We start from the raw sequence: 72089 nt of genomic DNA, 5'->3' as shown, positions 1-72089 counted from the left end.
GATTGTCCTGGACGATCTCTTTCTATTGATTGTGATAGATGTGTTCAGACAACACTTTCCCGATTCTCCAGTGGACACCTGAAAAGACTTACTTTTGAGAGATGTCTCAAGATGCACCCAATTTGTTCTAAATGTCAAAATGCACCGGCATCACCGGCACATATCCTTGAGTGTCTGCAGTTGTCTCTTGAGGACTGTAACAGCTTTAATATCGTTATTAATCTCTCGTGCATTTGAAATAGATGAATAATAAATAATGTACAGATTACTGGCAATATTGAAATGCAGGCTCGAGAGCTGCATGCATTTTCTCGCACGAAGCATGTAATTATTTTTTTTAAAATAAGATTATAGAATATGTTTTCTTTTCTTGTTTGTATGTCGCCAGTTTTTTTAGTGTTAAATAAAAGTTATTGCTGTGTTCCATCATTGGAGTTGCTTCATATCGCCAAGGAAGCATCACAGTCTTAATTATTTTGGAGGCACCGACCGAGATCGAATAATCGTGCATATTTTTATTTTATTAGTTCATCACTGAACATAATATTAGTGATACCAGATTATTACTTCCTGTTCATAAAGAATTGCTTTATTTTATTAGTTCATCACTGAACATAATATTAGTGATACCAGATTATTACTTCCTGTTCATATAGAATTGCTTTATTTTATTAGTTCATCAATGAACGCAATATTAGTGATACCAGATTATTACTTCCTGTTAATAATAAATTGTCTTATTTTATTACCGTATTTGATATTATATTTAATATTCATTTTAGTTGTCCATACGGTAGATATATATATTGCTCTATGTTATTATTCTTATTTTAATCACAATTAATGTGGTAGAGAGAATGAACTTCATATAATTTAAATATTTCATTTTTGAGCTATTTTGAGGAAATATAAGGAACACAGTGTTCGTTAATTTTAAACATAGAAACAATGTCTTACTTAGGAAGAGCTCGTAAGGAAGATTTGCAAAATCTCGCAGCTGAACTGGGAGTTCATGTGACTGCAGATTTGAAAATAGTTGATTTAAAACAGAAAATTCTTGAAAGTAGAGATTATGATGAAGTCTTCGTCAAAGGAGTCTTAGACACAATAATAGAAGAACGGAAAGAGAGGGAGGAAAGGGAAAGAGAAGAAAGGAAAGCGAGGGAGGAAAGAGAAGAACGTAGGAGACAGGAAGAAGCAGAAGAGCGGAGAAGGAACGAACAGTATGAATTAGAGAGATTAAGACTTGAAGCAGAGACAAAGTCTCAAAATACCGGACAGATCCGGCCGAAAACGGAGCTGCGTCACCTTATTCAGAAATTCGATGACAAGAAAGGAGATATCAGTCTATATTTGCTATTGTTTGAAAGGCAAGCAGAATGGGCTAAGATTGATAAAGAAGAATTTGTATTTCATTTACTAGGACTACTTCCTTACGAAGTAACCCAGTTAATAGCTAGAGAGCCCTCCGATAAAGCTAAAGACTATGAACACGTGAAGAATTTATTGTTAAGACGGTTTAAACTAAGCCCGGAAAAGTTTAGGCAGAAATTTATGAAACATCAAAAGAGTACCGAATCCACATGGGTGGATTTCAATTATGAAATAGAAAATTATTGCAAAGAATGGGTGACTGGTCTAGGAGTTAAGACTTTTGATCAGTTGCTAGATTTGATGGTGCTTGACCAACTTAAACGTCGAGTTCCTCCTGAAATTCGAGATCATTTTCTTGATGAATGGGTAGAGATGATTTCATCTAAAAAATTAGCTGAAAAACTTGATGCCTATGAAAACGTTTGCGGAAACTTTCAAAAAAGGCCTGTAGTGGATAGGCAGAAAGAAAGATACAATGCACTAACTCAAGGTAAATTGAGTTCAGATAATAAAAATAAAACTGAAAAAAAATTGTCATCAGGATTTAATTCGCAAAGCTGGTTTCATAGACCTAGAAGTCCACGTCCAGATGATAAATATGAAAAACGAAAAACGCCACAATGCTATCAGTGTGGGTCCTATCAACATTTAAGACCCCAATGTCCAAAACAAGAATAGTACTGAATCTCCTGCTAATCTTAACAGAATCAGTGCAAAACCAGAGGATAAATTTCTATTACCTTATACTAGTATGGGTTATGTAAATGGTCATAAAATTCCTATATTAAGGGATTCAGGTGCTAGTATTGATATAGTTTGTCGCAAATACATCATGCCGGAAATGCTGACAGTGAAAATGTGTGGGTGCAACAGCCATTAGATTTGAATCCAACGTGTTTACCATTGGCTGAGATCGAACTAAATTGCGATCTTGGGCGAGTAATAACTAAGGCTGCCATTATTAGAAATGAACTCGACAAAGGGAGGTATTTATTAGGCAATCGAACTTTTGCACTGTTGAATAAACAAAGAAAGGAACCTGATAGTCATCCTTATCAGGTTAATGCCGTCTCTACTAGATCTAAAAGGAAAAGAAAAATAGCTGAAGAGAAGATCTTGGAACCTATGAAGGAAGAAAATAAAGCATCCAGAGATGTCTTTGAAGAAGTAAAATCACCGGAATTAAACGTGGAAGATGTTCACGAAAAACTGGAAAACGATAAAGAAATTAATATTGAGAATCATTTTGCAATGCAGCGTTATCATCATCTTTCGGCTTTTGATTTAATATCAAAGCCGCTACTAATAGACGAAGAAAACAATTGTCGAAAGCAAATGACAAATGAATATTATCCGAAAGGCACAGATGAACTGAGGAAAGGCTTTGCTGTGAATTATAGCCGAGGAACTGGTCCACTGTGGAAGAGATCTAGGCGCCGTCAAGAAAAAAAAGGAAGACTAATTTGAACACTGTCCATTTTCTTCTTATTTAAATGTGGTGTAAAAATATTTGTTTAAAACTTAAAATTTTCGGCCTGAGAATTTGGAAATTTATAAGAGAAATTACCTTTTCTCTTTAAACATGTGAGCAAGCCGAGCTTATAAACTGTCAAATTTTACAGAACTTTTCCCTTCGGAAACAGTCTCTTCGTTGGGGGAGAGGTTGTAACAGCTTTAATATCGTTACTAATCTCTCGTGCATTTGAAATAGATGAATAATAAATAATGTACAGATTACTGGCAATATTGAAATGCAGGCTCGAGAGCTGCATGCATTTTCTCGCACGAAGCATGTAATTATTTTTTTTAATAAGTTTATAGAATATGTTTTCTTTTCTTGTTTGTATGTCGCCATTTTTTTTTTTTTTTTTTTAGTGTTAAATAAAAGTTATTGCTGTGTTCCATCATTGGAGTTGCTTCATATCGCCAAAGAAGCATCACAGGACCTTTAAAAGTCCTCTAAGCTTGTTTTCGATTTTCTGAAAGTGAATAGACTCGTGGACCTCGTCTAGTATATTCCTAGACATGGAGATTAGTAACAACATCTACTACTTGTAATAACTGCACGTGAGGGGGGGATATATAATAGCACTCAGGTATAAGTTTTATTAGCATCAGCAGGATACAAAACATAAAAAAATAATAAAAATATCTAGATAACTTTAAAAAACTTCATTCAGTAATAATTTAATACTGAAAGCACAATGACATAAATTAAAACAAGCAAAGAAAATTTTATGCCTCTTTTTCTTCCTTTTGACTATGATGGAGATAAAAAATAAATAAATAAATAAATAAAAACACTTCCTAACACACAAAAATAAAAGATCACAGACTATAGAGCATACAGTTTTAAAGTGTAACTAAATATTGAGCTAATTCTTGAAAATAATAAAAAATATATACAGCAATATCCTTTTAGAGAAGCAGAAACTTTGGCATAAAATTTACATAATCTGATAATTATATAGCAAATAAAAGGTCTTCCATGCATGTGAATGCTCATTTTTACATTTAAAATCAATATTCCTGAATAATACTGACTGCACATAAAATAATCCAGAAACAAAAAAATCCTTTAACTTACTTTAAAAATAAGTTTAATGCTCCCAAACACAACATAATTACTCATAGGTATATCTTCACTTAAAAAGTAAACTAATACATATGGAAATACATTACATAGCTATTACAATAAAGTTCTTTATCCTTAAAAGAAATATGGATTTTTTAATTTAAAATACATACATGCACATATCAATCAGATTATATATAATTTTCATCTTAACATGAATATCTGTCAAACCCATTTTGCAAGACTCTAGGCAAAATATCTGAATCATCTTCATTACTTTTTATAGCCATCGGCTTTACGATTTACAATCTAAGCTTTATGAATTATTATAGTAGTAATGTAAATACTAATCAGTTTTAAGTAATTGATAAGGAGGTTAGTATACCTTTTGTTGATAATAACACTGGGCAAGAAAATTAAAAGTTAAATATGATTTTCAGTTTTCATACTTTCTAAAAAAAAAAATTCTTACTGCACTCAATAAACACAGAGTCATGTACACTTTAATTTTTCTAACAAAGCCAAATTCCACAACATCATCTTAGTTGTTCAGATCCATAATAACTCATAAAATGGAAAATTCAACATAACTTAGATGAAATATTAGGAATAATTTACGATGAGCAAGTATTGTACAACCTAAAATGTGTGAATTCCATGAAAAATATAGGCAGCCACCTAGGATTAGACATACAAAAGCCTTAATTAAAAGAAATATAATTAATTAATTTAAACCAGCAATTTAGCTGGTTCTGATTATATATTAAAGGTCCCAGCATCCCAGGGAGCAAAAATGTCTTCATCTGGCATTAAGCTACAGATTCTTCTTCCTATCATTTTATTTTATTATATGTATTTCAAAAAAATGATTAAAGAAGTATTTATTAAACTGAAAAAAATCCATGTTATTTTCTAAAACAAGTGGTGAGAAAGTTTTCATTACTTAGACACTGACACATTGGCAATATTCATGAATATCCAATAAATATAACATGCAGTTGGAAAGTAATTTAGCTGTTCATCACATGATTAAATGGCTTTTTTTGTAATGAGTTAATCTAATTAGCAAGTATAAAAATAGCACAATGTACAGATATTTAACATATTGTTAACAGATGAATAAAAATAAACTAAAGATTTCAAGTGGAAGACTATTTAAGCATATTCCTCTGATGACGGAGAATTTTCAAGCTGTATACACTCTTGTCAATACATAGTTTTCAAAAAAGTCTGCAAAAAACGGCACTGCGACAGAATAAAACATCATAAAAACTTCAAAAGTACTGGATTCTAATTTTTGGCCAAGCAAAAACTTAAATATAGCAGAAGTTAAGATCTTTTTGGAACTAATTACACATGAAGCTGATTCGTATATAAATATATAAATGTTAAGCAAATGCTTATTTATCTCTATTATGTCTAGATGCTTGCTGTATTGATTCACAACAGAAACTAGTAGCAAAATGTTGTTAAAATATAATTTCTGCCACCTAGCATTTATGCAGGGAATGCTGCTGAAAAGGCAATCAATCAAGCAGTCTTATAAACTGTTTAAACAGCTGATGAAAGATGCAAGAATAATCTAAGAACAGGAATTCTAACAGATCTTAGATTCAGAAATTTAGAATATTAAAAACAAAAAGCTGTTTGAAAATTTTACAGACACTATTTTGGCTTTTGGTAATTTAAGCTTGGCTATTTCAGAAAAAGAAACATGATAAAAACTTTAGTATAACTGTAGAGTCATTAGTTTTTTTCCCCCCTTGCAATTTTATTTTTTATTCATTTATTTGAAGTAGGAAACATGAAAAATGAACAGTGCCCTCACCAGGACTCAATCTGGGCCTCTCAAATACGTGCCATGTGTCCTACCATCACACCAAAAGGAGAGAGAAAATACCTTATATACTCCCCCTTTTAAAGGGCAACTGGGGATTAGGGGACACAATCACTAAATTTTGGTGGTGAAGAATCATCATCAACCACCTTTTAGTTCAGGCACCAGTGTAGAGATATTAAGTTGTTTTGGAAGCAGGAGATGTGAAAAATTTGTAATGCCCTTGCCAGGACTCAAACCTGGACCTCTAGAATATACCCCGAGTGTGCTACCATTACACTACAAAGGCATAAAGGGGAAAAAAATACCTTCTATAACTACCCTATTAAATAAACTTGCAGTTTGTTGATAAATCAACCTGCACATCTGCAGAAATGGAGAAGAATTAGAAACAAATGCTAACCTAGGATATGAATGTATAAACTTTAAGGAAACAAAAAAATTATTGAAAGTAAAATCTGAATTTTACTAACAATTTGGCTTCAGTTAAACTGTTAATTTAATTACATGTCTCTCCCTTTCTTTTGCTCCAGGAAACTTTTCAGATGAATTTGCAAATGACAATGCAAATTTAAGAAGCAATAGGTGTGATTATAGGTATGATTATCTAAATAGTATATGTATGATTGCATCTAGCTGTGTTAGTGTAGCTGTATTCATATGATTGCTATCTAAATTGAGACCAGTGGAATAGTCACCTTATGGCTACCTAAAAACTTAATTATATTCTGACCCACTGTTCTGCATTCAATTCATGATTAAATCAGCACACTGCTTTTGCTGAGTGGATACTCAATGTTACTCAGTTAACGATTACAAAAGAAAATTGTTGATGCAAAAGTGGCTATAAGTTTTAGTCTGAGTTGCAGATTATATCTCAATTTGTATGTACTTCAGTTTATTTTGAGAATGGACATACTGTTTAATCCTGAAAAAAAAAAAAAAAAAAAAAAAAAAGTTTTATCTTAGTTGCAATTTAAGTCCATTTTACAAATTTTAAATCATTGCTATTCTAACTTATACAGTCAAAAGTCGTTAATTCAGACACCCATAATCCGGACCTCAAAGCTAAAAACTTTCTGTGCATGCGCCGCGTTGACACATGCGCATAGGCGTTTACGCGTGCGCGTAAGACCTTTACGACTGCGCATATGCGTGTGCGCAAGCGCAGAATACGTTTCTGCATGCGCGTTTAATGTATAACAGACGGTATAAGCCAAAATTATTATCTATTTCAGTTGATGTTGATGATTGCGTTGTTCCTTAATCTTCGAATTGAATCCGGCTTATTATTTTTTGCAGACTTTAAGAGCAATTTTATAAAAGTAAACTTGAACTTTCGATTATGTCAAATAGAATTTCCGATGCTGGAGCTCCCAAAGGATCTACAAAACGAAAGTATGTTTCGATTATAAATATGAAGCTTTTTTTTTATATATATATATAAATTTTGATACCCTTTAGATCATAATTGTTCTTTATTCCATAAATTACGGTTTCATATTTTTAATTTTAGAATTTCTGCATGCTATCTTACGAGATTTAAACTGATGATGTATAATCCGGAATCGCCGAAGTCCCGACGAGTCCGGATTAACGACTTTTGACTGTAGTTACTTCAATAACAAAAAATTGCTATTCAAACACAATAAAGTACTTTTAACATATATACTTTAGAGTCAAGTCAAAACTAACCCTTTTTTGGGGAGGATTTAAACAGATTAAGTACTATCAATCAGTCAAGATTGCAATGATGATCTAGAAAATGATATTAAGTTTGCCATCTTGCTGACTTCATGTGCAAGTAGTTCCTCTTTGTTATCATTACCTTGTTTAATATTTCTTACAAATGACTTACAAACAGCTGGAAGATAAAAGTACCTACGTATGTATGGAACTTTTAATTTAAACTATTACTTTAAATGCTATAGCATATAAATATGTCATTTTCAGTAGAAATAAACTATTAATATTAGTGCTCAGTTAAATTAAGTAGATATATTTGCAAAGAATTTTTTTAACAAAACATTTCCTGTTGCCTGGTGAGACTTTATGGAAAACTAGCATTGTTTTGGCCCAGCAATTTTTGGCAATACATTTCTCTCTTTTCTAGATGCTCAGATGAAAGGAATAAGCAGTTTGGTTTATAAGAAACATATTCACATATTGTTACATGCAGTGAAAATATTAAATAAATTCATACATTGATTAGATCTAAAATGTATGTGTAGATTCATTGTTTGTACAAAAATTTCACATAAGAACCCAGATATAGTGGCATGATTTTTTTAAATCAAATGCAGTTAAGCATGATATAATATACTTCTTCCCACCACCACAAACAACAACCGTGTCACAGCAGTAGCTTGCATAACATCACAGCTTTGATAAAATGTACTTCTTCCCATCGCCACAAAGAACAACTGTGTCACAGGCATATCATCACAGCTTTTGAAAACTTTTGGCACCCACCACCCTTGTACTATAGGCTCATATAATGTTAATGCACTGGGAAAAGGATATTGTGGTGTTTAGTAAAAGAAAAGAAAATATTTCAAAATAGGTGTGACAGAAGAATATATAACATTAAATAATAAACACATCCTTGTTTTTTAGATTTTAAAATTTCTTTTATACCAAAACAATTTGAAAAAGAAAGAGGATCACTATGTGTTTTTATCAAATTTATGCCTTACTGACATCTACATTTATTAATAATAATTACCGAATTTATTCCAGATATCTTTTACATCATGGTCAACACTATGACATATCTGAAACAATAATCACTCCTAAGTCCTCTGCGCACTTTGCCTCACTCTGATATGACTAACATTAATAGAAAAATAACACACTGATTCAGTACTCCAGGAGCTGGCAGATTTCCTTACATTTAAATTTAAGCTATTTTTGCTTGGGAAGGGGATACGAATAAGACGCAAAACACTCAGGTAGCTAAAAATGATGAAAATCTTATTCAAGGTGCAACCAATACCAATTTTGTATCAGTTTTGCAATAAGTAAACATTCAATGTTATCTCTACACTTGATTATACTATGAAAGCAAAATAATTAATGAAAAATGGCAAGGACAGTTCAGACGACTAAAACTTTTGGTACAAGTCCTAGATTTTTTTCTTTATTATGCAAATTCTGCCAGTTTCAATTTCTGATAGTAAAGCTGATCATGTATCAAAAATACAAAATATGATACTGTAATATGTTTGGGTTAACTGAAATAAAATTCAAGAACATGAATTTTTTCCAATTAATTTTTACACAGAATATTTGGGACACAGCCCCCCCCCCAAAGGGAGGAAATGGTGATAAGTATAGAAGTTTGAAACAACTAGATATGGGACAGAACAATTTTAATTATGTCTAAGACTTAATCTGCATTAAGATGAACATATCACAGTAAGGGAAAGTGGGACTAAAACTACAAAATATGGTATTAATTTCCCAAATGCTTTATTTTAATTATTCATAATTTTAAAAATCTCACAACCAAATTACTCATACAGTTACAGTACAGTTAGTTCAAATGTATAAAATAGTTGAATGTGCTGGAAATAAAAAAAGAATAGAGTAAGAAAAAAATTTTAGGAACTTAAAATATAAAAGACGGCATGAAAACCATACTGTTCCTGCATTTAAACAGAAATATTTTCTCACTAAAGATCCTGAAGAGAAAAAAATCACTTGAGTTATATTTAATATGGTGCAATGTCATTTAAAAAGGGTAGTTAGATTTAAAAATGCAATGCATATAGTATTAACATGTATGCAAGTTAAATACAATATAAGTTGTAAGCCTAAGATGCTACAAGTTATAAATTACCAAATATTTTACATCTCTTTTAGAGATATAACAGTCGCCTTTAATTTCAATCTTAAGGAAATTCAAGTCCTTAAGTAGATAGCCGCATTCCATTTTATACAAGTGCACACCTCTCTAAAACACATGAAAAACTCTCTTTCTCTCTGAAAATATTTATTTACAAAAATTAATAAAACTCTGAAACCACAATTAAGCAAAACCTTTTCTTACATACATTAATATATATGCAAATTAAATAAAATGGAAGCTGCATATTATCAAATATTTTAGATCACTGACACACTTATTGTGATGGCAGTTTGATATTTGACTTCCATGCAAGAGACTCAAAATTTGAACCCCAAGGTCACTTATCACTTTCAAGAACATGGGGACCAAACAGCACTGCACTTTCAATCTTTGCTAATAGATGATGGTGTGAATAATAGGAGAAAGTAGGAGCAAATACCAGGACTACAACATTGATGACCCTGAATGTGACAAGAACACACACCTCCTATATAGAAACTACTTACTGATCATGAGGTTGATTCACAGCATCTAGCTTGGCATCACCTCCTCTCAATTGAATACAATCAAAATAATACTTATAACATTCTTGCATTATTAGAGTATATACTCCTAGCATATCTGCAAACATGCAACATCAACTCCCAGAAGAACATAGTAAAATTTAAAATTACCTACCCATGAACTCTCCCTGCAAGTTGGAAAGAACTGCTGCTGAAGAGAAAACAGCTCCTGTTCCCGACTCTATGTAGAAGTACGAGATTCCACATCTGAAGCAAGAGAATTCACCTCCGATTATCTGCCTTTGTCCAGATGTTATATAAAATGAGATAAAGATATCTTTTCAATCACCACAACACCGGTGATTTAAATACCACCCTCATGAAGGATGAAATCACACTAAAGTTCAACTCAAATGCTAGGTGCGATAGGATATAGTCAGTTTTGATGAAAACAGACATACAGTTTAACTCTTCAGGAAAAACAAGCATCTACCAAAGGACTATCTGTTGATACTGATATCAGCAGAGTCTGCAAAGAGCTTTGTGATAAGAGATTCTCTGTCAAAAATATTCCCAGTTTTTGAGAAAACCAAATGCAACACATTCTTCCTGTCTTTTTCACTGAGGTGCAACGCACCAAAGTAAGAAGACAAATATACAACCTCAGAATGCTTGCTGGACAGTACATCACCATCACGAAGTACTGCCCAAGGAAAACTTTTATGATATGTTTCTGATGCCAGCATTTTGGACAAGGCCTAATTGACTGTGGCAACAGCCTAAGATTCCACAAGTATGGGCAAGGCCATTTTACCTATATTTACATATATATTTATTTATTTATATATTTAACTATATATGGAGAAAAAGGGTCATGTGTACCTTCATACAAAGGTTGCCCATTACACTTAAATTTCAATGAAATTCTTAAAAAGAACTCTGATTTTGCTCTGACAAATTAAAAAAGGTAGCTGTCCTGAATTATGAAAAGAAATTTTCAAATATTAAGATCCCCTGCGCATGTGTCAGAAGAAAAGAATGTTGATACTGTTCAGTCACTGCTCACAGACTGTGATTTATCTGCAGTATGTACCAAAAAATGCAAGATGGCTAAATCCTATTAGGGAAGCTTTTACCTGCACTTCCTTAAGTTGAAATTTTCAGAAAAGCAAAATTTCAGTAATTTTCAAATTTGTTTGCTTATTGTATGATGCTTTGTCAAGAGAATTAACATGACCCACCTTTCTTCACCCTCTGATGTTAGAATATTTTTCACCTGCACTTCAAGCCAGCTTAGTTTCTATCTTTGGATTTGGATAATTATTGTCTTTGTCAAGACAGAACTCAGACCATCTTCCTATGCCTAGCATCCTCAACATGTACCAGACTAATCTCCTCATTGACACATGGTACCTTGATTTTTAAATAATTATTTTGCTTTGTAAAAATATTTATTTCAATTTTTCTTTTATATTATACAAAACCAAAAGCAAATAAAAACAAGCTTTGGCTAAATATTTCCAGAATTTAGGTTAATAAAAAAACTAACACACATATAATGAATTAAATGCTTTGAGTGAGAAATTTTTACAACGGGAAACTTTTTGTGACAGAGAATCCCTTATCACAGAGCTCCTTCGTGGATCTTGCTAATACCAGTAACAATTAATATTTCAATTTCTTCCTCTTTAGTGAATAAATCAAAATGCTGCAATCCCACGCTCCAACATGGAACTCCTTCAGGTATTCTGGGAAGCATTTCCAACTAGAAATCTAGAATAAACCACTACAGTATCACAATATCTGCACTTAGTGCCAAATCAGTCTACCTAGAAGCAAATTGCAAACATCATCACATGCGCCATGCTTCCACACCCTACAGTGCAAGAAAGAGCTCAACATGGCCCCCAACTAGACGCGCCCAAGCAATGAGGCCACAGCCGACCAACACAACAATCAATAAAATCAATGCATAGATTTAACCACAGATTTAAAACGACTGCACAGTTGCATTTCTTCTGTGGCAGTATATTTAATGCCTTCATGTGAGCAATGTGACTAGAGGAAGTTGCAAATGCTTCAATCCTTTTATTTTAAGCTCTAGATTCAAGTCCTTAAGTAGGTAGTTCCACTGCAACTATCTGTACATATGCACACCTCTCCAACACATACACAAATCCTTTCTTTCTCTCTAAAAATATTTTACTTAGGAAAATTATTTAAAAACTGCTTATCTTTAAAATTTCTGAAGACAGTTCTGCACCTGGGGATAAAAATGCTTTTTTCTGCACGGAATTGCCATTTTTTGCTTTGAAATCATTGAGTTTGTAAATTGAAAATTCATTAAATTTTTGCAAAATATAATATTAACAACAACAAAAAAAAAAAAAAAAAAAAAAATCGACGTTCCAAATTCGGGCTTTCAGGTGCCCATATTCAGATGAGGACTGTGTTATTCAAAATTTGACCACTGTTTTTACACAATGCAAGAAACATACATGCATTCATGCAGATTCTTCATTATTTAATTTCTTTAAATATAACACATGTTGATACTATTTGAAAAGTGAAGTGAACATTTATAGTAAACCAATGCAAGATGCTATTTCGAGACTAATAGCCCTTTTTGGGCTAAAAAGAAAGAAACCCAAAATGAACTGATTACATATGAACATAACAGTCTACATACTAAATTATTACATTCATTTATAACTCTAAACCTCAGGTTTTATAAAAATTGCTTTTGATGAACCTGAAGAATAAAACCAAAACTATTGCTTAGAATACATTTAGAACATATCCTACATAAAAACCCCAAAAATGTACTTTTTACAACAAGGAACACCACCAGTTTACGTCACATATTTCAGATCTTAGAATCTTTGATATTTTATAAAATGAAATTTTGAATTTTTCTTTTATATCAGACAAAAAGGGAAATAAAAACAAGTTTTGGCTAAATTTTTCAAGAATTTAAATTCATCGAAACAGTATTTAACACACAGACAATGAATTAAATGCTTTGCCCCAGAAAAATTCATCTTCTTATATAATATGAAAACAAAAGTTGAGCTAAAAGTAATCCATGACAAAAAGAAACCTTTTAACATAAAGGGATTTAAAAATGAAAATTACACACAAATAATAACCAAAAATACAACACATCTAGAATAAAACAGATTCATTTCATAAAATACATAGATATCACAGGAAAACTAATCGTCAGATTAAATCCACAACATAACATATGCAGAGGGGGGAGAACTTCAATAATGCACCACAAAATTGAAATGAAAAATGATAATATAAGATCAGTATTGAGATTCTAAAAACAATGAAAAATGACAATATAAAATCAGTATTGAGATTCTAAAAACAATGAAAAATGACAATATAAGATCAATATTGAGATTCTAAAAACATAAATAGTGTACTAATATTTTTTATTTATTTATTTTTTTTTAATGTTCAAATTGCACATTATACACAATTTTCACTAAAAACAAAGTTTACAGTGAACTCTGAAGAATATTTTATCATCATATAAATAACACATGTATTTTATTCATATGCATGTATAACACACATATTTTAATAAATGCATCATAATAATTATTATGAAATAAAACTATACAGTTCATATAGATATTTTTCAAGAATAAAGCTTTTAGTCATAATATTATTACAAGCATGGTATCTATCTGGCATACCTAGGTTTATTTGGAACTGGGAGTTACAATATGTAGCAAGGTAATTTAGCTGGCAATCCCAAATCTGCTACTTCACAGTAACTATAAAGCTGCTCTGCTAACTTCTGCCCCCCTCCCAAGTTGATATTGTCTAACTATTGGCTGCAATATAACTTCAACATGGGGCAAGTGCTCATTAACCCTTTCGAGACAGGTGTATCACATATGCATCAGATGGAAACTGTATCTTAGAGCCAGGTGTCATATATGAATCACCATTTAAAGAGATTGTTAGGATGGTTATACATATGTGAATTTTTAGATAGAGAATTTAATTAATGTCTTTTTGGGAGCGCACTAGATGTAGTTTATGTCTTTTACAGTGGAATTTATCGAGACTGGAGAATGCCGACTTTCATTCTGTTGAAACACTTTTTATTTCTGGTATTTTGTTTCAAAATCAAAGCAAAAATTGCGGGTTGAGTAATGTAAATAACAGAGCTGGCTATTAATTACATCAGCTGCTATGAACACAATAGGATGTTCTTGATTCTACTGAATACTTTCTGCTTATTTTTGGCAATATGTGGATAATATGTCCAATTATTTTGGAGCTTTTATTCATTCATCTTACAGCCTGGCTAGCAATGAGGTGAATATTTTTCATATTATGTAGTGAAACATTTCTTATACTTCAAACAGCAAGAAAAATATAATGATAAAAGTTTTCAAATTAATTCTGATAACTTCCTCTAATAATATGCCAAAAACTAGAATGAATGTACCACAAATTTAATTTATGTAATTTTTTTTTTCCAAAATTGACTTAGCAGCACAAATTGCCCATCCAAACAAAACAGTGCATCCTGTTAACGCACCATCCCAAGAAAATGGTTTGGTGCCCATCACAAAAGAGTTAAGCATGATAACATTTGCCTGCTACAATGAGTTAACTGTAATTCTCCGAACCTTCCTAACCATCAAATTCCCAAAATCAGGGAGAAAAAAAAACATTTTTACATGTTTGTGCTACACATGGAAAATAAAAACATGATTGTAAGAATGAAATAGACATTTAATGGTAATTTATTACCACTTTTGGTAAAACTGCAACTTGCAGTTCTGGAAGTCTCACAATATTATAGCAAATAATAACAATAATCCACACAAGGGAGGGTATCTATCTCAGAAAACAGAGCATTGTAAAATCTGCTTAAATTTATAAAGAGTTGCAAATTCAAACTATAAATTGTTATAAAATGTATGTGTTTATCAAAATTTACTTATTAGGTGACATTTACTAGCGAGTTCTTTTCCATAAAACATCATTTATTATTCTTTAAAATAAAATCTTTGAATTTTTAATGTCATGTCAAAATTACCTAATTCTGAAAAAATTAATATATACTGAATAGTTTTATCATAATTTGAAAGCAAAATATATATCAAAGTGGAGATATTATTTCATATGGCTAAGCTAGCCTTATGCATTAAAAAATAATGTGAAGTCTGACATGAAATGAAAATACATTCCAGAGATCTCATTAGTTAACACAATTATTAAACATTATTAAAAATTAGAAGTTACATTCAATTATTAAAAAAACTGCATGACAATAATTAGCAAAATGATTACCATTTAATATAATGATGAATTTTGAAGGTAATTTATCTTAATTGCACCCAACAAAGATTTACACAAAGATACTTGATTTTTTTTTAAGTAGGATAGAACAGAAATCTAGTCATATGATTAAGGTTAAAAGGACTTTATGTGAAAAATGGAAAATGTGCTTTATTTACTGTTTGCAATTAGTAAATAAAACTACATCCTTTTTTAGCAAAATATCGTTTATTTTATTAAATTAACAGCGATATATTCAAGCAAGTGCCTGCAGACACGATACAGACTGTAACAATGAACTAACTTTAATTCCTTATGTGCAATCAGCAACTGCCAAGCAAAAATGATACTGGTAAAATAAGTATGACAACACTGGAATTACCATAAATTAACCTGCACGTAGTTCAAAGAAGACAATCTAACATTCTGAGAGATGCATAGTTTCATTAATATAGTCAATATGACACTGCATTATTACACTGTGGTTAAATATTAGACAGCACTTTATCCACTAAATTCTCATAGAGAAAATAGTTAAGCTCTTAATAGTTATTCAATTCAATTTTTTTTTTTTTTTTTTTTTTTTTTTTTTTTAATACAGAGCTGAAAAAATAAGCATTGCAACAGATTTAGTTACCTAAAAGAGATTTACCAAATTCTGTTAACATGAAGGGCTTAATTTTACGATAAAAGATTTCCAAACATGAGACCACTAAATTATTATAACTTGCTTTCCTACTTTCTATATTTTATACGCACAATGTTATATAACCTTTATGAAACCAAAACTACAAGTAATTACTAGTAAGAAAATAATATTAGGAAATCTCGTTCTAAAACTGATGACATATTTAAAAGCACTGTCTACAAGAAAATATATGCAATAAATAGATGAAGATACTTGTAATAAGAGTATAACGCAAACAAAATGTAAGGGAAAAAAGAAGGAAAACACACTCATCTTAAACTGCCTTACGAAGTGTCACATTTTTTAATGTAAGCTCTAAATGTTAGAGCAGGAACAAACCCATCATTACAGAAAGACTAAAATTGGTACTAAATTATACTTCTGCACTTCTGCTAGCATTAGAATAGCCTCGAACTAAAGTCAAATTTCAAAGATTTTAGCTATCAGCTTTAGTATACACTTGCTACAATTTACAGAGCTGTGCTATCTGCATAAAAAACATCTTGATTTCTCATTTATTTCTACTTAACAGTAGCTTCATAAAATAAGCACTAGCCAAACTTTTTCTTTTCAGCAAATTTACTCGCAGACATATGTGCAAAAATAGCGTCAATAATTTATGATTATTAATTAGGATTAATATCTCTCAGAATCTTTCAAGTGGCACATTTTCTACTTATTTCATCACATTAGGGTTCATGTTTGAGACCACACACAAAAAACAAAAAACAAAAAAAAAAAAAAAAAAAAAACTGCCAGACTATCTGGCATAAAATCATTGACTTACCTACCAAATTAAAACAGTACATTGCTTATCAATGTAATAAAATAAGACAGACATACAATAGGTACTTCTTTATGTTCTTTAACAAACTCTCTGGCATTACTGAGGTTATGTAACAATATTAATAAAAGATGTTTTTAATGTACTACATTCTTCTGCCATAAATTTATATCATTTTCCTATGAGTACACTATCACTTATCTTCAAAATTAAAGTTAGGGCAGATGTTCCATCATGACAAAACAATCAAGTACTATCTGCCAAAGAAATAGTGGCTTTGCATAAACAAATTGAGTTTTATTAACATCACAAAAGAGGAAAACATGGAACTAAACAGTTCAGTTGCTGAAGATAAAGGCTAAGAAAAAGTGCCAGTGTTTCATAGCTGCAGCTATTTGATTATCAACAGGCAATAAAAATAACACCAGGGTGCAGATACTCTGGAAGATGGGGATTGCACCCCCCCCCCAGATACAGGCTTTCAAAATTAAAATTAATTTTTTGTTGAACCTGTAATCAAGATCTTTTCAGTGTGAAAACTGGTCCTATTTAAGTAAAAACTTTTGTGAAAACTGGTCTTATTTAAGTAAAAAAATAGAAAATTTGAAACAGCTTGGTTAAGCTGTACTTAAAAAAGTATGCTTAAAAATGTTGCGTACTTAAAAAATGTATTTTTTTACATCAATTATACAACTAAAACTTTCACCATAAAAATATTTCATTCTAAAAATGTTTTTGAGTTCTATAGGAATCAATGTGAATGTACTCTTTTCTCTTTAATTTCATTGTACTGGAAAATTTTCCTGAATCAAGATAAATTCAAGTTTTTTGCAGCAGTCCAAATGTGATTTTATGTTTTTGCAATCTTCCTCGATTTCCCTTTAAACTTCTACTACAGCAGATTTAAAAAAATAAAATAAATAAATAAAAAAATTTGGTAGCTTTTATACATAAGCTTAAACAATCATCACACATAAAATGATAATTAAATGCAATATAAGAAACGATCAAGCTATACTTTCCTGCTACATGATTAAGAAGTACATGCCAAGTTCACAAAATGCAAGAAAAAAAATAATAAACAGGTTCAAAACTTTATTAATATATTAAAATCATTGCAATAAATTATAAAAGTCTTTTTGTATGCTCATTAATACCCTTTTACAGGCCATTTGTGACACAAAAAATAAAAGACAGCAGCCTAAAAATATTTTATTTTATTACTATGCTAAATATACTAGAAAAAACACGTTTTTAATGAAATAATCTGTAATTTTCCTTTAATTTTGTTTTAACGTGAACAAATAATCAAAAATAATTTTTTGAAAAATGTCTCCATTCAAAATTCTATGAGGAATTTCATGATCAAATTTTTGAAATTTATCTGTTTTATTGATATGGTAGCTTTTGCACTAAAAGCCCAACTATCTGGCATTTATCTAAATGGAACACTCAAGTAACTGGGATATTTTAAAATTTTTAAACTCCCCTCTCTTGTAAAAGTAATAAGCATGCAGAGGTCACTGTCAACAAACAGTGTGATTTAGGACCATTGAGGGACAAGTGTAAGGTCACAACACAATCACAAGAGCTTCACCATGATTTTATGTAAATTTGCTTAGTTCCTGATAAGCTGGTTTACTTTTTGTAAAGAATACTGAAGTTAACTGCTACTTATCTGAGTTTTTTCCCCCATATATTTTGAAAAAATTATTAAAATTTGAGACCTTTCTTCTACGGAGCAGCATGCAGTGCAGTATTATCAAAGTTTTGGAATCATCGTCAAGAAAACTGCGAGTGTGCGATTTTATTTGAAAATAGATAAACAATGCTGTTACAATGTGAAAATGTATGATAAAAGCATTTAAAATATTTTTTACCTGATATTTGTAACTAGAATCTGTTCATTATGTATATAATTAAAGACTAATCTGTTCCTTTAAACTTCTTATGGAATGACTGCCATTAGTTTAACCCTTTCCGGCACGCTACCTTTTAAAGTCGGAGTTTTGATCGAAAAAAAAGGTAGGCAGTCTAATTAGGCTTAGAGGAGTACACAAGTAAAATTTTGTGAAGATAGCACTTATCGTTTTAATTCTGTGGGGGTGCCCAAAGTGGCACACTAATTGAATACAGCTTCGAAAAGAGTGCTGAAGCGAGCATTGTTGTCAATGAACTGACAATGAGATGCAGAGAAACAAAGAATACAGACCCTCAATTGTCTACATTATCGGTGAGCCCAGTCTGGGCACACCTAGGGTTCGCCATTTGATTTTAGGCACGATTTCAAGGTAAAAATTTAAAACTAATATAGAATAAGATTAGCATACAGCCAAAAAAGTAACAAAAGTTTCTTTTCAAGCAATTCCTTTCATACCCTAAAACAAATCTGGGCGATTTCTTTGAAAAATGAGGGTCTTAAAAAACTAAACATGGCTAAAATATATGGATAGTTTGTGTTGAGCTGCCATCTACTATAAATAAAGAAGGTTCACCTATAAATCCTTTTTCATTCAATTTTTCTGTGTGTACAGAAGAAAATTTTTAGGTGTGTCCAGGCCAGACACACTGTGCCGGAATGGGTTAATAACATCTCCGCAACTTTCATGGTTCAACGGGATTCCATTATCAGACAATATATTTTAGCATTCATATGTTCAAGGCTTATAAAGTATGTTGCTTTTATGTACAAAATGCAGTTTTTACCAGAAATCTTACCTAATTTTAAATGTAGGCTTTTGATATTGAAGCTGATACCAAAATAGGATGACATTTTATCATTCCAGATTGTGAACTTATTCTTCCATTCATTTGGCTTCCGGCATTTGACATTACCCGAGTTTTCTGGACAGTTGAGCTTTTATTGCATTTGCAAAATCCTTTTTTTTTTTTTTTTAATACATTAGAGTGTTTCCTTTGAGCTTTATTTCAAAATTTTAGGGTAAATCTGGCATAACAACATTTCAGACTACCATGCATTTCACATTTTCAGTAAAATGCCTACAAAAGAACAACAAAAAAAAAATGGCGCTGGGATGAAAATCATCACGTCACCAACTCTCTACTATTATTGAAAAGAATGAAATTACCTAAATTTATTCTCAAATTTCTTGCTCATCATTTGACAAAATTTCTGTTCTTAAATAAGCTTTTTATTCTTCAGTGAATTTTAGTACTTATGGAAATATGATTGCACAGGATATCTTAAGTATCACAACTCCACATGAAAAAAACTACATACACAAAATGTTTTGCATGAGATTTAAACCCAACACATTGGTGTAGTAACTGGCCTCTGCTAGCCACCACATCCATCAAAATAGAGCTAAATACATCTGAGGTTAGTTTAATCACCATAAAGAGGAAGGAAGTAAAACAGATATCTTCACTTCTTCAGTCACTGGATTTTTACTATTACAGGAACTTCTTGAGCAGCAAGAGAAAAAATCAGATATCAGTACCTCTGGCTCACTATAACACTGGGATATATTTTACAAAAGGAATGATATAAATTATTTTTCAATTTGAATGCCACACACAAATACCTAAATTCTGCATCAAAACGAGATTAATATACAGATTGGCACAGACACACCGTATGTTGTCAACCCCTGAATTGACTTGCATTTTCCATATAAATTATTCCACTTCCAAGCGGCTTTTACAACTTTCAATCTTAAACTTTTATTTCTAAATTATGTTCAGCGCTAGACAATGCTGATTCTTTTATTGTTTATGAATGCTACTAGCAATATCTTCAAAAATAACTAAGTTATCTGAACCATCAACAATCCTCATACAATAAATGACTATTTTTCCTGAATAAAAAACAAATTTCACTCAATGTTTTACATTAATATTTAGAAGATATACAAACAATATGGAAGATAAACAAATCACTACCTTTTAAGCATCACACAATAAAAAATTTAGCTTAGAAACAAAAGCTTGGAATTTATCTTACTAGTTAATTTTATATTAATCTGCATATAATGTGCATGTATGTACGTATACACATACACACACATATATATACTGATAGGAAACTTTCATATGATGGAAACAAAATTTCATTTATAAAAGTTTACACAATGTAGATGAAAGGTTTTTAACATTTTATACCTATCTGCTTTTAAAATTCTATCAGAAGTTAAGAATTTAATAACTTATTAATATCACATATTCTTAACTTGCATTTTTCTCAGCCAGAAAGTAAAATATTATGAGATTTTTCAAGAAACTAAATGTCTATATAAGCAACAGTATAAGGAAGTTCATTTTTTTAAATAAACTCAAACAATAAGGCAGAATGGTGACATGAAAATAACGTATGTATATACATATACATATACTAGAAGCATATCATAACGGTTTCCTTCTAGTTTTAGACTTGCTAGTTCGTGGCAAAGTTGCATATCCAGATACCTAAAAATTAAAATTGTTATACTGAATAACAATAGAAACAAATTAAAATTTACTACATATAAATAACAAATAAATTTCAATCATATTCTCATTCAGCTCACCAAAATTATATATCGAGCTTGCTACAAACACTAATAAGTAAAATAGATCATGTTTCAATGCACTCAGAGAAGCAGTGTAAGCCACCAATTTCAGTCCCATTTAAGATATCTTCACCAATGCACATCATGAAGAAATTCCTTACCAAACACATAAAATTACTTATAAAAAAACAATGACATTAAGAAAGATTTCAACAACTCACACTAAAAGAGCATTTTCATATTGATGGAGTAATTATAGATCTAGCTCCTGTTTCAAACAGAAATCATTACACAGATAGAAGTGAGTAGAGCATGCAAATTTTATCATTTGTCATATAGGTATAGTCCAGCCATACTAACTCCACTACTCTATCCCAATTTTGATGAAGAACACACAAAAGATGGATTCGAGGGTCTTCCCCCTTTTTCCCTAACACACCAATCAACGGGACTTTCAGCTCACATGTAGTTTGAGTATCCTCATGCCATACAGATATTTTATACTTACAAACATACATGCCTCATCCAGGATTCAAACCCAGGCCTAATGAGACAACAGCCAGCACGTCTAACCACTATACCGATCAGAGTGGTGAGAGTTTTACACACAGTATGTTTTTTAAATCCTTTCATGCAATAGTTATCAGCTATGATGCAATTTTTATCATTTCTTTGCTAATAGTTAAGATTAGGGCAGAAATTCTATGATGGAGAAAAAAGGGCAAACTTTATGGAGTATACCAAATGTTTCACAATATAGGTTCTACACTAATCATTTAAAAGAAAAATTTTGGGCAAAAGTCATGCACTTACTGATTTCCAAAACAAGTATAAAATAATAAATAACATACGTAACAAGGAAATCATATAAAGTTAATAATATAAATATCTGGTACATAACTAAATCTTTTCATGTATAAATATATTTTAAAACAAACTGATGCTTAAAAACCAAATTCCAGCATCATTATCATCATTACACAAGAGAAAGATTTTACTTGGATCACATGGTATTTTGATTGCATATAGATTTTTTTTTCTTTACTTTAGAATCTGTAGCCTTGCCACTTCACAAAAGGAACGGTCAGCATCAACACTGTTTTCATGCATTGACTGATACAATGGAAATTTGAAGACGCTTTAGAAAACAAGTTTTCTACTTATTCTAGAAGTCTACCAAACATCTGCTAGAGCAGTTGCACCCAAAATCTTCACACTTAACTTCAGTTTCAGAGCAGTAGTAATTCATATTATGTTTTTTCACACAAATTCCAAATTCACATGAACATATATTTATATAGATAGAAAATGAACTTTTTGCATCACAAAATCTAGCAAAACTCTATAGGACATGGACCTAACCTAAAATTTTGAAAGTTTCAAAGTTTCAAACTAGATTTCAGAGTAAGATTATTTTGTGTTACATTTTCCTGAAAATTCTAATGAAGGCAGTATTAAAATTAGTTAAATATGAGAAAATATCAAAGAACCACTATATAAATTAGAATGTAATAAAAATATCAAAAATTGGTCAATTTATTTGATATCGAAAAAAAATTTTGACAACCAGAAATTCATAGAAAGTCTCCACAAAAATTATCATGGAAATTAATGCTGAGATAAAATTACTACTCTAATCATGGTTACCTGAAGCATTTTTAGTATTTAATATATAAACGTGCAGGAGTGCAGTTAATTCAATAACAGTAAATTTAAGAGAGATGTGATGCATAAGAACATAAGGCATGAAGCAGAAAAGATTCGTTTATATAACCATTAAACCTACAATGTTTTCAGAAATGATTTCCCTGCTTTTCTCTTCTCAATAAAGCACCATGAAAGCTGAATCTACTTACTCCTCAGAATTCCTCCAAGTAACTGCAAACTTGGTTCTACCACAAGCCTTTGATATGAAATGGAAATATTTTTCAATTTAATTAGTTCTCTTTTCTGATTTTAATACTTCAAAAACTTACAATAGTAAATTATTAGGAAAACAGAAAACACCACAGGATTAAGTAAATAAAATAATACACTAGTTAAAACACACAGAGCAAGCATGGCCAGACTGTGGCTTTAACCCATTAACTGCAGTTCAAAAGTAACATGCAGTTCTCTGACCCTTAAATGTGACTGGCTTGCAAAGAACAGCAGTTTTATTTTTGAAATGTAAATGCATTTTGGAATAGACATCATGCAGTGACACACTTATGTATCAATAAGTAATTTAATTCCTTTAACTATACTATCAGTAATAATTAAATCAATTTCAAACTGACCATCATGCACGAATCATCACAGAAACAAACAAAATGGCAAGCACGTGAGTTTCTGTGAATTACTGCTATGGTCATGTTATTTTCAAAGCAGCTAATGGCCAGAAAATCAGCATAAAAAGTCAAATGCACAGGTCATTTTAAAAATAAAGCACACTATTTTCCTTCTTACAGGTTTATTTTATCACAGGCAATTTTTATTACAGTTCTTTGAATTCCTCATGAATCTCAACAGCCACAATCTAGAAGATTTACTATTCCTCACCACAGTCCTTGAATGCCTACGGTAACAGCTGAAGGAACCTCTCTCAACCAGGAAACTACAGTTCATGCAGGTCAAATTAAGGAAGAATTTGAAGTGTGGTGGATTCCTATATCAAGTTTATTAATAGATGCGGTAAAACTTCCATGGGAAGTTCTAGAAAACTGTCCACAGATCTCCCACAGCATTTCCATATACAGGTGTGCATGAACATTCAAAATGTACGGCGCATCCCTAGGGAAGTCCCTGAGGTTTTTCTTTTTTTTTTGCATTTTTCTGCACAATTTTTGTAACTACTACAGAAATATGAAAATCTTGCTGCCCAGTAATATGTCTGTATAATATTTTTGCATTGGAATCTGTAAAAATATGTACAATATTTCTGCACTGAAAAAACTTAAGGACACAGAATCTTGAATTTATAAATCCTGAACAATTTTCAAATCTTTCATATCTCTCAGATTTTTTAATTAAATGTAGTAATAAGCGGAAAGACAATGGAAAAAAAATTAACTAAACTTTAAAATCTGCATTTAAATTAATCAGGTAAAAAATTTAAAGACACATTAAAAAAAACTACAGCTGTATTTATTAAAAAGATACACAAATTTTATAAATGAAGTACATAATTAAATTCTTGGATTTCTCATTTTAACACATTATTTCATAAACATAGTAAACAAACTTTCCTGAATATAGCAGGAGAAATCAAAATTACTTGCATTTGTATATAACCATATTAATCATATAAAATATAATTTATTTCAAACCATTTTTTGCTATGAAAACTTGTTTTGTTACTTTTAAAAAGAGTGTTGGCTCAATTTCTTGAATTCTAACATGTGGCTAGAATGATGTCATGAACATTTTCATGCAGCCATGAGGTTTGGCCGCCCATGATAGACAGTATCATAAAACTATGCATTCACTATATATAGGATTTTGATTACTCGGATTCTGATAATTTATAAGTTCAAATTTTCAATGCATCAAGCTTAATGTTGAAATACAGAATTCAAAATCAATGTTAACTGAAATTTTTATTAAATGAAATTTTTTTTCTTGGTTCGTTAAAAATTTGGTTATTGAATTTAACTATGTAGAGATATGTATATGAACTCATGCTGCACAAAAAAGGTGGTTATAGTTCGATCGCCTCATCCGAGACCATAAGCGCAAACACGCGCGCGCCATTCAGACCGAATTATTCTCAAAATAGGGTGGAAGGATAGGGACTTTCTTCCCCTCCAGCATAGCTCTTTTCGGAGAAGAGAAGACCTTTCACGTCGCAGCAAGGAATACCGACCCTTTTGGATGAGTCTATGTGTTTTGGCAGAATGCCAACCAGGGTTGTGCTTAAGATGGTTGAACCATACATGCTTAATTTTCTTAAATATTAAGGGTAAACATATTTCAAACTGCAAAAATTCTTTAAACAATGTACAGAATTTTATAAAACACTGAATTCTGAAATACAAAAATCTACCATTTTAGGGATTCTATTTAACACAGTAACTCATTTGCAGAAAACAAAGATGGAGATCAAAATAACCTTATAGATAACAGATCTAAAAAAAAATATAATAAATATACAAAGAAATCTTGAGTAAGAACACTACCACATTTTCCTTTTTACTTTGAATCCTGAAGCAAATTAATGAAGTGCAATGCAAACAAAATAGCTAATGAAGAAAATCACTACATTGTGAGCACAGACATTTAAAAGAGAACGAACGCCCATTAAAAATGAAGAAAGCTCTGGTTATTCCAATATGCCTGTCACCTATGAAAAGGTAACTCACAGATGTCATTATTTGGTACAGCAGACACATTTCTTCACAAGTTCTGGCCAAGGAATCGGTTATCAGTAACGGAAACACCCACAACATTGTTTAACCATTGCAAGTTATATGCACAATGAATGTTTATGCTGCTTATAGATCAACACAAGATGAAGCACATGAAGACTTCAACAGCTTTTTTGTCATATTATCATGCTGCAAAAGAAGACATTTTGGTGAGTATCACCACAAAGGAGGACAAAACATGGAAGCATCAATATGAGTTCTAAACCAAAAAGTTGTCTTTGAAATGGCAGTAAATATTTTCTTCCATTACAAAGAAATCCCACATCTCTGATCATGAAGACACATTAACTCTCTTCTAGGATATGAAAGTGTCAATTCAGAAGCATAATTCACAAAAATGTTGAAATGTGAATAGTATAATGCAATGTTTGGAGCAAAGGCATAAACCAACCATAACCACTGCACAGAATTGCTGTGAAAGTGATTTCCTCCTTCCCAATAACATGTCCCTCCAAACTAGCCATTGTAATTGTTGGCACCAGACAAAAATTGTAATCTGCAATCTCAAAGCACTCTACCCCGCTTCTCTGATTATAATGCAATAGAATTTCTTGCAGATGCTCTCAAACAATACCAATTTCAGAATAATACCAGAGTTAAAAAATGTGGTTATCTGCATGCTGGTCAATCATAAGTATTTTTAACAGAATTTTAAAAATGGCGAAATGGTATAATTATTGTAAATCTTGAGGAAGTAACACATATTTATCTTTTATATTACATTATTTATTTCATAATTTTCAAATGCCATTGGTTTTTGAATACCTTTACACCATCTGAATTTAAAAAAACACTGCAAGTAAATGCAACATTAAAATAAACATAAATATTAGAAAAAGCAACAGACAAGATGAAATATGTTTAAAACTTTACCTCTTCATATGAACTCTGCTTTAAAAGCACTTTAGCTTTGGTGGGCTGCACACCTCTAACAACTTTAACACTTCTAGTTCTCCTGGTGGACATGCCACTTTGAGAGCTAAAAAGGAAAAGGTTCAAAGACCTTTTTAAGTGCATTTTTGTTAATGCTGATGAATAATATGACTGTGCCATTTTGTACACATCATTATGCATTACATTATAAAGTCCAATATCCTGACATCCAATATCCAGAATAATCTAAAATCAGGACTTTCAAATCACCATGAATTTTTTTTTTTTTTTTTTTTTTTTTTTTTTTTTACGCTTGTGCATTTCACATTTGTTCATAATAAACCATGTGGAGAATCCCAATTCTTAATTTCATTTTGGCACTGATGCCAACCCGTGGAATCATTCTTTACTCCTTTTTGTTTTTTGCCACATAACTATCAACACACAGCAGCAACATATAAATAATGTTTTTTTTTTATTAGTGATTGAATACCAAAGAGCCTGTAACCTTTTATGCTAACATGACTTGGTTATGATTAGAGACTTCGACTAAATCTACTTTGAAGTGTATAGTCTGCTGGCAAGGAGAACTTTAACAGAAATTTCTTTCATATGCAGGAACTAGATTTTGTAAATGATATTCATAGACCAAAAGATTACACTTAGAGCTGTTTGTATTGAGAATAACTAATTTGTTATTCTGTTAAGCCAAGAACCGGTGCCAGAGCCCATGCGAGTGCATTGGTCAGCAGAAATCAAGGTAGGCAAAATTTTTAGAATTTAGAGAAGGACCAAGCAAAAAAATTAAGGAATAACACAATCTTTAAAATTTAGGGAGGTGCTTGCCAGCAGAATTTCAGACCTGTAAAGATTGCACTGGAATACAAAATGTCTAGCATCAGCCCTGGATAAGCTTTAAATATATGTGGAAATTTATTTATTTGGGACTCTCATAAAATCCTTAAGCATGTGCAAGAAATAGCCGTTAAATATAAGAAATAACTGAACTAATATAATTCGAGGTTAACTTCATCAGCGCACAATAGAAGCAAGAGAAAATTTAGCAGAACAATATATATTTTACTAGCCAATCTGATAATGCAGCGCCAACAGCATATAATAGATGCTAGCTAAGCTTTATGACGATAACCTCAGATTTGAAGGTTTTCAAATATCACAAACAAAACGAAAAAATTTTCTAATTAATGAAATATGTGGAGAAATATAAAATGATAAAAAAGTGATGATCATTTAACAATATTGAATACATTCAATTAATGGAAGGCAAAATATGTACTATGGTTCCAAATCCAGAAAATATTGCTACTGACAGTAAAGAAAGCAGCAAAGATTGTTCAGAAAAAATTTTAATTCACAATTTAGTATGAATTTTCAATGTGATAATTACAGGTATCTAATAATGGAACTTTGTAACTAAACAAGAAATTATGTCTATCTATAGAATTAAAGAGGGAAGCTCGGTGGCGCAGTGGCTAGGGCATTGCACAGCAGCACCACAGGTCCGGGGGTTCGAACCCCAGGCTGGGCAAGGTCGAATCAGACTTTCATCCCTTGGGTTGATAAAATGAGTACCAAGTTCGCTTGGGGATTAAACACTGGAGGCCCTGCGACAAGCTGACAACTTGTTCAGGGCATATGCTTTTGCACCCTAGGGCCCACGGTCAAGAAAGCAGATTTCGGGGCACTGCAGGCCTTGGCCCATTAGAGCTGTTTGCGCCACTGAGTTTAGTTCCCGCCCCCTTTTTTTTTTTAGAATTAAAGAGGAAGTATTAGCACAAAAAAATGAAGTAAATTAAGCAATTTACTAAAACAAATGTTTAATAAAGCAAAGAAAGAGATAATAAGCTTTTTTGCCGCCTCTACATGTCACCTTACTAAATTTAAACTGATGCTATAATATCCAGAAACATTCCAATCCAGAATCACTGAAATCCTAATGAGTCTGGATCTTGGACATTGTACAGCATTTAAGTTTCAATTTCACTGTTTCTTGATGCATAATTTAGATATTTAACATTCTTAAATATGATGCAAATTTCTTGCAGATAATTATACAATAAATAAGAATTAAAATGAGACTAACCTTACTGGTTGCCCTCGCCCTTTAGATAACTTTTCATCTTCAGACAAAACACCTTCAGAAACCCAACGATGTCTCAATGGCTTATGATTTTCATCAGACCCACTGTCAGTTTCATCTGGATGAACACAATAAAATGTAATACTCAATCCATTTTATAAATCTGATAAATTTTATAAATCCATTTTATAAATACTGTACTTAGAATTTCCCTCATCATCATTAAATCAAAACTGCATTAAAAACGACCTGTTACCTATTATAACAGTTAAATAAAGTAATTTATATATATATGACAGAAAAATCTGAAATCGTAATGTTGAAATAATGCCTTACTAATTTCCTCTCTTGACGATCAAGATGGGAAAATTATAGCTGCTGCTCCCAAAAGTATTCTTTTTAGTCAATATTGCTTACTAGCCATCAGCCAAGACACATAAAAAATGCATTTGTATATGATACCTACACTCTTTTTCACAGCTGTACAGTAATAGTGTTGGCAAGTATCCATGAATGATTATACTTAGAAGAGTGATTATGCTTAAATGAATTAAAATACACACTGGTAACAGAAGGAATGAACTATTGACCAACTTGCTAATGCTCATATCTTCTACTCTCAGCCACTTCTCATAAGTTCAGCATCTGCGGTTAAAAAAAAAAAAAAAAAAAAAAAAAAAAATGGAATAGTGCATACGATACAAACAAGATTAGAGGAGTCCTGAATGAGTATTTCCTAAAGATCACCATTCAGTTTAAATCTGTAAATAGTCATTCGATTCAATTACACAAACAATGCTGAGACACCCTGTCATATCTATACCGATTTGGGCATACAGAAAACAAGTCAGTGCATATGACTCAATTACACAATTCATTTGATTCAATTACACAAACAGTGCTGAGACACTCTATCATATCTATACAGATCTGGACATACAGAAAACAAGTCAGTGCATATGTGATTAGAGGGCATAATCTCATATTATCCCTATGAGTGCATGTTGACAAAAGACAGTTCATATGCTTAAGTGATGCAAATATTAACAGGAGAGATATTCTACTGAAATTAGGAGAGGAGTTAAGAGTGGTATATATGACTTCAAAACTCCCAAAGATCCTTCTTGAGTCTTCAGAAAAAACACATGAAAAGAAAATGGATATAAAGAGAAAAAAGTGCCAAGTACAGAGATGCAATGGAAACAAATCTCAAGAATATTGCGCATCTTGTTCCAAAGTTACGTGCAAAAAATGCACTGGAAAAACAGTTAAAAATTATTTTTGTATCAACTGCATTAATTCTTAACACATATGTGTAATTTCTAATATTTTAAACATTAAATAGAATAGAAACAAAATGCTTTACATATAATGATATCCATTCAGCTACACATATAATGATATAACTAAAACATCAGAGAACATTTCTCATTTCTGGATTTAGAGAGCGAATCATCCTCCAAGTACATAAAAAAATATTATTACATCTTTTGTCTTTTATTTTAGTTAACATTAGTTTTAATTTTTGAAACCATTTATTTAAAATCAATTCTTATATCAAATTAATGATTTATTTGAGTAATTGTAGTATGATCCAATTGATCGCCATGTACTTAATATATTTACAATATTTTAAAAAGTCAATAAATTATCATGTGATATTAAATATAAATCATTAAATACATATAAAGTACATACTTGTGCCAATGTATGGCATTTAAAATTCTTTTACCATTGTTATTTCAGTACTTTCATCCAAGGGTCAAAATGACCCCTTACCGCCATTTCAGTTGGTAAGATTTTCCCGCCGTTCTAGTGTTAAACACTTCCAAACACATAATCATCTAATAAAGAGCAGCTACTACAGTCATTTAGAAATATGGATTCTGCATCAATTGGTAGAAGGCACTCTCCTTGCTTGCATGTGTAATTTACTCTTCAGAGAAATGACAGAATAGTTTTTGAACAGGTAAGTTATTAGGGATGAAACTTGAATCCTCTAAGATAATGCAAACTGAAACGCTTTGGCCTAATTATAATGCCAATGATTATAAATTTCGGAGTGCCTATGGTTCAAAACCATGTACCTCCACATCAGAAAAATATCTAAGTACTGAGCAGAAATTGGGAAAATGCATGAATAGTTATCATGATGCACACTAGAGGGAGCCACATTAGCTCAAGAAAGTTTAGGGATAAGAAAAACTAATCATAATAAGCCTTTAATAGTATCAAGGCCAAATCTTCAACTGACGAATGTTTTGATGTTAATTTGGCAGGATAGGAAAAGCACCATTTTTATCATGCTGTTTCCACAAGGTGAAACAATTAATTTAACTAAATACTGTTGTTTTCAAATGAAAAAAACCAAAAGAAACAATTATTAAAATATAGCCAGCATTAATGAAGAGATGAGACATAATTTATGAGCATGATAATGTAAGTCACTTGTTAATAGCTTATTGTGTTCTATCTCATCCTCCCTTCTATCCAAACTCTGTACCATCCGATATTTAATTAAAATATTCTCTTTGCAATAAAACATATTAATTCAATGATATAAAAATGTACTTGAAATGATATTTTGATAGGAAACTACAAAAATTTATAAAGGTGGCATACTACAGCTTCCAAAGGAGTGGAGAAAGAGATCAGAGCAGACTGCATTGTTAAATAAACCAATAAAGACATGCATATGGTGTATGCTTTTTACTTATAACTAAACAATTTAAACTTCTAGGACAACTTAGTAACTTACCTATAATAGTCCTCAGCATTATATAGCATACTTATAGGACCACAGTTACTTATCTACATATTGCATTTATCAACCATATATCTGTGGCAGCTACAATGAAACTAGAAATGCTAAACACTGCCAACTGGCACTGCTAACTTTTTAAAGATATAAAGAAAGATTTTTATCATAAATAGAACTTTTAACATGGAATGGATCTTACCAAATTTTGACAAGGCAAGAAGAGTTATGAAGAAAGATTATAAATTATATCAATAATAATTGATAAACAATGGAAATTCTACTTTAATGTATGTGCTGTGTAAACATGCATTTGTACATATAATATTCACTGAATATTCACTGAGCATGTCAAAGCTTTGAAAACATTAAAAGTATTTGCTGAACAAAGCTTTGAAAACATTAAAAGTATTTGCTGAACAAAGTGGGGACTTTTTCTGGGACACTAAGAACAACATACACCTCCCTAATTAGACCAGTCACGGAGTCCGCTTCTAGGACTGTCTTGGGAAAATTAGAAAGTATCCAGGCAAAGGCTGGAAGTCATCACCACTGTAGTGTCTTCCAATAATTTAAAAGTAATTCAAGAATATGGCCTTGAAAGCCTCAGAAAAAGAAGACAGTATGATATAATAAAATTTACAAACAAGGTAAGGAGCCATACACCAGAACACATTGCTAAGAAAACCTCTAAAAACTACAATGGCAGCATTAGACTGAAAAGGTCATCTCCTACGCAATTTAACAAAGATATTACAGCAGTTTTTGGCCTTGAACACAACAAATTTTCCATCTTCCAACAGCCAAAATGTCCTTCCAGGCTTCCTATGAACTCTATAATAGTACTCAACCTACTAGAGCTATGCAATATAATGGATTGATATTATAGTGGCCCAATTATTGCATGAGAAATAATTCTTTTTAATTTCAAGTACTTTATATTTTTTCACGTGTTTAATGATTTCATTAACGCTTTGTTAATATTTATATTTCTTTTATGCTGAATGGCAACAAGTAATTATCCATATTTATATTTATTTTATGCTGAATGGCAACGAGGAATGTATAAAACTGATTAATATGAAAACTCAAACAATATGAAAATTCATCTTGGAAACCAATAGCATGTTTATCTAAAAAATTAAACAATACTTACCAAAAATATAGCACCTATGATAAAGAACTGTTAAACATATATCTTTCAGTTAGACACTTCAAACATTATCTAAAAGGAAGAGTATTTACAATTTATACAGATTTTTTTCTCTGCTCCTAATTATAATTTAGATTAAACCATCATTAAAGTGAAAGGGATCAAAACCATCAAACAGTATCCAAGTGATGACCTTGTACATGCTTATACAGATGATTCACTTGATGAGACAATCACTAATGGAGATCCTGGGTATTTCTGATGACCCCAAATGATACTACTTAATCAACACAAAATTGGCACTAGAGCCACAGTCTCCAACTTCACTTACGAGCTTCTGGCAATAGCAGAAGGCAATCCTGGATGGAAGCTATCTGATCACCAATGGGAACCACTTTCCTCAAATTAGCTTCAAAAGTTAGATAAGGTCTGTGTTCTTCAATGGTTGCCAGCACATCAATATTGCAGGTAACAAGAATGCAGATAAACTGGGAAAAGAGGCTCAAAATCTCAACAATAATAATAACATACACGACACCCTCTCAGACACAAATGCCATAGTGAAATATAGATTGAAGGAACTTTCACTTCGAATAAACAACAGTTCCATAACATAAGTGAAGATTGACTTATAACTAAAAACATTGTCAGACTTAGAATACAGGAACTGTATGTGATAACTGCTCAGACACAGAACTGACATTGCACATGTATTTGACCGTCCAGCCATACTTCCTGAATGTTAGAAATTGGAATCTTATTTAAGAGACCGAACCCCTATGATGATAACATTTTGCAGATTGCCAGGGCTGTCATCTTCGCCAATGGCACTATTTGTATTGGTTTTACCACAAACACTACAACAACCACCCTGCAACTAGGACATCTTAATTAAGCAACAGAGCCACTTGTAGTCAGGTGGGTAAGCTACTGTCCACAAACAAATTGTGTTGAATGTTTTTCTCAGTAAAATGCTAAAATTAATACTACCTTAGGCTTTTATATCATTGAATAGTGGCATTAGGTCAAGGTAAAGAAATAAGGATTATCACTTCCTACTTTAATTGCATTATACTGAATAAAATGATATATTTAAATTGCATAATAATTATATAAGATAGTGAACGAAAGTCACTTTCAAAGGAAAAATCAAATTACAGTGTTAAAAGAATAACATGACTAATAACAATACTAATAAAAATTTCTTTCAGCAAAAATTAGTAATGCAAATTCCTTGTTGTGACACAGTCTATACAAGTATCTTAATCCCTTATATTCTACTTTTCTGATTTCCAAAGACCAAATAAAAGTGGAAAAATTCACTAACTGTGCGATATTTTACATATGTTGATTCTAATTGCATTATTTATTTATATATCCTCTTTCCTTCCTGTTTGGATTCTGATAAAGGTCTTATATAAATTATGATACTTTCTGAGTCTGAAATATGTGGACTATTATCATCTTTCTTTAACAAAGATTTTGTGAGAACTGCAGCAAGAAACAAAGAACTAGCAGTAAATTTTGTACCTTTTATCACTGTTACATCATTAGGCTACACCTACACTTCTCAGCCCTCTAGAGGCATTTTTGTAGATACTTAAGAAGAATAAAATTATTCATTAGCAGAATACAGTCCATAAAGAGTGGTCCATCTCGATGAAGATCTGTGCCCATTTAAAGCAGGAAAAGTACAACGGATAAATTAACGCAACTAAACCGTGAAAGAGGCGTAATAAAAAGCAAAATTACAAAACTGGAGAAGTTTGTGAATAACTGGAGAACCAATAAACTGGAGAAGTTTGTGAATTCGAAGGAAGTTCTGTTGAATTAGAAGTAAAATTACAGAATGTCAAGGAACTAAAAGTTGGCATGTCTCACTTTTACAACGACTACTGCAGAGTTGATGAAAAGCTAGATATTGATGAAAGCTTAAAAAGTATGGAAGAGCTGGACTCATCACTGGATAGTGTTGAGGCAAGAATTAAAAAAAAACCTTCTCTCAATGATTAAATTAAATAACGCTTCAAAAGTTAATGACAGGGGTGTATCAGTTCATAATGAAAGTGAAACTTTCTGTAATGTAAAATTACCTGAAATTCCACTGCCTGTATTTACGGGAAATTATGAAGACTTTAGTGCTTTAAACAGCAATTTATTTCTTTAATTGGTGATAATAATAAACTGAGTGATTTACAAAAGCTCCATTATTTAAGAGCTGCCTTAAGAGGAGAAGCTTAACAAGTAGAAACAGATCAAAACAGTTATAATTTACTTCTTAAAACTCTTGAAGCCTGTTTTGAAAATAAAAGCGCAATTGATGATTCTCACATACAAAATATATTAAATCCTAGAAAAATCAACAATTAATTCTCCAGGGAACTACGCCATTTATTGGACAATATAAAACATAATTTGCACGCATTAAAGGTTTTGGAATTTGAGCAACGTAACTTATCTGATGCTATATTAATGAATATACTGCTTCGAAAAATCGATAAGGAAACGCATAAACAATTCGAGTTGACATTAAAAGTAAATGAAATAACCATTTTAGATGAATTCTTAAGCTTTCTGAAAAACAGAACTTTAGTATTAGAAAGTTTGTATAAAACAATCAGAAACTAGTACTGCATAAAAATATTATTCCGGGTCAAGGGAACATAAAAACCTAAGAGTTTAATTGTAAGTGCATCGAGAAAAAATATGAAACTCTGTATTCTCTATAATGCGGAACATTCTTTACAGATGATCTAAATTCCTTAATATGAGAGTAAAATTATTCATTAGCGGAATACAGTCCAATCATTTTACTGATTTAGTTTTATTTACCAATGTCCGATCATTTTACTGATTTAGTTTTATTTACCAATCTAAATTTCTCATTATTTTGCATCCCAACCCAGCTTACTTTATTTCAAAAAACTTTTCAGTATTCTGCTTTTTTAATCTAATATATAATGAAGTAAACAATAGGAAAAAGCTTCGGCAAATGATATGACCATGCATCCACAGATTTGTAACTGCTACCACCGCCAGATTTTGATAAAATACCATAATTTCCGGAAGAAAGGCCGCATCAGCGTAAACGCTGCACTCGAGAAAAAGGTGGGGAAAAAATTAAAATTACACAGAAACGCTGCATCAGCGTAAACGGCGCAATAGATTGAATTGCGCGTGACATCGTCGTGGGCCGTATAGATGCAAAAACTCAACCTAAGTCCTGATATATGACATACCATCTCCCTTCGGAATAGTCTTTCGTTTAAAAATGATCATCGGCTTTAGCCTGTCACCGTTTGCGGCACAAGCTAACACACATGTAAATGACGTTCTTTCATGCTCCGTCATAAACATAGATACAGTTTTTGCACCAGTTCTGTTTGCAGGAGAGTTGAAAGCTAACGGCGTTTCATCCATATTTATTATCTGCGACCGAAGAAGTTTTTTTTTTTTGTCAATAATAGCTGTCGCATATTTTAGAAAAGATGACTTTTTATCCTGCCAGTCCATTGGTAATTGTTGCCCAACTGTTGTTCTAGTACACACAGAAATATTTTTTTCTTTTCATAAATCTGCTACACCTCCTTTGAAATCATTTATGTTCATTCGTTTTGCTATAAATTTTGCTTGTAAGCGAATTTTTACAGTCGAAATTGCCATTCCCTTTCCTCGTTGCTCCTTTATCCAGTTTGCAAAGTCGTCCTCTAGATTTGGCCTCCTTACAGTACCACTTCTTTTGGCTCGTTTCTGTTGTGGCATATTTTTTAAGAAGTTCTTTTTCAGTTCTCCAATGTCGAATACATCTGTCGTCCACTTCAAACTCTCGAGCTGCTGCTCGATTTCCAATTTGTTCAGCACGTGAAATTACATTAAGCTTAAAACCAGCAGTATAGCTTCTGTGCCATTTAGGGACATTTTCAAAAATTTTCCGCTCCCTTCTTACTTAAAAACTATTCAACAAGTACTTGTACCCAAACTGATGGGATCTGTATCTGGCAAAATGCCAAGAAAAATCCATTCATGCTGAAGGGGAAATACGTCAGAGTTCGTTATTGCGAGGCAGGTGGAGTCGTGTCCGCCTTTGAAAAAAATTGCAGAAAAAGCAGGGGTGGGGAAAGGATGGGTCCTGGAAGATTCATCGAATGGCAGAGGAGGGAGACTATTCCAACTGATGAGAATGTTGATTTGAAAGGGGGAAGAATGTTATTGTTCTGAGATCTCGTTTAGGGTGAATAAGGCATGTAGGTCCATTCAAGGGAAAGAATGTAAACAAAATAACGTTCGCAAAAAGCAACTGAGTGGTCTTTTGTGTGGGAACAGCACCAGTCTATGCACAATCACAAGGCCATCCAAACTATGTACAATGACCATCATAGGAAACATTTTATCTTTAGTGCACCTAAACGCCGCATGGGTAGAAACGCCACACCCGCTGAAAATTTAAGTTTTAAACACGTAAACGCTGCGGCGTTTCTTCCGGAAATTACGGTACTTAAACAGAAAAAATGCTGCAGGTTTTAACTATCGGATATGCATGTCTAACAAACATATTATAAAAAATAAGCACTTTTTGAAGCAACATTCATGTTGTATGCCTGTTAGCCAAAGGCTAAAGCCACACTCAATTTTAAAATCTTTCCATATGAATCATAGAAAATGGAAAGTTATATTAGAGCAGGAAATAAAGAAATAGCAAACAGCATTTGCAATACCTATCATGTTAGCAGCAGCTGAAGGACTAGTTGAAAAACGTTGTGAAGAACTGGCCGGATCTTCTATTAAATCACTCATGCTATAACTTTTACGCAAATGTTGAACTAATGTTTCTTGACCCTAGGCATTAAAGAAATTGCATTTACATTACATACAATATTATACTTTATAATTATTTTGTATATATGCTACAGTGAAAGACCGAAAACAGGGAAATGTTGATATTCTTCAGTGAATTTTAGCATTGACACAGTCGGTTGGAGAATGTCTGAAATATTTGCTAAATATTATTATTTCTTACTAATACCAAATGTTGATATTCAGCTTGCAATGATAATTGTATAAATTGCCGAAGTCCCGACGAGTCCGGATTGAAGACTTTTGACTGTATTTTTCTTATAAACATTGTTTTTGGTATGGTCACCGCGCAATCTTTCCTCAAAAGTATAAACAATTTATGTGAGCTGTTCTTCAATTTCAATATCTGCAATTTGCACACCAAACAAGGATGAAGTTGCTTTGTCTCATTTTAGTTTAAACTACTCGAGACTGTAATCACACAATTATCTCTTCCCGGCTCATGATATCATATATGTGACCAGCTTTTCAGAGTCTTGAGGCTTGCGATCACAAAAGTATATTTCAAATAGGAACATTTCATTTAGGTTTTTAAAAGACACTAGATGGCACTAGACTATCATATTTTTGAATAATGTTCTACAGTGCTCTGAATTTCAACATGGACTTTCAGTTCCGAATTTTTTTCCGGGGAGGGGGGGGCAACATGTAAATAACTACAAAGGGCTACATTTTACGGCAATGCATGCTCGATTTTTGTTTATATTTTAATGCAGACTTCAAAAAGACAATGTGTAGTATGCTAAAAAAAAAAAAAAAAAAAAAAAAAAAAAGTTTCTTAAAAAAAAAATGCAAGTTGGTTTAAGGAAGCAAAACTTGCAATGCAAGGTTTTGTCCCAATGTTTGAAATGTTTTGAATGTGTTGAAATATATCATATGCTTCAAAAATTTTAAATATAGTTTAGTAATTTTCTGACATTTATCTTATATTTTGTTATATACAGTTTTCTAATATTTTATCTATATTCTAAATATTTGTATGCAAGCTTATAAAATTTTTGTCATTTTTATATATTATCAGAAAAAATGAACAGGCCAATTTTTATGTTTGCTAAAAAACTTCTAATCTAGCCCAAGGTAGATAACTAGATGCTAATAGAATTTTATAAATGTGAATAGTTTATTCATTTCATTATAGTTATAAAATATGTTTGGACATCACATAGATTTTCTAGTAAGCTGTTCAAATTTTTAAAGTGTCCATTTTTTTCTTGAGAGTGTATGTATATAATTTTTTATTAAATATGTATATAATTTTTTTATTAAAATAAACAAAAATTTCCTTTAATTATCTTTTTTTTTTTTGTTTTTGTTTTGTTGTTGTTGTTGTTTAATATCATGAACATTTTATTACAGTATACTCGGATATCATCAATGATAATAAACTGTAAATTTCAGAATATTTATTTGCAATAATGGTTTTAAATAAATTTCTAAATGAAATTACACTTAATGGGAATAATTGCCCGATACAGTGTATATGTATACCTTCAGAACATGTGGGCTTTAGCACAATTAACTTCTCTTAATCATAAATTTTTAAAATGTCAAAATGTTCCAATCATCTGTAATCCAAAGGTGTACTGCACTTCTTGAGAAAAATAAAAGCAACTGTCTTGTTGTTTACCCGCAATTAATGCACGTAACATTTAAAAAATCACAATTCAAGCATTAGCCATTCAATACAAATTAGGATATTTAATAAAAAATTTAAATTAAGCAAACGTTGCAAATACCAGCAAATCTTGCACAAGATGGGCAAACAGTAGAGTATTCGAGAGTCTAACAAACAGGTGTCATATTTACTTATTTTGCCATTTTTTATATATCATGTATATATTTCATTTTATATTATTCTGCGGTTGGAGCTCTTGGTCCATGCACTGCCCTCTTTTTCAGCATCGTCTCTCACGCCTTTGAGCGACCTCTTAAGTCAAGGATGTCAAACTCGCGGCCCACAACAAACATTTTTGCGGCACGGCCAATATATCGGCAAATAATAATATATAATAATAAAATAACATATCGACGAAGAAAAAAATGAAATGTTTACTGCTAAGTTATTAACGATAATTTATTCAGTGTTGTTAGATTACTCACAGCGAGCTGACACGCACACTACTTAAATTACAAATACGTGTGAGTAGCTTGTGTTCAGCTACCTTCGGCTTTTGGGGAACACGTGCACTCAGAACTTGTACGCATCCCCCGATAGCCGAATGTCGCCGAACGCATGGTCTCAGTTTTCCAATCATAGTTTTGTACGATATATTGGTGCATGTATATGCATGCACTTTGCTTTATTATTAATTATTACTTAATTCATATTGTTATGGATTTCATAGTTATTTATTTAGTTAGTTTTTTTTATTTAGAATTGTAATTAGATTTGCTTCATGTTGCCTTAGCAACGCAGACGATTTTTGAAAAGACAGCTGCGTTGGAAGGTTAAAAATAGAACAGTGCGTGCATTTAATACCTAATAAATAAATATCTCGTAATTGCTGTTGCATCCACAAAAATCCAAATATTTATAGATGTTTCCAGTATATTCGAGATTAATTATAAAGCTTATAAAAGCCGAGAACAAACAACTCATCTCAGTAGTAGCTGTAGTTCTAGCGAACTGTTTGTTTACTTAATGCTGTGATTGATTTGTAGCGATTTCGCTGTGAGACAGAATTAGTTTCTCTGTTTTTAATTGATTTTTGCTAAACGTTTGACATTTTGTGATATTGTTAGAATATTTTTGAAGAAATATTTCAGCATTTTGATTTATCTCTTGTGGAAAGTATAAATTTTTGTTAACTTTTTAACGTTAATCGTGTTTATTCCAGCCCTTTGTATTCAGTATGTCTATATCAAAACCAAGTGGTAGTAAAATTAAACGAAAAATCGCTGACGAACATAGAATATTCCAAGTAAAATGGGAATTAGAATATTTTTGCTGTGAAATAAAAGATAAAATAATCTGCTTGATATGTAATAATACTATTAATGTACCAAAGTTATATAATATTAAACATCATTACGAACAACACAAATCGAAATATAACAATTACGAAGGATTAATGAGAGAAGAAAAGTTGAAAGAGCTCAAGTTAGGAGTGAAAAAGCAACAGTCCATGTTTAGTAAAGTTTGCAAGAAAGTGAAGCGGCGGTACATGCTAGCTACGTCTTGTCCGAGTTTATAGAACATTCGAAGCCTTTTACTGACGGTGATTTCATCAAGGAATGCCTAATGAAAGCTGGAGAAATTGTTTGTCCTGGAAATGTGAAGGCTTTTCAATCAATTTCATTGTCTCGAAATACAGTTGCGGAAAGAGTTACTGATTTAGCCGCGAATTTAAGTGATCAGATCAAAGCAAAATCATCTAGTTTCGAAAGTTTCTCTATTGCCTGTGATGAGAGCACGGACATTATTGGCAAAGCTCAATTAGCAGCGTTTCTTCATTCTTGTGACAAGAATTTTAACATTTTTGAGGAATTACTGGAACTAATACCAATGCCTGGTACTACTACAGGAGAAGATATATTTACTTGTGTTTTTGGACTTTTGCAGAAATACAATCTACTTTTGGCAAAATTAAATTCTGTAGCTACAGATGGCGCTCCATCAATGATGGGAAAAACAAGGGCTTTGTAGCATTATTAAGGAAAAAACTTAGTGAAATTCACGGTTCAAACATTCATCATATGCACTGTATTATACATCAAAAAGTTCTACGCACGAAAGTAATAAATATGGAGAATGTTTTGTCATATATAAAAAAAGTTATAAATTTTATAAGATCTCGAGGTTTAAATCAGCATCAATTCACTGCTTTCTTAAGTGAGTTAGATAGTGAATATTATGGTTTGTCCTACTATACTGAGGTACGTTGGTTATCTTGCTCCAAGATTCTCAAACAATTCTGGGATTTGAAAGAAGAAATATGTCAGTTTTTAAAAACGAAAAATCAAGACTAAGTTTGTTTTACGATCCAATATGGATACAAGATTGATCTTTCTTGGTGATATAACCAAACACTTAACCTATTTAAATTTATCGTTACAAGGAAAAGATCATATCATTACGAACATGTTTGACATAATTAAAGCATTCAAATGTAAACTAGTTCTTTGGGAAAAACAACTTAAAAATGAAGATTTGACACACTTCCCGACGTGCAGCATGAACAAATCAAGTTTAGATGATACTTGTTCATATCAAAAATACGCAGAAAAAATTGCAAATTTAACAACTGAATTTGAAACGAGGTTTAATGATTTTAGTTCCCTCAAAGACAAATTTTTTTTTTTTTGTTTTCTTCGATTTTCACAATAAGTATTGACTCAGTACCCAGCCATATGCAAATGGAGGTGATCGAGATTCAATGTAACTCAAATTTGAAAGCAAAATTCATTGAAGTGGGCATGCCTGAATTTTACAAATATTTACCAGCCAGGTTTGAAAATACTCGAAAATTTGCATATGAAATTATTTCCATGTTTGGTAGCACTTATCGGTGTGAGCAGTTATTTTCAGTCATGAAAGGTAATAAGTCTCCTATTAGAAACCGTATTAATGATGCTCACCTTGGGTCAACGTTGAAAGTTATCACTGCAAACAAAATTTCTCCCGAAACAGGAAAGATAATAGCAGAGAAGAGATGTCAAGTATCAGGACGTAAACATTAAATTTTTCTTGTTCTTTTCTATATAAATATATATATATATATGTTTATTATTGTATTATTCGAAATAAATCTACGTTTCTATGAATATTAGTTTTTTTTTTTTTTTTTTTTTTTTTTTTTTTTTTTTTTTTTTTTTTTTCTTTCCAGCCTGCCTAAAGTTAAACCTTGTTTGTTTGGCCCAAGTGTACCTATGAGTTTGACATCCCTGTCTTAAGTGATATGCTTCTCAACCAAGGAAATACGACAACTTAGGTTGATGGAGTTTTATGTGTGACCTCAATCGTTACAGTTGGCATCTTTGTGGTTTCTTTTTTGGTTGTATCTTAGCACATGACCTCAACTGTGGCAGAACAAAGGTTTTGGCATTTTTTGGCACTTCTTTCTTGGCTTTATGCTTTGACCTCCACAAGAGCTTATCTGAGCTTTTAACATATACTGGCGATGGTTCAAGTGTATAAGAATATAACCAAACATGCAGTCTTTCATCAACGTATTTGGTATGTGTCAACATTCACTAGAGTATACAGACTTTCTTTAATATTGGTCTTTCACAATAACATATATCTAAAAATTCACAAAGAAACATGCACAATCCAAGCTATGCACAAAATTCAATCTAATTTCCCAAAAGCATAACTTATATCCAATAACTGTATAAATACCTTTAAAGCAGTCTGCATTACAACAGCTGTTGCATAACTCAGACCTTTGGATCCAAGTTGAAGAACAGTGTTGTAGCCTTGATCTCGAGCTTTAGATATATACTCATCTATTTCCTACAAAATACACAACTTTCTTAAAATATAATTACGTTTATAATTATATATGCATATTTATAATTATACAGTAGCACATGAATTACTTTGCAATGCATAAAAATCGTGAAACACTGGAAGCTGCAAAGAAGTTGACAACTTAAGTAAATTTATAAATTACTTGCAAAACAAAAAATTAAAAACATACTCTAAATCATTTCATTCAGCTGGGTCCACATATCTCTACACAGAAGTGAAAAACATATTTTGCACAAAATATTAATTTCCATTATAAACCCCTTTCATTAATCTGTTAGCCTACTATCAAACACTTTACAAAGCACTTGTTATTATTATACACGCTTTCTGTACTGTCTGGAAGAACTGAACTTGATATCGGCTGGGAGAAAAAAAAATTTCAAGATACTTTTCACTTCCCATTTAACTTTTCCCCTTCAAGGTATTGCTAAATTTAATACTTCTCCAAAGAATTAGAATCTTTGCTGGTATCTTTCTACTTGTAATATGTTATCAAATTTCTGAAAAATCATTAATTTATAGTGGTTTATAAAGATGATGATTTAGATAATGAACAAAGAAGATTTGATAATGAACAAAGAAAATTAGATAATCAACAAAGAAGATTAAATAATCAACAAAGTTCTGCCATTTTAATTCAAGTAAAAAGCATACCTTCTCATGCTTTGTCAGCTGTGGATGTACAAATCTCCGATATAACAGACTGGATCCTCTAGTAGCTGGTGACAGTAACCATAGTACAAATAAGATTTTCATCTCATAATAAAATGGAAGCCTGAAAAAAGCATGTAAACTTTTTAATGCAAATATGAAAATTTAAGCATGATATATTTACCTAATAATATTTTGTTATTTGTAATAATCAACTAAATACTTTTATATTTGAATAAAATACAACAATTTGCAATGAGCAAGAAATACTTACTGTCAATGTTATACCAATTAATTTGCATTTATTATTTGCTCCTCTTCAAGAACATTCACACAATGATTTCCTCATGGCACATCAACACAAGAACTAGTGAAAATTATCTTGCAAGTATCACAAACAAGAAAGAAAAATTCATCATTTTGATAGATCAATAAGCTGTAGTATTGAGAAGCACATGCTGTTAAAACAGAAAATTTCCAGATTCCAAATATCCACCTTTTCTTCACGCTACTTTACATAAAAACTTTTACAAAAGAATGCAGAATAAAATGGTATGATAAAAATTAATGGAAGACAACTTGCACGTGAGAAATTTTATATAAAATCTGACAATGAACCAGTCATATAAACTGTAAAAAACACTAAATAATTCTATTATAGGAAAACAAACCTATAGAAGTACACTGAAACTTTAAAATAATCTTCCTGCTAAGTAACAATTTGCATACGAATATAAAAACCTATCTACCAAGCAACTGAACAAAAAATTCCAAATTTATCATAATTATTCACAGAAATTTCTACTTGCACAAGACTACTTTCTCAATATACCACAAGAAAATTTTCCTGAAATTTTTTAGCAGATACATTTTACAAGATAAAAATTATGAGTGTATTCTGAACATTCTTCTGAAATATTCAAATAGCATAGATAATCATGTCATAACAATGCAATCAATAATTAATTCTGATTAATCAATCCCCGATACTCACTCACTTCTTATTCTCCTTTGCACTACATTCAATAATATATTTTAGCATATGCATAATTTCATTCAAAATAACTTCAAATACATTATTTCACACAGTACCATCTAATTACCATAATTTATAAATATTCATTGTTGTGACTTATTTCATTTGTCTGACAGTAAAATCAGAATAAGCCCATGAAATTTATTATGACAAGGAGCGCCAGATTCTGTCTGTCGTTGGCAAGAGCCTTGAGCACCATACAGCTGACAGTATGACTTTGCTCAGTTCCACCCCCAATTTTGATGGAGAGCACCCAACAGAACAGGTCTGAGGGTCCCCTCTTCTTCTACCACCAACCTCTTGAGAGATCATTTACAAATATTTACTTACAGTTAATATTTAATTACCACACTTCACCTTTTTGTTTTAAAATAAAAGCTTCTGAGACACTGTGTGTTCTGCCTTGACTTTAAAACTATCTCTACTTAACAGTTGTCAATTTTAATGCTACATATATCATGTTCTTAAACTAACATCTAACAAATGCATAAACATTTTTGTTTCTTAATATTCAATCCAATAAATAATAAGCTTTAAAAATATCAAATTATATAATCCATAACACCTATACAATTGGATTATTTCAAGAGCCAAAGCAACTATGTTATAGCTTCCAAATATGTGACGGCACAGAAAATGCAGTTCATACATTTCAAAACTTCTTGAACACTGTACTGAATGCTGATGGCATAAGCAGGCAGGTACTGGTTACCTCAAAGCAACACAGATAAAAATAAATTTGCTCTACACTGTGATTTGAGATAGATGGGAGTCAGGGCCAAATTAAGACCTTCAAAAGCCCTGGCTCTGGATTAGCTGGATGCACTCCATGGCAAAACTGGCAATGTGAAATGTTTTGGTGCCCCTTTTCTTAAATACCTAAGGACCTGTTAGTGGTATCCCTTTTACCTTGATGCCCTAAGCACATGCTTATATTGTTTAATGGTTAATCCAGCTCTAATTGCCAGAAGTTGAGCAATGTTCATATGTGAAAATGTAGCTCTTCATGGTGGAAATGTATGCAAGTGTTATGTGAAGCTGAAATAAGCATTAGATGAAAGCATTAGAAAATCCTATGCTATGAAGTTTCAGAGGCCATTATCAATCATTATTTAACAAAAGAAGAAAGAAGACTGTGAAGAAATTATTCCACATATATGGCTATTTCCAAGTCTATACAACAATTTCAAATTTTATGATGACCTCCTAATGTAGAAGACTTGTGCAAACTGGATGCTACATCAATAGAGCTTGCAAAACGAGATTAAAAAAAAAAAAAAAAATCATATTCACTTGCGGCAATTTCATCATGTAGTAAACAACAAGCTAGATTGAATTACTGCAATTGATGAAACATGGGCATTAGCATTTAAACTAAACTAAGGCATCAGTCAAATGGCATCACCTTATTTGATCATGAAATAACGAGGTTCGACTGAACCCATCATCTACTAGTCATAATCATTTTGACATATAGCAACATGGGTGTTCTTTGGTGTCATCCTATTCATGAGGGTAGGTTTGTGAATGTCATTTCTGCAGCACTATTTGGGTAATGCAATTCAGATAAAATAGCCAGCATTTCTGCACAATCCACCCCTACCCCAATATTCATCCATAATAATGCCATAGCACATACGATTGTTTCTGTAAATGAACTAAACAGCAGCTAGAGCAGGAGATTATACTGCTTTCATTTACCAGACTGAAGTCCATGCAACTCTGGTCTGATCCTGAAACTGAAGACACCACTGTATGAGAGGCACTTTGAAGACAAGGACGGCATACTGGGAACAGATGGCAAATATTAATTATACACAACCAATGGTTTCCAGTACCTTCTCCATCACTGGCAAAGATATGCAGAAAAGCTCAAAAATACACTGCCCTCCAAATGTTAAGGGGCAGCGTGTTTTTTAAAGCTCACCATTACAAAAATGTCAATAACATTTAAATTCACAGTTCATATGCATGACAGTAACGAAGTTTAAGAAAATATATGCAGAAACAATAGCTACCACTTTTATTTTATAAAAATGAATACTTATATAGCAGTTGGAGAAAAAATGCAAAATTTGTAATTTTTGTTCATGAGTGTTGATCTTCAGTTGTCATTACAGTTTCATGGACAATATCCATGGAAGTCTATCAATGTCCAGAAGTTGTTTTCCCAATTCATTGAGGTGACGGGAGATTGGATGGATGGAAATGGAGATGTCACAAGCTAATGCTGCTAGACATCTCAATGTCTCTTGTAGTGTGGTCTACCAACAATGGAATCAGTTTGAATCCAAGGATTATGTGTCTAGACGACATATTCCAGGTAGACCTAGAGTTACAACACCTGCAGGACACCGTTATTTAGCTCTTTCAGCCAACATTACTGTGCCTCAGCTCATGGCAAATCATTTAGTGGCAACAGGAACATGAATCTCAGCTAATACAGTGTGCAAATGCCTGCACAATACAGGTCTGTATGCAAGATGACCAGTTGTTTGTTGTTGTGTTGTGTGTTGTTTGTGTTAGTGAACATGTCCTGTAAGTTTCTTGTTTCTATGTTGCTTCATTCTCAAATTAGACACAGAAAATATGCTGTTCCTTAACTTTTGGAGGGCAGTCTACTTCAAGTGATGTTAGCTGTATATGTATACTTTCCGGTATTTACCTTATAATTGTTTTACAATAAGACCATGCTTTCCCTTTCTGTCTTTTTCAATACCCTATCCTTTCACTCTTACACTATGCCCCATTTCTTGGTAGCATTAATAATGGCATTCCCTTTAAATGCATAAAATGATTTTAATTTTGCTTATCTTTACATGCAAACTCTAACACGGTTTCTACAGCTTTGAAATGAACCTCTTACATTTGGGCTAGAACTGGTTTTACAGAAAACTCTGACTTTGAGGAATGGGGTCTCTATTCTTCAAGGATCAAAACTATTCGGCATACCATATAACATTCTGCCCATCATACTCAATGATGTTGAATGTACAAGAAAGAATAAATATTAATAATGCTTTGTGAGCTCAATTAATTGCATAACTTCCAAGCTATTAAATTTTGTAAGGCAGAAAGATTTTAAAAAAAACTTAAAAATTTTGTTTGTTTGCAGAACATTAAAGCTATTTATTTCAACATATATGCAATTTATGAAAAATATCTGATAAGTAAAGCTTCAAAATTAGAAATAGTAATTCAAAATAAAAGGGGGAGAGATTTAAACATACCAAAATGATACTAGAATGTCAGCAAATGTTTCAACACAAGTGAAGAGAGCAAATATTATCCAGTACATCATCCATTTGACCTTAAAATACAAAAGTTTCGGGAAAATAAGAAGCAGAGTTTCAAAGACATCAGATTTAATTTATAAAAATAGCAGAACTGCTGAATATACAATTCTGCACAGAGCTTAAAAAGCTTCTTTAAAAAAATATATTTTGGTTTAATAAAGTGTAAATGCTTCTATTTTAAAAAAGTAAACAAAAATTTAATAAAAATGATATCAATAACCCAGTCCCAGGACAAAAGTCACCCCCCACATACACACACACAACAAAAAGGTAGTCAGGAAAAGTATTGATAGGGAAAACGTTAATGCAGGAAATGAAAGAAACACGAGGAATAAATGAAAACCTTCATAATTTATGTTTAGAAATAATTTAATTTTTTTAAGTTTGTGTTACAATGTATTTAATCTTTTTAAAAATAGATTCTATATTTAGAAATTAGCAAGTGAAAAGGGAAAACTTAACCAAAACATAAATATTTGTTAAATGTTATGCTGAACTAAAGGGCAACAATTTTCTTCAACAAGGGAGATCTTCCAACAGCTTGAATTCTCAATTTCCTCTATTACATATATTTTCTATATCATATAGAAATACATAATAGTAAAAAAATAATTAGTAGGTTTTCTTCTGCAAAGAACCTGTTGGCAATAGTGCGTTTCTTGTCACAAGCTCACCACTGGTAATGGTTTTAGTGAAATTTTAAGTTTTGAAATAAAACATGACGTAAAGCATATGTAAATCAAATTTAGCATTTTAAACATGATACTTAATTCATAGCATGATATTAAGCATATGTAAGTTAAATTTAGCTAAAAATTAGCTGATTAAACATACTATGTAAGTCAACAGTGAAATGTAATAGATAACAAATATTATGTAAGTTAACAATACAGAGTGCCAAACATATAATGCAAGTCAAATTTAGTTTGTTAAATATGATAATTGGTGTAATTCAATTCAGGTAGCAGAAAAGCATGATGGGAAGCATATGCAATTAAAAATTACCTAGTTAAACACGCTAATACAATTAAATTCAGGTTGGCAGAAAACATGATATATATGCAAGTAAAAGATTAGTATGAAAAAATTAGGTAAATATTACTATTAGCATTCAAATAAATTCTATTATTACAAAAGAATTTTAAGAAAATTGTACTATTATATCTACAGTAACTCCATTTTTTTAAATAGCCCTTAAAAAAGCCCCCCCTCCATTTTTTTACAAAAACCTATGCCGTTAACCTCTTCGTCGTCCATAACGCATTTAGCGCGTTCAAGTGAAACTTCCGCAGGGCGGCCGTAACGTGCTACAAACGTTCTACATTTTAAAGCTTTTAAATGTTTAAAACGCTTTCTAAATGTTTACTTGTTTGAGTTTTTATTTTTGTTTGTTCTAATACCTCCTAGAGGGCAGCACTAATCAGGCATTCTATTTCTAATTGAATCTGCCCTGGGTTTTATGAATATTTGCACCATTTTACATAAGATACAAGACAGTGAGAGATGGCTTCAAAGTCTACTCAGCAGAAAAAGAGAAAAAATGAGGTTGTGAATTGGAAAGACAAAGAAGGATATACGTTTGAAGAGTACAGTCCATAATAACTCGATGATTGATGTTGGAACACGGAAAAGAACAGTAAAAAAAAATAATAATTGTAAAAGATTACAACAACAAAATGGGAGGAGTGGACCGCCTGGATCAAATGTTATCAAATTATCCAGTTGTTAGAAATAAGCAGAGATATTATTTTTCCATTATGCTTTATTTCCATATAATTTTACTTAATATTCATTGACGTTCATCCACTATGAAAGTTATATATGGAAAGTTATGATGTACAGATAAAACAACATTACACGCTACGATAAACAGACGGCACGCTGGGGAGGAATTTTTGCGGACAGGAGAGGATGACGAAAGGATTAAGTAAATTGCCAGAGATGCATTACCCTAAAAGACCTTAAAGAGGCCTCTTTAACTGCATTAAGGCTTTAAATGCAGCCTCTTTTAACAGCATTTAAAATTCATGTGAATGGATCTTACGGTTACATTTAACTTCATGCCAAAACAGGTATTCGAGTACACATTCAGCTAAATTTTCTTTGCAACACCACTTTTTTCATAATTTTACTTTCAGCTCCTCAATGTTAATTGCCTTTGGTATATACTTATAAATATATCTGTTTTTATTAAATTTATTTGATTCGTCCTTTCACATTTTGAAATTTAGGTTCATTCCAAATAACATTCACCCATTTTTTTATGATTTATTTTTAAAATATGTATTTTTAAATATTTTTTTATACTTTTTCCGAAAAAAATTTTGAATTATAACCTATAAAATTTTTACCATCATCTTAAGGTAGGTGTATTTCTTAGCATACCTGCAAAAAATTAGAATTTTTTATTCAAAATTTCTGAACACATACATGAATTTATATATTGCCGTGTTTTGAAATTTGGCATATTTATTGAAAGCAATAATAACATCAAATGCGGTTTAGGCACTTAGCTAAAATTATTTGAAAGTAAGAACGACATGACTTTTCCCCAATGTAACTCATCCACAATGTAAAAAGGTAGGAATGATGCAACGTTTTTTTCTGCTCCTGCACAATGGAAGGGAAAGGAAAATAGGTTGCCATATATTAAGAAGTTCGCCAAGTAAATGATTCTTGGTGCAAACTGAAAAAAAAATGTGCCAAGTTAAATTTTTGAATTTATCCATAAATTTGGCACCAAATTTTACAAAATTTAATATTTAGGCATAATTTGAATCGTAAAATCGAAATATGGAAAAAAAAACAGTATGTTATTTCAGAAAAAGTCCAATTTTGTGTCAAAATACCTATGTTAGAGCAATGCTATAGATAAATCTAATATATATCCCAAGTTGTGCTTTCGAGACATGAAAAACGCAATTTGAATTTTGGCAATCGACCCAGTAGAACAGGAAATATAGGAAGTGTCTTTTTTTTTTTTTTTTTTTTTTTCTCACGTTGTGTACATAACACACCAATGCCTGCCTAAGAATGAAGCCATTACAGTTTCTTCCCTTTGCCACCTGCTTCTTAATCAGCGGCATCAGGATCTCCACTGATCTATAGTTTGCTGTGAACATGCTTTCAATGAAGGCAATAATCTTTCTGAGATGCGCATGATTGCAGAAAATCATGTCTCCAACTTCCTTAACTGAACGAAAATAATTCCCATTAAAAAATTCAGAAAGATATCGTGGAAATCAGAAAAATTATAATGAATAAGTGAAGAACAAATTACACATACAAAAGCAAATAATGAATGTGATGCTACAACATACAAAAGTTATGAACAGCAACGTAAGGAACCAAAAACAATGTAAGAGGAATGGTTACTAATTCCAAGCTTGTTAATCCGCTGGGTTACTAGGTTTTCACCATTGTTGAAAGTGTTTACATATTTACTGGATTCTTTGCGTAAGTGCTTCCAAATTAGCTGCTAATATTCTATAAATAATCCAGAAAAATTAAAAATATAGAATTTTTTATTCCCAAAGGACAAATGCAACAAAATTTTAAAATTCCACAAAATATCTAAAACAGCACTGCAACACCAAATGTAGTTAGATTTGTATTATTTAAAATTTTCTAGTAACACCAACTTGGCAGTTAACTGTTTTTAATGTAAACAATAAACTTCTAAATAAAAAAAAAAGCATGTCGTTTTCTGTGTACTGAGTTATTTCCAATAACTTCAGTGCTTTATTGAAAATGCTCCCTCAATTTTTCAATAAAACTGCAGTCTACCCTTACTTATTTAGAAAGGAAACTCCTAAAACTGATTTAGGAGGGAAAATACAATTAATTCTTACACATACAGATAAAAAAAAAAAAAAAAAAAATCTATTAAGTTAAAATTAACTGCTAAATCCCTAAAGATGAAACAAAGTTAAAGATATTTATCACTAAAGGCAAACCTTTCAGATTTCCTGCACTTTTAGAATTAAATTTTTTTTCAATAGCTTTAAGTCAAGGAAATACTTGGATAATATTTTACTTTGCAAAACATTGAAATCTTCCATATAGGTCAACTATTATCAAATGCTATATGCTTTACTCAAGTTACTTTAACCCTTTTGTGCTAACTGTCATGCATATGTGCCAGCAAGAAAAGCACTTATTTCCTGGCCAGCACGCTGGCGTGCCTGAGGGTTTTCTCATCCACCCCTGGCCATCATATATATAATTGTGGCAGTGTCTTGGAATAATTTAAAAACTATAAATTTTGCCACACGATCGCATTGCATGTCCATAGGATTTGAGATACATGTAGATTTGACCTTCTACTCAAAATTAGAGAAAATGACTCACTTGGGAGGAGGAAAGCATAATGTAAACAAACAGGGAATATTCTCTTGACTTGCCACGATAGATACATTCACATTTCTGATGTTCCTTTAAATCCTTTACTCTTTTTTTCTCTACTTTGTAAGGCCTTTTAGTGTTACTTTGTGAAGTTCTGATACATTTTGCCTTGCTTTCAGATATATTTTATGTTCTTCGCTTTTAATTTTGGAAAACCTTGACTCCAGTTTATTATGGCTAGAAAGCAATATTTATCACAGGAAAGATATACTCGCATAGTAAATCAGCCAATTAATGACATGGATGAAAGTGATGACTCATTTTCTAAAGTAATATGCATTTGTTAGAGATTGAGCTCTCTCTGAGCTCCTGCCTTCTACTTCCTGTGAAAGACTGCATTACTTCTTGTACATAGACAATATTGTACTTTTTAAAATTAATTTTGAAGTTTATTAATGTGCTTTGTCAATTAAAACTTTGAATTAATTTAAAAGCTCATTCGAAAATTATTTTTAACATCAGCAAATTTTTTAATATATTTTCATGTTAATCCTCTAAGCGGCAAGGCCGTATCTATACGGCCTAGAATATTTATTGTGATATCTGTAAGAACGCATATATATGTGCATATTAAAATATGTCGACGAAATTAAGGCAATATATCAAAAGAAAACAAATCCAGGTATGAAATACCAGTAGAGATTTTACATTAAAATAAAAAAAATAATTTGTTCTCATAGTAGTTTTGGGAAATTTGTGCTTTTTCAGCGAAAACCCTGGCCGCCCAGAGGGTTAAATAAAGGGAAAAAAACTATTAAATCCTAATTTTAACATATATGCTAGATTAAGTAATAATCTAAAATGGTCCCAAAAATTATGACATTACAACAAACTTTTTTTAATGATTGTTTTTTTTCCCTAAAATTAGTCTTAGTGACACAAAATCCCCATCCTGTGGGAGCATTCCTTTTGATTCTCCTCTGTCCCAATGGGAACATCTTAAACAAAGACATGCCATCTCAAGTGGTTATACATCAGGTGGGAGGGCCAGATTGTGGCTTACAAGTTACAGCCTTTTGCTCCTGAAATGTGACTTGCTCGCAACAAACAGTAGTTTAATTTTTGAAATAAAATATCATGTAACAAGGCATTTCTGTATTAATCACTAAGTTAATTTCTTAAACTATATTATATATGTAACAATTTAATCGATTTCAAACTTTCTGGAAAAGGCTTATCATCAGAGTAACAAACAAAACTACAAATACAGTCAAAAGTCGTTAATCCGGACTCGTCGGGACTTCGGCGATTCCGGATTATAGATCATCAGTTTAAATCTCGTAAGATGGCATGCAGAAATTCTAAAATTAAAAATATGAAACTGTAATTTATGAAATAAAGAACAATTATGATCTAAAGGGTATCAAAATTTACAAAAAGAAAAGCTTAATATTTATTTGTTTACTTTATTAAACATTTCTTTCAATGTAAGTTGTTTAAGTTGCTTCATTTTATGTGATAATACTTTCTCTTTAATTCTATAAACAGACATAATTTCTTGTTCAGTTACAAAGTTCTGCTGTTCAAGTCCCGTAATTGCTGTGCCGAGAATACCGACTAACTTGTCAATCGAAATTTTTTTGTTTTTACTAACCTCTCTGTCACCTTCTTCATGTCTTTATCCATTTTTTGCAGCAATTCCACTTTTTGTTTGACGGACATCGAAACATACTTTCGTTTTGTACGATCCTTTGGGAGCTTCAGCATCGGAAATTCTATTTTAAATAATCGAAAGTTCAAGTTTGCTTTTATAAAATTGTTTTTACAGTCTGCAAAAAAATAATAAGCACATCCAATTCGAAGATTAAGGAACAACGCAATCATCAACATTAACTGAAATAGATAATTAGATAATTTTAGCTTATACCGTCGTTTATACATTAAACGCGCACGCGAAAACGTATTCTGCGCGTGTGCACACACATATGCGCAGTCTAAAGGTCTTACGCGCACGCGTAAAGGCCTTTGCGCATGTGTCAACGCGGCGCATGCGCAGAAAGTTTTTAGCTTTGAGGTCCGGATTATGTGTGTCCGAATTAACGACTTTTGACTATAATTCAATTTTTGTCAATTACTATCATGGCTATGTTACTTTCAGAGCTGTGTCATACCCTTGCTTCACAACATTTGTGATTGAATGTCTTGGAGGATTTGCTATTCATTAAAAAATACTACTTTTATTCAGTTTTTGAATGGTTGGGGTAACTTGAAAAAAACCTCTTTCAAGGAGGAAAATTGCTGTCCCCATAAGGATCTTTCAATTTGGAGAGAAATTTGAGGATTTTATGATTAGTAAGGTAAAACTCTTATTCTTGCTTGGTTAGAAGACTTGTCAATTTGCTCATATGCAGGTGTCCCTCAGAATTACATCTCACAGTAATATGCTGGAGTTAATACAGTCAAAAGTCGTTAATCCGGACTCGTCGGGACTTCGGCGATTCCGAATTATCGATTTTTCCGGATTATAGATCATCAGTTTAAATCTGGTAAGATGGCATGCAGAAATTATAAAATTAAAAATATGAAACCGTAATTTATGAAATAAAGAACAATTATGATCTAAAGGGTATCAAAATTTACAAAAAAAAACCTTAATATTTATTTGTTTAATTTATTAAACATTTCTTTCAATATAAGTTGTTTAAGTTGCTTCGCTTTCTGTGATAATACTTTCTCTTTAATTCTATAAACAGACATAATTTCTTGTTCAGTTACTAAGTTCCGCTGTTCAAGTCCCGTAATTGCTGTGCCGAGAATACCGACTTCAATCGAAATGTTTTCGTTTTCAATAACCTCTGGGTCACTTTCTTCACTATCGGAAGCGAATTATAATGACGAGGAACTTGATTTAAATCATATCAAAGACGGAGTACATCGAGATGAAATACTACACTTAGTAAGGAATTATAAGCCAAATAAAATAAAAACATCTGCCCTGAAGATAAAGATAGTGCCGACAGATCAACTTCCAATCTGCGGCATGAAATTGATAAACAGATTTCGGATTTCAAAACATACTTTCGCTTTGTAGATACAAATTACACATTAGTAAATATATATCGGAAATTCTATTTGACGTAATCTAAAGTTCAAGCTTACTTTTATGAAATTGCTCTAACAGTCTGCAAAAAATAATAAGCCGGATCCAATTCGAAGATTAAGGAACAACGCAATCTGCAACATTAACTGAATTAGATAATTTTAGCTCAGCTTATACCTCCGTTACACATTAAACGCACATGCGCACAAACATATTAGCAGCCGTAAAGGTGTTACGCGCTCTCGTAAATGCCTGTGCGCATGCGTGAACGCGACGCATGCGCAGAAAGTTTGTAGCTTTGAGGTCCTGATTATAGATCATTCCGGATTATGGGTGTCTGAATTAACGACTTTTGACTGTACATTTTTCAAATGAAACTCTATCTTCTGAAATAATTCCTTGATAATCCTAGATAGAGATCATCACTTATTTCATGAGTGGTTGAGAATGCTCAAATTTTTGGGATCATGGGATGAATGGATTACCCCACTGGAGTAACAACATTCCCAATTATGCTCAGTTTTTAATTTATATTTTGTCAATTGCCATAACTTAAGATAGAAGTCCTTCACCTTCAACATTTCTTTTTGAATAACATTCCATTATGCAATGAGGGATGAAATGGACGCAAACTTCTCTCTTCTACAAAGTTTCTGTGAAAATATGGCATACTGATGCCCGTGAAATATTTGCGCTGTTGATCATACTGTTCCTGCTCTAACTAGGCATTCAAGGCATTGGAAAAAGCGCAAAAAGATTTAACCTTTCCAATAACAAAAATAAAACAAAATATATGCCTTGTTTAAAATCTGACTTACCACTTAGTCATTTAGAAATTAGTAGCTACAGATTTAAAAAGTTTACGGTTTCACATACCTGAGATACCTTATAGTTGTTGGCTTTGCTATATGCTATCATAAGAAGGCATGCAAGGAAGTCTATTTTAATACTTCATTTTTTAAATTTGATGTTTAAGTTTATGGGTTCACAGAAATTCATATCACATGAAATCAATTTATTAGAATGAATGTCGAATCTGATTTTGTTCCTGAAAACTTGCTTACATTTGAACGATTTAAAATAATAATAAAACTGAAATCTAATAAACTTTTCTCTTTCCAAACTTTTGTTTATGTTCTTAGTCTAATTGTCATCTTTAAGTTATTTATGTGCAATTATTTGAACTATGATTATGTTGTATGCTATATATCATAGAGAACAATGCAGAGGGGTCAAGTAAAAAAAAACCACCTATTTAAAAGAGACCGAAGAAAGGAAAAGAGTAGGGAATCTCTATTTTAGATATAAAATACTTCCTCATGTAATTTACCCATTTTTTTTTTAGTAATTTTATTGTCAGAAAATCAAGAAAGGAAAATTATGAAGTAATTTAATTTATGAAGTAATTTACTGAACAGTTAGAGTAATGTCATCACAAGTAAAAGCAATCATGGATAAACTATAGGTAACTATCATAATATTATTTCTTTAAAAGAAACATCCCAATAAGAATACATAATAATATTAACATTACAATATCTAATATGTTCATTTCTACCTCCCTGTAACTTGAATCTTGACCATTATCATTATGATCTCTGCTACACCTTAGGTCTCAAATCATCCATAATAATCAGAAAAGATAAACGTACAACTGAGCTAAATCACAGAGCCAGTTCATGTTTGCTTCACTCTGATTGGTCATTTTTTGTGTCAGGCTAGCATAAAGTTGAACAGTTAGAAGGGAAATGTTCATTGTGAACTTTGCAGGTAGTTTGTGAGGTCATTGCAGGTCTTTGTTAGTACGATGAAAACAATAACTATGTGGATAAATCCATTTTAAAATTTAGAGGAACTTGTTCTCTGACTTCACTGAGGGAGGGGAAAATTAAATGTTTTTTTTTTTTTTTTTTTTTTTTTTTTTTGTCTTTTTTAATTTTTATTTTCAGAACTTGGCACTAAAAAGCTAGGGGGAAAATATGCAAGGAAATACAATATATAACATTTTTATTTTTCGTTTCTTCAACATTGTATTACTAATATATCAATTAACAGGGTTCCATATCCACATTTTAGTTAAAAAAATAAGCACCTATAAGCACTTTTCAAGCACATTTTAAGGGGAAAAAAAAATAAGCACCTGTTTAATTTCATATATACACAACTGCATAACCTTAAAATAAAAATGAGATTTAACCGTAATTCAAAATCCGAGAAATTCAGTATTGAAAGAGAGAATCAGCATTACTCAACCATGGGAAACAATTAAAATTATTTTTTAATTGCAAATAACAGTTGAATTTATAGAAGTAGTTTACAATGAGAGGGGGGAAAGATCCTATACAAAACTAAACTATATTACAAGATTTAACGATGAAATATCAGTTTAAGGAAAATTAATAATAATGAAGTGTATTTATTATATTCATACAAAGTACTTTACAACATAAAAAAGAAACAAGAAAGAACATTTATGCTTATTAATTAAATTTTAATTTAATGATTTATGCTTATAATTAGTAATATTACTTTTAATTTTGATTTTTCGTTTCTTTCTTTTCATTAATATCTGAATCCAAATCTCTTAAGAGAGTTTGTTTTTCACATACATTTTTTAACATTTCATTAGATTTATTTAAAAGATTAAAGTCTTTTGTAACTTCAGCCTTTTCAGCAAGTTCATTTGCTTTATTTTCAAGCACTTTAACATCTTTTTCTAAGAGAGTTTTCTTTCTTTTAAGGGAAATCAATTCATCTGTTGATTCTGCTGCTTTTCTTTTTTTATTTTCAATAATTTCTTTTTTTTTTTCTTCTGCTCTTTCAAATATAACTGATACTGTGAATGAGCCGATGAAGCTGCCACTCTCATCTCTTCCGTAATTGACACCTTGTGTATCCCACCAACATGTTTCACATAATCACAAACTATGCACTGCGCAATGTACAAATTTTCCCGATTTTCTGTTTCTATATTTTTATTGATACTAAATCCTCGTTCAACAGAGGCTTGCCCATGGGAAAGAATAAAGATCATTTTAAATGTTTTTCACAACTTAAAGTATTTTCCATTAATGAATGTGTGCAAAAAAGTATCTAATTTCATTTGTCTCACATCATACGTTTTAAATTCTGTAAGGTCTGGCTAAATAACATTTTCGATGAAATCGGAATATTCCAAAAGAATGTTATTGCATTCTTCTTCTGAAATATGACCTTTTTGGGGAATGCATTAATATACTTTTCATTTTCTCGTATGCTTTTGTGCTGTTTTGCGCCATATACTTCGAATTCACAAAAACAGCATTCCGAATAAGTGAATAATTAACTGGACATTTCTTCATCAGCTTTTCAAGCAGTTGTAAAATAAAAGTTTGTGAGTCATGTTTAAGAGAAAGGTAATCTTTATCCATGATTTCTTTTTTAGCATATAGTTCTGGCAAGAACTTATCAGCCTTAAATCCTAAACTAATTTTGCTTATTTCATTAACAATACCTTTCTCTGAAAAAAAAATCAAAGTTACACAAATATTTTAGTAATAAACTGATTTTTAGCATGTACTCTTCTTTTATAATTTTGAAATGCTACAGAAGTTGTTTCACTAATTTGTGCAAATCAAAAGAAAAAAAAAAAAAAAAAGGGAACAAGTGGTTCATAACTTTGGTAAAGTTCCAAAAAGGGTTTGACCAATTCAGCCACACAAATGAAAAAAGGAATTTTACAAATTTCACAAGCAATTATTTGTCTTTAATTGCATCTCTTATTATTTCATACGATTTGCAAGTTATTTTTGCATATTTCCCATTCTCAATTAGCTTGACATAACCTTTTATATCTTCCCAAATTTCAAAAGCATGCAAACATACTGGTACATTCTCTAGCCACCTATGGTTACAAAATTTCAATGGCAAAGTCTTATGCACACTCGCTGTTAAAAAATCTTCTCGACATGCTGAAGAATCTTTGAATAGATGGTACAGTGCTCCTAAAATAGAAGGTATATCCCAGCTTGTAGTGGATGCTCCTTTACGAAAAGCATTGTTCAAAATATGCAAACCACAACTACCAATAGATATACATTCAATGCCATATTCCTTTTTCAATTCATGTTGGAGGGTTTCATAAAACTTCCGATTTACGACTGGTCCATCCATACTTATTTGTAGCAGCTTCTTTATATCTAGTTCTTAACTGTCATTTGAAAACGTTCAAAAATATTAGCAGCTTGCCCCATGAAAACAGAGGTCAAAAATCGAGTTACAACTTTATTTTGGTCAGGATGCCAATATCTAATGTGCAAATCTAATTGCTTTTTTTCTATTTGTTTTATTCAAAGTCTCACCAAATAACAATGTGAAGTGAAATAGCTTCTTAAATTCGTTATACATGAGCCTCTGAAAATAAGGTGTTAATCCAAAATGGCAGAGATAAGCAAGCTTTCTCTCACTACAAGAAAAGCATCTTGCTATAACACTGTCAGGGAACATAATTAAAAAAAGTTTGCCCATGTCACTGCCAGATCTGTGAGAGTAAAGACTTGTCACCACTTTCAAACACCAAAAAGTTTTAGCATCCAAAACATCTTTTGAAGCTCCTACAGCATCATCTAAAGTATTTGAATTTCACGAAGCACTTGGGGAACTGGACAGTGCAACACTAGCAAGATTTGATTTGGGAAAAAAGCTTGTTATTTCACCAATAGCTTTATTTTTCCCTTTCAGAAATTTTTTATGCTTAGCACCTAGAAATAAATAGAATTTATTGTACATTTATTTATTTTTCCACTCATATTAATATTTAAATAATTTAACTTAAATAAAAATTCTAAACATTTTCTAAATTTTTACTATAGGATAGTTTTTTTAACAGATATTGCAAAGTAATTTAAGTAAAAAAAAAGGGGGGGAAGATTTCTGAAATTGCCTCATTCAGTCATCCTTTACACAGCAAAAGCTTAACTAGCCGGCATGCTCGAAAATTCCCGATTGCTGGATATCTGAAAATTCCGGACTGTCTAGCGTAACTGGAAAAAGATGGGATTAGATCGTAGTCATTTTTTAGATCTTTCGGCTAAATTCTTTGGACATTTCGATATATGCATTAAATATCATTTTTTAGAATATTTCTGTATCTTTCACCACATCACAAAATTTAGAATGCAAAATATCATAAACATCTTAATTTAACATACAGTAGGTAACAAATGTTGCTCTTGATTTAAAAAAAAAAACCTAGATCTGTAGCCCAATTATCACTGTAAACATATAGATTGTAAAAATATATTTATAAACAAAAAAATAGCACAACGAAACGGAATAAGCAAGCACAGTAAAACTAATTTTGCAAAATATAGCAAATGTTATTGCGCAATACGCGTCCCTTAATTCTTACACACGTGTTATTATGCAATTAGAATCAACAGCTGCCAGTATTTGAAGAATAAAAAACTAAATAAAGGAAAAGAATGTGACCAACAAATCTGGAGTGTTTTACAATGTAATTTCGAACAGATTGCGTTAAATTTCTCGAATACAATCCCACTTCGCTTGGTTTCGTAGACCACAGATTTTTTAGTAGATAATAATAAAAAAATAAGTACTTTAGAGAAACTTCCATATTGGAAAATAACAAAATAATAATAATAAATAAATAAATAAAATAATAACCAGTCCATTGCTGCGAACTGTTAACAGTTTGAATATCTGAGATCGGGAACGTTACGACCCCTCTCTTCCGTATTGTAGAGGCAAAAAAATTGAAAATGTAAGCTCAAAATTGAAGATACACATGAAACACAGAAATAATAGGAAGAGGGGAGTATATAGTACATGAATAGTATGACAAAAGCTTTTCAAAAGCAGAAAATGAAAATTTAAAAAAAAAAATAATAATAAATAAATCAGCGGTCTATGGGAGATTTAAATTTTTTATTTTCACACAAGAATTAATAATAATTAAATAGAAAAAAGTTTACTTACGATCCATGTGACACTTTAAAGCAGACTTCCCCATACTTGTTATGTTTATTTCAGTTTTACACCAGGAACACATGGTCTGGCGATTATTTTTGCTTTTTTTAAGCCATTCAGAATATTCTTCCTTTGAAAGCTAATCTGGGTTAAAAACACACTTACCCATTTCAGAATTTACTGCAAATATATTATAAATATTCATACGTATTCGATAACGATCGTAATAAACAGTGGCATAGCTAGCATTCCAGCGCCTGGGAACAACTGAAGAATTTGCACCCCCTTCTGTACGCCATGAATGGAAAACATTTCATTAAAAAATTTTGTAGCATCAACTTGGCGCTGCCTGGATGCTGTGCCCGGGGACAGATGTCTCCCCTTGCCCCACCCTAGCTACACCACTGGTAATAAATGTGAATATAAACTGACCACGTGGGATTTGGAACTTCTATAGAATGTGGGTGGGAGGAAACGTGTGTGAAATATACCGCAATTCTTTACCCCTTTCACAACTCTTTGACCAATAGAACGACGTTCACCTGTCTCTACTAGCGCGAATCAAAGGTTAAAGGTTACGTTAATGGCGAGAAAGCTATTTCCAGAAGTATGATTCACAATCTGACCCTCCAGATAAGAAAAAGAAAGTTGTTTATTTAGTTGCGGCTTTTATAATTTATTTTCAAATATGAGGACTTATAAGCACTTATAAGGACCGCTACAAACCCTGATTAATGCTAATTTATGAATATGTTTCAAGAACAAGGTAAGTTTAATTGCAAAATGCTTCAAATTTTTAACAGACCAACAGGAGAACCACAGTGACCAATTGATTGTTTGTCTAAACAGATGGTAAATTTGAACATCCATTTTTTCCAGACACCAACAATGGAATGAAAAGAATGTTTCAAAAGACAACTACTGAATGACACAATAATGTTCTTCTTTAAGTCACTTATTTATTCACTAAAAATGTTTATGATCAATTCCTACAGCTGTGGCTTTATGACGTATATTCAGTATATAATAAACAGGATGATTGAAAAGTTACCCAGATCAAGTAAAACTTGTTATTATAAATTGAATGGCAATTGTAACACATGTATCATTAGTTGCTAAATAACACTGTAGGTATACTAACAATGAATATACAAGTCACATGTTATCTGTGTCATAGGGCATGTACATTATAACTTAATTGTGTTGTTTTCTCTGAAGTAATGGAGTTTCATCATTGGAGAATAGGGTCTTTCATCGTTAAACAGTATTTGAACAGTGCAACATACAAAGATATCATTACTCAGTTTCTGTGCTTCCTGATGTCAATGAACATAACTTCTGATTCCAGCAAGACAGTGCCACTTGTCACACATCCAATTAAACCATGCATTTTTTATGTGGGTTTTTTGGCAATTGTATCATTTTGAAAAGATTATCGTCCCAGTGTTTACCTGATTTGTCCTCCCCAAGATCTTTTTCTTGTGGATTACTTCAAAGGAACGGTCTATACCAGGGGTCGGCAACCTGCGGCTTTTTTGATGTAAAGTTGCGGCTCTCCAGTTCCATACGGAAAAATTAATAATTTATTATCAAAACCCTTAAAAAATAAGAAAATATATTTTTAAGTACCTAATTTCTCAATAGCTTCTATTTTCATAATCGTTAATTACAAATAGCTATACTTAACATGACCGTAATGAGATACATTTGAACCATTGTTACTGTCTGTTAATTTGAACTATTGTTCATTTTTTCAGTTAAGCCGTCAGCATGGCCTCTAGAAAAAAGAGAAGAACTGAAGAAGAAAACCGAGAATTCAATCAGGATTGGGTGGAGTCGTTCGCATTCTTATGCAACATAGATCTGACTTGTCTCATTTACCACCAAAAACTCTCACACAATAAAAAGTCGAATTTGAAAAAATACTTCACTACAAAATATACCCAGTTTGCTGGTAAATATCCACCCGGGGACGCATGAAAAAAGCTCTTAATAAGCTCCATAAAGAAAACAACAACAGTCAAGTTCCATGCTAAGTAACTGGGCACAATTTTCCAATAATGTAAATCTGGCAAGCTCTGCAATATCATTAGAAATTGCAAAAAGAATAAAACCATTCTCAGATGGTGAATACTTCAAAGATTGTTTTATATGTGCATCTGAATAACTGTTTCATGATCACCATTTCGTAAAATCAAAGCAGAAATCATGAAAAAAATCAAAGATTTGTCATTATCTGCAAAAACAGTACAAGATAGATCTTTTAAGATGTAACACATATGCAAGTGGAAGACATTCAGCTGCCTTCTGCCTTATCACTTGCTATAGATGAACCTTGTGACATAAAAGACATGGCACAAGTTATCCTTTTCGAATAGTATATGTCCTCCCAAGGTCCAAACGAAGAACTGTAGGATTGCTATCGATCTCAGGGCAAACTCGTGGAGAAATTATAGCAAATGTTTGGGCAAAAATGCCTGGAAGACAATGAAACTGATATAAATAAAATCGTTTCCATAGCAACTGATAAAGAAGTATGACAGGACTACATAGAGGGGTAACATCAATTCTTCAGAAAAAATAAACCGTGAAATTCTAACTTTCACTGTAAAATTCACCAAGAAGCGCTTTGTGCCCAAACATTTCTGGCCGAAATAGTTGAGGTCATGAACTTGGTAATTAAGATTATTAACAATATTTTGCAAAAGCACACTACCATCACCAGTTTGAAGATTTCCTTGATAGATATCCAGTTTTCTGACCTAATTCTGCACAATAAAGTGTGATGGCTTTCCAGAGGTAACGTATTGCAACGTTTTGCTCTGTGCTTGAGTGAAATAAAAACATTCCTTAATGAAGAAATGCATTGACCATCCCGAATCGGAAGAAGACAAATGGCTACAAAAATTTTACTTCATGGTAGATACCATAAGTCGACTCAGCCTTTTAAAGGATGAAAGGCAGAGTCGACCTTGCCCAGCCCGAGAATCAAACCCCGGACCTGTGGTGCTGCTGTGCGATGCGCTAGCCATTGCGCTACCGAGCCTCACCACAATGAAACTAAATGAACTAAATATAAAACTGCAAGGAAAAGGAAACCCAGCCTACGCCTTGCTTAAAGAAGTAGTGTGTTTCGAAAACAAACTACTTATTTTTGGACATGGAGAGCGGTAAATTAATTAATTTTAAAAATCTGAAGTATATCGCACTGAGACCAATACAACTATTGACATGAATTACTTCAACATAGCTTTAAAAAAATGAAAGATGGATTCACTGAGAGATTCGAGCAATTCAAAACAAACAAAAGAACTCTTGCGTTCATACTAAATCCTCTCAACGCAAATACAAATGATATCGACAATGAGACCTTTGAAATTGATGCTGGATCACTTCAAATGCAACTGCTATATTTGAAAACCAAAGACTTTTGGAGTGACAAGTTCACAGAACTCAAGAGCAAGTTGGAAGAGTTAGAGGCCTAGAAATGCATGCACATTGAACAACACAAGTGGACAGCTCTAAACAAAATTCCGCGAGTTGAGGCCCTCATATTCGGCGCATGGAATAGTCTTCCAGAATGATACAGTGAGGTGAAGGAGTTGGCATATGGAGTACTGACGATCCTCGGGTCAACATATTTGTGCGAGCAAGCATTTTCTTGCAAGTATATATTAAAAAGTAAACTTTGAAGTCAACTAACACATAAAAATCTTGAGTTGTGCTTGAAACTTAAATCAACAAGTTATCAGCCAGATTTAATCAACCATTCAAAAGGTATGCAAAGCCAATGCTCCCATTGATGTAACTATCTATATTTGTGCTTATATTCCGTATTTAAAGCCATTTATTTTAAGTCAAAAATCAAATATATACAAGCAAAACTATAATACTGAAACGAAACTTTTTAGTAGCTCTTTAAAAACTGGGAAATTTTGTAAACTCTAACGTTTGGCTCTTCCGTTTCAATCGGTTGCCGACCCCTGGTCCATACAAATAACCCACATTTCAGGACCTAAACAGAAACATTACAACAGTGGATTATTGTACAAATGTGGTAAAATGATATGGTAAACATGATAAAATAAGCACACATATACAATACTAAAGAGATCTGCCATTTTGAACATTAGGTTATAAAAACATGGTCTGATGCTAAATTGTTCGATGTAGAGAAATGAAAATTAATAACAAATATTTTATGTCTTGGAATTTGTACATTTTATCATCAAATGTTACGTACTCACCATTACTTTTTGATCATCCTATATAACGTATATTTTGGAGATATGTTACCTATGAGAAGCAACTTAATTTTGAAAATATTTGACAAACATAAAGCATTCAACATCTAAAAAATATACAAACTTACTGACCTTCTATTTCCCTGAAAATATGTAAGGAATGTACTAAAGCTGTTTATATAATACGCAAACATCAAATTACATACTGTTCATTGCTCTTCAACATTTGAATTTTGTACAATAAATAGAACAAAGGAATTATTAATATTCAAACAAAAAAAGCATTCAACAAGGATCTTAAAATTTTTTATCACGCAAAATGTTAATGCATTTCCTTGTTCTTGTATTGCTGAAATTTGATTTCACTTAATTATGAGTTCTTACACCTTATTTCACTCTTAAAAGAGCAGACTACTGTATTTCTGCATCTATACACACTAACACCAATTAATTTAGTTCTTTGTTCGTTTTCTACCAGCATTTCTTTCATTTATGTTTTCTCCTAACACTTTTAATTCTTGTCAGTCCATCCATCCCCAACAAAAATTCTTAAATATTATTTTTTCAGGGGTAACTTACCTCACAAATATGAAAATAATGAAAGCATACTTACATACTCCTTCACATTTTTTGTCTTGACTGCTTTATATGATGCATATGCAGGATATAGTGTTCCAAAGATTAAGCTAATAAAAAAATTATGATAAATATTTAACTTGAAATTAGTATTATATTCAAATACTGCTCATTTTACAGCAATCAAACAAACAAAAAATGCACAAATTTTCATTACATTCAACCTGTTTACTAAATTATGAGACTAATGAAAATTACAAAATATTGTCAATAGTTAATAAAGCTAAACTAACTTTTTTTAGCCCAAAGTGCTATTAATTTCATTTTGGCATTTTGCAACGAAAACTTCAAAAGTCTGAATCACTTTTCAAATTGTTGGCACCAAATATTATCACCTTTTATTATATTTAAAGAAATTAAATAATGAAGAAGCTGCATAACTATATGTATGTTTGTTGCACTGTGATAACAGCGGTACCTAGAGCCACCAAATTTTGGATAACGTACATCTCCCCTCGAATATGGGCATCTGGAAGCCCAATTTTGGAATTTGTTTTATTACCTATTTCATATTTTGTAAAGCATTTATGAGTTTTTAATTAAGAAACTCAACAATTTCAAAGAGAGCAAAGCCAACATTGTAGGGGGGAAAACACTTTTATCTCCCGCATGCGAGATTGTGTATCGGAATTTCTAAAGATACGCTCTTTTTAAATTATTTTGTGATATTCCTGTTGAAATGAATTTTATGGTTAAAATACGAAGAACATCATATTTAATAAATAAGGGTAAAACACAAAATGTTAAAAAAGAAGAACTTTCAGCGTAATATAAAATCTGAAAACTTTCAGTTATTTTATTTATGTTTTTTTTATTGTTCAGTAAAGCTTCAACTCTTAACTAAAATGCTACAGAAAGAAAACATAATCTCAATATTTCAATAGTATGTTTATAAAACTTTTTATGAAAGTCAGTTATTTCCTTATAAGCTTTTTTTGGCACTCCTTTTATGTAGCTGCAATACATCATTTAAAACGAAGAATTGTATATACTACTACACATGGCTGAATTTAGAGTTGCTGATGCCCTAAGCTATTTGAAACATGGGACCCTTTATAAGTCTATTATACCATATTTTAATACCATATTTATACTATATTTTAAATTTTTGTGCGGGGCCATAAGCTATAGCTTGTGTAGCTTATACGTAAATCCCGCACTGCTACTACATGATATGGTACTTGCATATTATCACACTCACCATGGAACTGTCACCAAGCACTGCAATTTAGGACCAGTTATGGCTAAGTAATACATAACAATATACTTATAATATGTACACTTTCTTTGTTGTAACCTAATTGATTCTCGATAAACCACCTTTTGTTTTTATGAACCAGGATACTACAATTTGAATGTGTAACGTGTATATGAGCCAGTTTCCCTTAGAAAGTCCTCCACGAAGGCATCCCTCCCTTTAGGCAGATAGCCCTAATGTGCTTTGCCGTAATTTTAATTAACCAAACCAACTACAATTTGATCTTAGCCGATAGGCTGAGAAGCGATATAAATTATAATTGTTACTGCTATATTTTCTTCATGGATTTGTAAAAAAATTTAAATTTTTAATCCGCTTTCTACAAAATAGCAAGCAGTTGATTATTTTCAAAGATATGGAATTCTACCATCAAAAAAGGGTGCAGTAATAGATATAATTTGGTTAGATGAATATGCCTGATGAAACAGTAATAGATTGGAGCAATTACTTGCAAAAAGTTTACACACTAGCATTCTAACCAGAACTTTCCGTAAAATCGAAATGATACAATTAACAAAATAAAAATCAACTTGAAAATATAACTCAACTAAATATTATTAGCCTTGCATCATTTTTATTATTCTGCGTGTTCATACTATTAGGTCGTTTAAAACTTTACTGATTTCTTTTATCAGAGTAAAATAAACTATATCTACCCACTGTTTTCATGATTAATTTATTTAGCATATCAATGCGTGGCAATTATGACAATTGTACATATACTGTCACTTCAACATCTATTAAGTTTAAAGTTTTTCTCAAACAATGATTATCGAAAGACGGCAGAACCTGAATATTCATTTCAACTGCATGAATTTCTCTAATACTTGTATCATATGATTAGTATAGCAAACAATGTTAACCTAGGAATGCGCGCGCGCACTTTTGAGTTACACGAGCGCGCACCCTGGATCCAAAAGACCCGGCTCGTGTTTTTTTAAGAAAAAACTGTTACTCTTCAGGTAAAAGTGGTACTACCAAAATATTATGATCAAACTTTAAAAATATGCAAATTATGCAAACTAAAATTTTAATTTCTATAATATTTTTATGAAATAAAAATGTTTAATGGAATAGAAAAATGTATTATATTATTAAAGAATTTATTAGGAATATATTATTATTCAGCCTACTCAGAAATTATTATTCAAGTTTATTAGGAATATACTGCCTAAAAGAACATCTTCCTCGGAAAGCTTCAAGTTTTTCATCAATTGTTACGAGCTCAGTGTAATATTTCTCGCAGTTATTCACAAACTCTCTAATAGGTGCAAGTTTATCTGATTCTTTCTTGATGACGTGAGTTCCTATGTCATCAAAACACAAACATCTTAATAAAAAAAGAAAATGTTTGTAGGACATAGTTTTTTAGAAAATTTCCAAGCCGGTTCCGTCGGTTACCCTTAGATCCTGCACATTTGCATGAGATGACTTATGTCACAAAAATATGAAAGCGCAAATTTCAATTAAAGTTGTGTGATGAGCATCTCTCTCTCTCTTTGAAAGCTGTCAGAAATAGATGCAATATAAATATTTGTATGCCTGACGACTTTCAGCAACATTTGTTCACTTAGTAAAAAGTTCCCAGAATTCATTTGGAGTCTGCATATATTTTGCCTTAACGATGCTTCCAGGCAATTTAGTAATAATATGAGTATCAGCTTTAGGCTTTTGAATTTTTTTTTTTTTTTTTTTTTTTTATCTTTTCCAATAAAGCAATAAATGTCATTCTCATTTTCGTTTTCAGAATGCATCTCGATTTCTGAATCAGTATCATGAGAACTAAAAAATTCATTATAACTTTCATTATCAGTTTCTTCAATGGAGTTTTCAACAGTTCATACATCTAATAATTTTTGCAAACGTAACATTTCTTCCTTATAGGATAAATTACGTGACATATTTGCAGCTTTCTGTGCTACCACAAACGAACTATGTTACAGAATGCGAATAGGTTTGCTGGATCTGAAAGACCCCGAACCTGTCAAAACAAAACTTTGAATCAAATTTCCAGAGAAAAATTTCGGAAACATAAAGACGATGGCCTTGGAGGAGACTACACTGAACCACAACCGCTTGGGAAAAATATGGACGTTTTTAGAAACGTTTCATTAATAGGGCGGGTCCATTGGACCCAGCGCATGCACTCACGGGTTAAGTTCTTTCACAGGGATTCACTTATGCCACATTTTACAAAGCAATAGTAGAAAGCGAAACTGAATATTCCTTCCAAATATGGACCTTTCTCTTGTTTTTCAGATTTTTAACATTAATAATTATTAATTACTCAGCTGAAGGTTCATCTCATTCATATGTGTTAAAAATTTGAACAGAACAAGTACACAAAAGGAAAGCTAAATGCCTTGCTCTGCTATGTAGAAACGCACATATATTCTAAAAGATTTGTTTTGAAGATCTGATCAAAGGATCTACAGTTAGATCTACATGAAGAAAGCATTTCTGAATTTACAAACTTCCTGATTTCAAAATCGCCAATTTTATCCCAAACATTCTCACTTCAGAACAGCTAAATTTACCACAAATTAGGTCATTTAATTTTATCAAAGTCACAACAAGAGCTACTTGCTATGCAAAATGATGCCGTCATACAGCATTTTCTTATATCTGCACTATATTTCACTCATCTTTATATCTTTCACAAAAACCATGAAAAATATACATGCAGCCAGCATAGATTTTGCTGCCAGAAATAAAAGCTAGGATACTATAGCAATACTCCAAAATTTTATCTAGTTGGCCAAAGGAAGCCCTCAATTCAACCTAACATTCACTATGCAAAATATGAAGGCATTAAAATAAATAAATAATCAACAGGTAAAAAACTTGCAAATAGAGCCAGTAATTAAATATCATATAAATTGGATATATTTCATACAGACACCTCCACAAAAGTATAGCACAGAATAAATAATTATTCAGTAAGCTTTATACATTAATTTGTTTTAATACCTTTTACAATTCATGACAATTTATTTACAATGTAAAACTTTGGAATGTAAAATGGAAGGCATAAAAAAAACATATAATCTAAAATACCTACTGAGAATTGATTTTGCTTTTGAGAAGATAATATATTAAAATTAACTACAACAGTTTACAAACAGTGTTGTGTAAAATATACAAAAAGCCCTTCTTTTCTTGGTTAAGAAAAGTAATCTCGGTTTCTTGGTAATGACAATTTTCGCCCAGTAAGAATAATGATATGTAACATATAAAGCTTCACCTACACTGAATTACTAAAGATAACAATGTAAATCATCTAAAAATTTTATGACCAATTTCTCGTTTAGAGTATTTAATTTTCCATTTCATGCCTATCTATTTTGTCTACATTAATTAAGCACAAATTCGCAGATGAGACAAACAAGTTGCTAATTTCACTACATTAATTTAAACAACTTTTATGTCATCATACAAGAAATGCCTGCAAATGATAACTAATAAATCTGGGCTGTCCACCACAATTTGATGATAAGGATGACATGGATCTCAATGCATTAGAAGGTATTTTATTTTCAGCACATATTTGAATATGTATTCCGACAATAGGCATTAACTGTGATGTATGTATTTAGTTTCGGAATGAAGGGGATGCTATAAATCTCGATTCACAATTCATGCGGGGGATGAAATTCGGAAAATTGACAATTTTCCCACAGTAAGAATAATGATATACAACATATAAAGCTTCACCCACACTGCATTACAAAAGATAACAATGTAATCGGATAACAAATGTATGATATATCTAAAGTTAAATAAATCTCAGAAGCTAAAAACAGTAGAAAGAATTTTCATACATAACAAGTCTGGAAACCACGGCTGAGGCCATTTATTTACATTGGCATCCAGACTGTAGCAAAACGGTCAGCCTACTGTCTAAGACGAAAACGAAGGCTGAACGAATCAAACAGCGCATGCGAACAATTCAATACAATAAAACACTATCACAGAGAGAAGACAAGGCTTTAAGAAATACATTTGCGTTTGCATTTGTAGAAAAATGGATTGAAGAATTATTTAAAGCGTTCAGATTAAATTACAGTTGTCTCACAGTTTTCTTCGAATTCTAGACCTAATGAAATATTCTCAAGACTGTCATTTCAACTATGATTTTCAACTTTTTTTTTTTCATTTTCCTGTTATTGAATGGCAACACTGGTTGTCAATTTTTAAGTAGTGACATACGTACTTTTTTTTTTTATTGTTAGCAGTCCTAATTTTAAGTTGCATTTAAATGAATAAACCGTTGTTAGTGCTTAATATTACCTCATTCATTCATCTTGAAAACTTATAGTTCATTTGAGTGATTTAAAAGGCGTAGGTAATTTTTGTTTTGCTACTGTTATTTACATTATATTTACTGCTCGCTCAAATCGTATAAACCAATTTCTAATCGTACAAGGTAATTTTCTAACAGAAGCCAGCTTCTCTTTAAAAAATTTCTACGAAGGCATTCCTTCCCTTATTAAGATAGTCCTCATAT

The 72089-nt window shown here is 31.7% G+C and overlaps 1 protein-coding gene across 2 annotated transcripts; it reads right to left on the bottom strand.

Annotated features, from left to right (window-relative positions):
- Positions 1-16014: 16014 nt before the first annotated feature.
- On the bottom strand, positions 16015-71678 carry LOC118202170 (receptor expression-enhancing protein 1-like). 2 transcript variants are annotated; one of them, XM_035374321.2, is made up of 9 exons: positions 71404-71671; positions 66302-66374; positions 47968-48047; positions 43705-43825; positions 42919-43032; positions 37439-37559; positions 28816-28930; positions 26712-26817; positions 16015-21349 (listed from the first exon to the last, which is right to left on the bottom strand). In XM_035374321.2, the coding sequence occupies exons 1-9, from the start codon at positions 71433-71435 to the stop codon at positions 21287-21289; spliced, it is 825 nt and encodes a 274-aa protein (XP_035230212.1). In that variant the 5' UTR covers positions 71436-71671; the 3' UTR covers positions 16015-21286. The 2 variants fall into 2 exon arrangements, with proteins under 2 accessions (XP_035230212.1, XP_035230219.1); XM_035374328.2 differs by lacking the exon at positions 26712-26817 and having other exon boundaries at positions 71404-71678.
- Between the last annotated feature and the right edge of the window lie 411 nt (positions 71679-72089).

This window comes from Stegodyphus dumicola, chromosome X2 (genome assembly GCF_044657685.1).
Source record: "Stegodyphus dumicola isolate Sdum_Otavi_A_Nest chromosome X2, ASM4465768v1".
NCBI lineage: Eukaryota > Metazoa > Arthropoda > Arachnida > Araneae > Eresidae > Stegodyphus > Stegodyphus dumicola.
The sequence above is the reverse complement of the archived record's forward strand: the minus strand, read 5'-3'. Positions and strand labels throughout refer to the sequence as shown.

Bases quoted from the DNA above. Each gene is read 5' to 3' on its own strand.
- LOC118202170 (XM_035374321.2), bottom strand. From the start codon at position 71,435: ATGGCCTCAGCCGTGGTTTCCAGACTTGTTAT. The intron at 37,560-42,918 runs GTATTTATACAG...TTTAATGCCTAG, and splicing joins TAATGCAGACTGCTTTAAAG to GGTCAAGAAACATTAGTTCA. The intron at 26,818-28,815 runs GTTAGTCTCATT...TTTCCTTTTTAG, and splicing joins GGGCGAGGGCAACCAGTAAG to CTCTCAAAGTGGCATGTCCA.